The sequence below is a fragment of the Danio rerio genome, chromosome 11, assembly GCF_052040795.2.
Source record: "Danio rerio strain M-AB ecotype USA chromosome 11, GRCz13ab, whole genome shotgun sequence".
Classification (NCBI taxonomy): domain Eukaryota; kingdom Metazoa; phylum Chordata; class Actinopteri; order Cypriniformes; family Danionidae; genus Danio; species Danio rerio.
This window is the reverse complement of record NC_141031.1, coordinates 27207460-27267813: the sequence shown is the minus strand read 5'-3', so window position 1 is coordinate 27267813 and position 60354 is coordinate 27207460. Positions and strand designations below refer to the sequence as shown.

Sequence of the window (60354 nt, the reverse complement as noted above, 5' to 3'; positions counted from 1 at the left end):
TTTAAGTACAACATTTTGAACTCAAACTACATAATTCAGATTACATGTAACCCGTTATCACATTGCACTAAATATAATATAAAAATACTTTTTATAATCAAAATAAAATGTAGTTTTAAAAAGCATAAGAGAAGTTCACACATCTTTCAAATATAACAAAATAACAAATGCTTAAAAATGAACTTTAAATAAAAATGTCCTGCAAATTCTGTCTAGAAATGCGATTTATTTATTAATAAAAATGCAAAACCATATGAAATTCAAATCGGGTCAGTCATTAAATGGCCCAAAATTCCACATACTTACTTTATAGAAAAAAAATCAATGATTATCTACAATTCAACCACATTTAAGAACACTTTACAAAGATTATATTAGCGCTCAAAGCTGTTTTAGGATATCAGAGCCTATTCAAAAGTACATCATTCCATACATTATTTTCCCTTCTATCTTCCCAATTCTTTGATGCTCAAACTATTATCTTTTTAACATAATTGCGGACATTGACGTGGAGCTGACCGGAGGTGGCAGAAAACATCTCTATCGCCAAGGCCTTCGTCTCCTCTGATCCGTTCCAAAGCGCCCGATACACAGGCAAAGTGTACTTCTGCTTCCCCTGCAAGCATTCATTTTTTAGGTAAAAGTCAGTTGATCATTTACCCGAATGAATTTTAAATAAAGTAGAAAATCTGACCTGGCTTGAGAGGAAATCCCGAATGTGCTGGAATCCTGGACTATACTGGTTTTTTGCAACAATCTGAGCCCATCGGACTTTCAGCTCTGCATTGTTGGACTTAATGATCTGAGAGTAGCACTCTTCAAGCTTCTTCAGGTTACCTGTTAATAGGGGGTGAATACTTATTCACAATCTGTTGAAAATACTTACAATTCCTCTAGAAGCACAAAGAGGGACCTGCACCATCAGGAAGAGGTGACTTCTCAAGGATCCTGTCCAAGAAGTAGACGGTCTGGTAGGTCTTCCATGATTTTAAATCAGTTTTGCAGATGGATTCCAAGTCCAGGTTATGGCTGAGCCACTTCTCTGCTAACAGCTCGGCTGGTTTCATCAGAGTCTGGCCGGCGGAGAGGTCAGGGACATATGGAGGCCAACCAGGAACATTGAGCCAGCTGTCAAAATCTAGACCTGCCGAAACAAGCAAAGCTGATGACAAAATACTGTCTGACCAAAGAGTGCCAATTCAGACGAGGCTTGTGATTTCGAGGCAAGAAGTGCTGCTTATGGTCACCCTCAATTTTGTGGACGTTCCTCTCCTTTAACTCTGGGAAATACTCCAGGTAAAACTCCAGCGCATCCTCGGCCAGCACACTTCTGAACTTGAACTTCTCCACATAAGCCTTGAAGAGACACAGTCACTGTTTTGACATGTTTATCAGCACGTTTTTATTCTACTCAAGTGTCTTTTAGGATTTTACACATCATTTACATTGACACAATCTACATTGTAAAAGCGCTATACAAATAAAAGTGAAGTGAATTGAATTTAGATCAGTGTTTCTCAACCACATTCCCGGAGGACCACCAACACTGGATGTTTTGGATTGGTTTAGATTAAATGGAGAAAATAAAATGATCTATGCGTTGTTGTGAAATCTATGTTTAAAATAAATGTTGTTCGTAAGAACTTTATATTTATATAAGAAGCCAGAAAAATGTATCATGGATTCCACAAAAATATGAATAACCATTTTCCACGTTTACAGTATAATAACAGTTTCCTGAACACCAAAGATGGATATTAGAATCAAACCAAATCCAACTCAACACAATTAAGTTGCTAATATGCTGAAATAATATAAAATGCTGTGATTCGATGAAAAGCTAATCAATGGAAAGAATTTAAGCAGCTTTGACAAATAATAGTTTAAGATCTACAACTACTGAACTAAAAATAATAAAAATAAATAAAAGTAAAATAAAAATCACTTATAAAAATAAAATAATAATAATATTTAAAAAACAAAACTAAAATAAAATATAAAAACAGAATTACTAAATTATTATGCCAAATATACTTAAAAACAAATGTGTTAATAAGGACTATTACTAAGTATAAAATAATGATAAGCCACTTCAACATTAGTAGTTTTTCTGGATTTACATGTGTTTGCATAAAACAAAATTACATGTATTTACATATATGTTTGCATATACAATTCTATTTGCTGAAATATTAAAAGAAAAACTCCACAATTGTGTCATTAAGACTTTCAGAAAAAGAAAAAAAACAGTGTGGGACTGATGACAGCAGTCAGAAGAAAGAATAACGTCAAACATGCTCTCAGCACCATAGAAGCTGCATTAGAAACGGCTTGCATAAGCGGTAATTTGTTTTTTGTAATTTGACGCACAGATGATATAATACATTCATAAATGCTTATAAATGTTCATACGTTTAAAAAAGAATCCAAATATTACAAACTTTCATGGATTTAATTATGATGACTATTAAATGCTTCATAACGGTCTTGTGTAAAGGGTAGTAAATCATTATTTGGTGAAATAACCCTGATTTTTAATCACAACCAGTGAAAACATTTTTCTGACCATTTCCTAAAAAAAAAGAAATGTTAAAAGCCAAATATTAACATTTTACCCATATCTAGTAAATCCAGAGAAACTCTAAATATACATCTGAAGTCAGAATTATTAGTCCACCTGAATTTTTTCACCCCAATTTTGTTTAATGGAAAGAAGATTTTATAACACATTTCTAATCATAATGGTTTGTTCTGTAGCCAATCAAAAAAATATTGCTTAAGGGGGCTAATAATACTGACCTTTAAATTATATTAAAAATTGTTACAACTGTTGTTGTTCTAGAAGAAAAAAAAACAAATAAGACTTTCTCCAGAAGAAAAAAATGTTATAGGAAATACTGTGAGAAATTCCTTGCTCTGTTAAAAATCATTTGGGAAATATTTGAAAAGAAAAAAAAATTCACAAAAGGGCGAATAATTTTGACCAACTGTATATATCTTTGTTCAGCTCACCTTGAGGAACGTGTCAAAGCGTGACTGATCTCCTGTCAGGTGTGCCAGGTAGGACACAAAGCAGAATCCTTTCTCATAGGGCGTCTCATTGTATGTGTCATCAGGATCGACACCTGCATACAAAACAAAAAATCAGTTCAATCAATCATTTCAAATGCTCAATTCATCAAAATGTGCGTTAAAACACCAAACTAGTGGCAGTTTACCCGGTTCAATCTTAACCCGTAGTTTATTGAGAGGATGATCTTCTCCAGTATTGTCCATGTGCTGTCGCAGAAGAGCTTTACCAGTTGCTGCTTCCAAACACGTATAAGCCTCTCCTGAAAATTGAAAAGAACATATATGCTTGATATGACAGTCTTGGTGAAAAACCGTCCACTTTTTCCTTAAAACTTTCATAACAATAAAAAAAAATAATAATAAAAAATAAAAATATAAAAAAGGAATAACTTAATAATAATAATAGTAAATAAAAATGACAATAAAAATAATGATACAAACAGCACTTTTTCATTGTTTCTTCATCAGTGTTCATTCAATTCAGGTCAAACGGTGTATACCATAGAGCTCCCTGCAGACCCTGCGCTGGGCGTACATAGTGAAGCCCTCATTTAGCCAGAAATCCCCCCACGTGGCGTTGGTGACCAGGTTTCCAAACCAGCTGTGGCAGATCTCGTGCACTATGACATCAGCAAGAGAGCGATCGCCGGCCAGCAGACAGGGGGTCACGAACGTCAGACAGGGGTTCTCCATCCCACCGAACGGGAATGACGGAGGCATGAAAAGCACATCATATCTGGACATATAAGATTAAGTGTTTTCTTAATGAAAGGGCTTTAAGGTTGTATTAAGCTGTGGCACCTTTAGCCCAATTGACTTTCATACCCATGTCATGATGGTAGACTGGAAAGGCAAGCTCGTAGTTTAATTTCATGGTAAAGTCTAGATGGGATACAGCTGTGGATATTCACATCATTATAGCATCAATCTTTTTTGTGACACTGTACAACAATAATTCAGAATTTTGTATTACTGTGAGGGTTAGGTTTAGTGGTAGCTTTTAATAAAAATACAATTGAATGGGTAATTTAATAAATAATACGAATAATTCTCTGTATAATTACTGTTTTTGCATTACTGTAAGGGGTTGGGATATGGGGTAGATGTAAATAAAATACAATTTAATGGATGATTTAATAAATAATATGAATAAAATTGATGGTTGGATTTAGGGAAGGGTTATGTATTATTACAATACAATTAATGGGTAAATTAATAAATCACATAAATAATTCTCACAGCTGTATCCCTTCTAGCAACATCCTAGTTTCACATATCGCTGCATTCCAAAGTTCAAGCTAGGTGAACTCTGACCTGTGAAATCGCATCACGTGATTGCGTGAGACCAATTGAAGATCAAAATGTGACCTTTCTGTATAGACATTTAAAATATAGAGCCATCGCCTTTATTAATGTCTATTCATCTTGTTTTTTCACAGCGCTGTATAACAGAATTGTGAACGTTCAAGCTTTAGTATGACCACAGCTTTAAGCATTTTAGAGCTTTCAGAATTAGAAAAGGCTTATACAAAAATTCCCACCTTCCCCAAACGTAGGGTCCAAACAGTTTCTCTCCGACAGACAGGAAGTCTTCAATCACATTATCATACTCCTGCTTGGCTGCCTGTAGTAAACAAGGTTCTGTCCAAACACGTGTCCTGAAAATGCAGTTAAAATACGTCATCATTTACTCATTATTAATCTCACGTCCCTTAAAGAAATGAGTTAGCCTTTGGAACAGTAAAAATATTTGTATTCAAATACGAAAGATTTGCTGACTCTAATGCATTCATCCGAAAATTCTGATGCTTCGAAACATAAATACATAAAAATTTTAAAACATAAAGTAAAGACATCCAAAAATAAATCCATTTCAGTTAATTAAAGAGTAATACATTTATAGTTTTTAGACTTTTATTCACAGACAAGCATTAATCAGCAATGTTTGCAACATTCAAATGTATTCAAAGTTGCTATGTGTGAGAACCAATGTACATCACATGTTTAAGCTTCTGCAAGATCCGACGAGGTTTATTCCTAGGTAATCAAACACATGTTGTTGAGCTTCTGCTTATTTTCACGCATGTTTATATTTACATTTTGTATATGAATCTCTTTAAAAGAAACAGATTAACTGGGATTCCTATTCTTTAGATGCACTTACTTAACTTGTACAAATCCACTTACTATTAAAGATGGCGCAGATATTTATTATAAATAAAGAAATTATACATAAAATTATGTTTTAACTTCATGAAGACTTCTAAAATCTGGAATCCTAACTATTACTTTTTTACTATTATTATTATTATTATTATTATTATTCAAATATTTAATTTATTGTACACTACACTTATAATGTATTATTCAATAATATTTTTTTTCCAAATATTGCTGCTTGAGTAAAAAAAGAAAAACAAAAGCTTTTTCACTAATCAAGAAATAAAGTTATTAAAAGTTACAGCATGTGCTTATAGCCCCAGCCCACACATTATAATCTCCAAAGAGCTTTAAAAACTTTATTCTCTATGATATGACCCTGGTTTACTAAAAGATTTGGGATGCATTTACCTGGGTCCCACCTCTGCAGACTGCAGGTCTCCCACTGCCAGTGCTACCAGGTAAGCAGGAATAGGATGCTCCATAGTGAACAAGAAAGCCCCGTCTGCTTTCCTCTGCTCCCATTTATTAGCGCTCATAACAGCGGTGAAGCCCTCAGGCACCTGATGAAGCCATCAAAATCAGAAGCCATTGTGTTTATAACAGATCAAAGTACAATGATAAGGCATAAACTCTGAATCTTATCACGCAGACTAGAGAAAACCCGGATCTGATCATTCTTGTGCTCTTTCTCCTTGAGAGCTTAATGGAAGTCTAAAGCAAATCATTGTATATACTGAAGAGACAGTAAGATTTAGTGTCAACATGGAGGAAAAAGCATAATAGATTTTAAACCAATGGATATGTAATTTAATTTGATTGTTTTTTACATTACCAATCAATATGTTGGACCTGACAAGGTCAATGTTTTCAGTGTTTTCTTATGCTTACCTAGCCATGAAAATAAAACTTAAAACTTGATTTATTTCTTCTTTTTTTGTAATTCTATGTGGTGTATCTTAGGGATCTATAATGGGACCATTTCTGTTTTCTCTCAAAATACTATCAATTTTTAGAAATAGGAATTAGAAATATTTAGCTTTTTTTCAGATTTACAACATTTTATTATCACTCTTATGCTGATAATTCTTTTTAATATTAGTGGAGTACCATCACAACACACAGGTTTGATTATATCTGGCCTTTTTAACTCTTAGAGTCCCTGCAGACATCACCTTGATTTTCTGAATCACCAAGCTCCACAGTTTCAGCTAAACATACTGAAGAAAAAAAGTCACATCTGGATTTGGCAAATAAAAAAAAAAACAATCAATTATTTAAAAATCTAAATGTGTTTGAAAATTAAAAGACAACAAAATAACCCCAAAGATTGCATTTGAAATATTTTGTATATTGATTCACACTATCTGAAAAAATTCTTGTCGCTTATTCAAGTTTAGGGACAACAAATAATAACTGGACTTCAAGTTGATCATTTGGTATCAGAAGTGCTTATATGAAAGGCAAAGGCCTCTAGACTGCATCCAATCATCTCTGCAATGAATCAAATAACTTATTAATAAAGTCATCTGGAATGGCGAAGAAAGGGTTCTTGTAAGACTCCCAGAGTTCATCAAGATTACTTGGATTCATCTTTAATAACTCCTCCTTCATCTTACCCCAAACATGCTCAATAATGTTCAGACCTGGTGACTGGGCTGGCCAATCCTAGAGCACCTTGACCTTCTTTGCTTTCAGGAACTTTGATGCGGAGGCTGAAGAATGAGAAGTGCTATACTGCTGAAGAATTTGCCCTCTCCTGTGGTTTGTAATGTAATGGGCAGCACAAATGTCCCAATACCTCAGGCTGTTGATGTTGCCATCCACTCTGCAGATCTCTTGCACACCCCCATGCTGAATGTAACCTCAAACCATGATTTTTCCTTCATCAAACATGACTGATTTCAGTGAAAATCTTGGGTCCATGTGGGTTCCAATAGGTTTTCTGCAGTATTTGTGATGATTGAGATGCAGTTCAACAGATGATTCATCAGAAAAATCTACCCAAGTAAAAGTCAAATTATTATATGCTGCTATTACAACTGGGATCATCGACTAGACCTTTGTCAGGTAGTGTAAAATTGTTGTGCTATGCATCATTGTAAAATAAAAAATTTAATCATTAAGAAATCTTCAAACAGAATGCTTTTTACAATCCATCCAGTCCCTGATCAACAAACTCAAACTCCATCCTTGTAACTGAATCCACTTTTACTATCATGATTCACAAAGAAAGAGATACATTTATAAATGTCATGCAAACCAGTAAACTGAACTACCCTTATTATCTCTTTACATTGGAGCGGCCCAATGGCCTCACCTGAACTGCTGCTGAGTAGGTGCTCTTGACTGCTGGAGTATCAAAGCACGGGAAGCAGGAGCGGTTGAGAACAGCCTGGCCTTGCGTAAAAACATAAGGCTTGAGCTTTCCCGCTGTCTGCTCCGGTTCCAGCCAACACACCTATAAATAAGGAGATACATGCGTCTGGTGAGAAATTACCTGCACAACAGCCGAGTAAGTGCTCTTTGTCATGGGCGTATGGAAGCCAGGGAACAAGCTGCGGTTCAGGATAGGAAACCCAGACGTGTACAAGAATGGCAGCGTCTTCTCAGCCGTCTGCACTGGGTCCAGCCATGACATCTACAGAGAAGTGATGCATGCTTGCTTGCTTGTACTATGAATCAATTATTTTAGTATTAGTACTGCTGAATTTCAGTGAGTAAAGGGTGGAAGAAGGATAGTTTTAGACGATTAAAGCTATAGAATCCCCGTTTAGCTAAAAGGTTTGTTCCAGTTCGGTTATAGTTACGTACAGTGATGCAATGTCTGATGAATAAACATCGTCATCTCTAAGCTACTGAAGAGAGCAGCTTTCTTGTGAGCATTCTGAATGAGTTTCATCCTGTTTTTAGCTCTTCATGCTTAACTCTGGGTCAGTTGAATGTTTCGATTAGATTTGTGCTCATATGCTGTATTCATTTTGTTGGTCTAAAGTACATGTGATACCATTAATCAATTCAGTCTTCTTGATTGTCTTAAATGTATCGGAAATTTTCAGGCCCTGTACAATGTTTGTACTTGGAAACAGAAATTTCTTTGTTGTTATTTTATATTTAATTATTACTCCTAATATTTCGCTCCTCTGTTGTGTGATGTTCCCCAAGGGTCTATTTTAGGACCTTTAGTTTCTTTGGCCTACATTTTTTCCACTGTTTATGCTGAATATTTCCAGATTTAATTTTCAATAATGTATCTCCAAGTACATTCACAGGTATTAATTTTGCTTTGCCAGTATGTTTTTTAACTCGTAGCAATTGCCAGTTTTGGCTTGACTTGTAGATAAAATAATATCTTGGATTGTCTGAGTGTGAATAATTTAGCAGCAAATCTTTCATTTTAGATGAACTATGCGCAAAAGTGTACCATGGTGATGCTATAAATCCAATCAGGCTGCTTTTTCTGTGGCTGGTTATGAACTTTGATATAGTCACTCACCTATCATGTGATTTCTGTTCCTTCACTGGCCATTTTTTAAATCTGCTCTTGCATTGTTCATATTCTTGTGAAAAATCTCTAAATATTCTATCAATAGTGTTGCATACTGTACTATTTGAAATCATTTGTATTGTATGTAGACATGCTGCTGTTCTTGTAGAAACAGAAATCAAACTTCCTCGCATGTCTAGTTTATTATATTGAAATGCTTGTTAACTGTCTATATAATAATTATTATTATTAACAAAAATAAATAAATATATACTGCAGGCTTACCCCTGGCCCATCAGTAGCTGTATATCTGATTGCAAGCTGAAGTTTGTCATCTGAGCTGAAAGCAGTGGGAAACTTCACCAGCAGTGTTGTCCCGTAACTGGTGAAATCCTGAGTCAGGAATTCTGTTCTGGTCCAGTCACGCGCATTCTGGCTCAATGTGATTTCATGAACAGACAGAGATGGATGAATATCTAGCTGTAACTCACTTTGACTGTCCTGAATGCACTGCAGTTCTATCGTCTCGGTTCCTGAAATAGATTTTTGCAAAAAGTCCACTTTCAGGTCGAGATGAAAATGCTCTATTTTAAACTGGCGAAAACTAGAGGACGTCGCGACGTCTTCGGCTTTGTCTGAGTACAGCGTTAATGTTTTATCCATTGCAGTAACGACAATTTTCTCCTCAACAATAGACCCAACGGGCTACAGAAACACCGGTTGGAAAGCAGCGATCTGCTTATTTCTTCACCCAGAAATGACAAGTGAACCGTGGTTGGAAGACTAATCGATAAGGTAAACGGATAGGACTAACGCCGAACCTCGCTGCGTTATTACAGCGCACTGTTGTTTGTCGTGAAGACATGACAGTTGACCAATGAGATAAGTCTGAAAAATCTAAATTAGCATAATAGTACACTGGTTCTAACAAACGTTATGATCTAAAGTGGGCGCGTGAGGGCGCAAAAGGCGAACATTTTTTTTCAGCCACAAATACAACTGATGGCATTATTGCCTTATTCCAAGTACAATATACAATATTTTAAATGGACTCTAATGATTAGTATATCGCATCTGGACTAAAATCGTTCTCAGTTCTGAAAATGAACAAAGTTCACAAAGTAATCAGTAATTATTATCGGATAATCACAGCGAATTATTGTGGTGAGAAAAGTATCGTTGACCACGTGACCACGACCGGCGTTTCTGCCTAACTTTGTGGTTCTTGAATTGATTTCACACAATCAATTAAACCATTTTCTTACAATTATAAACACAAAGTCATAACTGCCCTACAACTTATAATCTATAACTTATATAACAATACAAACCTCAAATTTAAATAAAGCTCTTTTTTTGTCAGAATGAAACTTTTTGTTTTTAGATGATTTATTTATCTCTGATATAAAGTTATATCTTACGAACACTACATTAAAACACAAATCTCTTACCGTGAATGAGGATTATTTAGAACTTGAGTGTCTATTTTACCCTAATGTTATTTTAGTGTTTATTGTTCTGCCTTCTCTTCCTTTAATCTGCGAAAATAGTGCTATAAATAACTTTGCAAATTATGAGTCTGAGAGTACCACATACCACCATACTCAATGGCAAGTTGTGGACTGTAATTCTACTGTATGTGTAAGTAACATAAATAAACCCTGCTGAACCCTGTTGATGTTTTTTTTTCAACTCTTTCTCCAGTCAGGATGCATTTAAAGCACATAATCCTCGGTTTCCACATTTATCCAGACATTCTGACTGGTATGTCATCAGTTTTTCTACTTTGTGTTTACACATGGATAAATGTATACTGTTTGACTTACAATTGTGGTACTTGAGGTAATTACAGGCGTTTTTTTGTCTGAGTGAGAACATATATAGTATATACAGTGTATATACTCATTGGCCACTTTATTACGTACACCGTACTAGTACCGGGTTGAACCCCCTTTTGCCTTCAGATTTTTTTTTCTATGAAAGATCATTAAATAATTATTGGTTGTTTTTAAAGTGTAAGTCATTTACTTTGAGAGTAAAAAAATCTAAACATATTCAGACAAAACTAAACTATTATACCATAGACACTAAGACCAAAGTGTACCATCAGAAGCCACAAGGATTAATTTTGTTTTAGTCTAAAAGTGCAGGAAGACACCAACTTGCATTTTATGAGTCACCAAAGACCTCAGTTTTTAGTGTAATATCTTCTTTAATGTTCCACTAAAGAAAAAAAGACTCCTACATCCTTGATGAGTAAATAGTTTGGATGAACTGTACATTTGAATTCAGTTAAATGTTTATTGAATCAGAAATGGTCTTGCTCATATGTTAATTATATAAAAATTGACAAGCATTGAAAAAAATATATACACACTCACCGGCCACTTTATTAGATATACCTTACTAGTACAGGGTTGGACCCCATTTTGCCTTCAGAACTGCCCTAATCCTTTGTGACATAAACTGAACAAGGTACTGGAAATATTCCTCAGAGATTTTGGTCCATTTTGACATGATAGCATCACGCAGTTGCTGCAAATACATGCACACAAACACACACACACACACACACACACACACACACACACACACACACACACACACACACACACACACACACACACACACACACACACACACACACACACACACACACACACACGTATATATATATACTTAGACTATATATATATTTAGACTTCAACTGAAAACACAGAGTAAAACTACATCAAAACATTTAAACTTAGTACGACTGTAACCTTATTAACTTATTGAACTAAATAAAGTAACAGAAAAACATTTGTTGTAAAGACATTTTATCTTATAATTTGTATGTAAACAAATATTATATTTGTCTAATGTTTCTTGAGTTAGCAATTGAGAAAAAAATAAGAATTTACATTTTTTTACATACACATTGTTTTCCCTCCAGCATTTAACCGTAGATACCATCAAGAAATTAGTTTAAGAGCAACCATATACAAAAGTGTACAACTATTGAATCAGAATGCTTAAAAACCGATGCATCACAGACAAACAGAATAATTTTACAACTTTATTTTATTTTAGTATCAACAAACACTATTGTAAAAACACACTTAGTAACAAATTAGATTTATTTAATCATACAAAACTATCCATAAGTGAGTTAATCTGCTTTAAAAAGTCTATAAAACATTGTCTTTCACAGTACAACTCATACACTCCCATATACACATATATAATTAAAAAAGTCTACACTCTAGTCCATCAGCTCAATAAATTACTGAATAAATAGGACTCTCTCTCTCTACTTCTTTAAAGGATCTTGGTAGTTTCACACTTGACTGGCAACCTCTGATTCATCCTCATACAACCTGTCTGGAGTCCTCAATACGACCTGCGGAGAGAAACACAATGAAATCAGGTCACTCAATAGGAAATCTGTTTGCACTGGTTTAACATTATAGTAACCATTCACTGCATCTTCACTTAATAGTAAACGGGACTAGGGAGTGACTGCACAATCAGCAGCTCTGTAGTGTTGACTGAAGGTGTGTCAGAAATCTGGCTTTCTGTTACACAACAGCTGGGTCGTAAATCACGGAGCTCACTGTGTATTCTTATAACCTTTCTATGCATTTATTTTCTTGAACAGCATGTAGAGAGTTTAAAGTTCCATGGATATTTAAATAAGATATGTGAGCAGTAGTGTTCGAGACACAACAGCTGTCTTTGCATTTGAAACACATGACTCTGTAAATCATTGTATGACATGATTTAGGAATGAAGCATACTGTATGAGAGTCACGCGCATTGCTGATATGCCGATATAACATCTACAGCTGAAACCAGAAGTTTACATACACTCTAAAAAAAGGAACATACGCATTTAAAAAAAAAATGTCTGGTGGTAAATCGTACTAAACGTTTACTATTTTAGGTCAGTTAGGATTACCTAAATCATTGAATTATGCTAAATGCCAATATAATGAGAGAAATATTTTTTGAGAGTTTTTTATTAATTTTTAGACAGTCAAAAGTTTACATACATTCCCTTGGTATTTTTTTAGCTTTGCTTTTAAACTGTATAACTTTGGTCAAATGTTTTGGGTATCTTCCACAAGCTTCTCACAATAGTTTGAAGGAATTTTGGCCTATTCCTCCCGACAGAATTTGTGTAACTGAGTCAGATTTGTTGGTTTTCTTGCTCACACAAGTTTTTCAACTCTGCCCACAAATCTTCTATAGGATTGAGTTCAGGGCTTTGTGATGGCCACTCAAAACATTCACTCTGTTGTTCTTAAAGCACATTTTAACTAATTTGGCAGTATGCTAAGGGTCATGGTCTGTTTGGAAGATTCCTTTGTGGCCTAGTTTTTATTTCCTAGCTAATGTTGATGAGATGTTGCTTCAGTATTTCTACATAATGTTCTTTCTTCATGATGCCATCTATGCTGTGAAGTGGACCAGTCCCTCCTACATCAAAACAGCTCCACAACATGATGCTGCCACCCCATACTTCACAATTGGGATGGTGTTCCTAGACCTGTAAGCTTTCGCCTTTGTCCTTTAAATGTGACACTGGTCATTATGGCCAAACAGTTTAATCTTAGTTCCATCAGACCACAGGACATGTCTCCAAAAATTGTTCTTTTTGACTGAGTAATTTAGCAAAATTAAACTGGCTTTTTTGTTGATTCTGGCTTGTTGATTTTCCCATGTTGTCACACAAGGAAGCAGAGTGTTTGAGGTTTCTACAGTATTCTACAGTTGTGCCTCCAATTAACTCAAATGTTATCAATTAGCCAAACACAAAACTTCTAAAACCTTGACACTATTATCTGAGCTTTTTCAGAGACATTATAATCTTATTGTATGTAAACTTGACTTTTAAGAAAAGTTTTAACAGTTTCTCAAAAAAATACCTCTCTCATTAATCTGCTATTAAGCATAACTGAAACTAATTTGATAATCTTAATTTACCTAAAAGAGAAAGTTTAGTGACATTAACTTTTTTATGGTTATGTGCCTTTTTATACAGTGTATGAAAATGTCTGATTTCAACTGTAAATGTATTTAAAGGATGATCCAAGATGAAATGGGTAAAGGCCTGTTCACACTTGTAGTTCGGTTTTTCTTGATTTGTTTTGGTCCTGGTTCACATTACCATTTTTAAAAATGACTTAAAGTTACAAAACAAATCAGCCTCATAAATTAAACAGCTTTTATGATTTACATTTTCAGACAAATTATAATATTTTATTAGGAGATTATAATTTACAAAAAGTATATGTTTTATTTATAACACACTTTTAATGGATTTATGATTAAAAGTCCAGTTTAAAGTAGCCCAGCAAACATTTTCTTGTTTTTAAAAGATGTCTAATAGATGCCTAATAGACGTCCAAACATAATCATCTTGGCTAAAACAAGGCTAAATTTGGCCTGTCGGTGAAAATCTAATAGACGCCTAAGAATAGGCCAAAACTAGACTAGTCATCAAATAAACAGAATTGAATGACTACACATATAAAGTCTGTCTAATCTGTCTATTTGACATTTAGTCTAGTATTGGGTTTTTCTTAGATGTCAATTAGATTTTCACTGACAGCCCAAGTTTAGCCTTGTTTTAGCCAAAATTACTATGTTTAGATGTCTATTAGATGTCTATTAAACACAAAATTGTTCACGTCCCACCCTCTCTTCATGTTTCAGTTGAGATTACATCAAATACTGAATAAAAATGCACATTTCAAAGCACTTCACAAAACTTTTAACACTCCTATTAAGTTACATATCCTTATTTTTTATGCTCTAAGAATGTTCTAAACATATTAACTTTATTTTTTGGTTAAAATAATGTTTTTCTAAATGTTTTATAATGTTTCAGTCTCCTGTTATATTAATGCTCTCAGAAAGCTATTTAAAATGTTATTAAAACATTCCATATACGTTATATTAATGTTCAAAGAACATTTTCCTGATGTTCTCAATAAGTTATAAAAATGTTATTGTGGAAGGTTCTTTGGACCTCCTGTTTTTAAAAAAATGTTTTTCTGGTTATAATAACTTTATTCAAAATGTTTTTATTCTCTTGCTATATTACTGTTTTCAAAATGTTATTTGTACTTTATTAGAATATTATCGGTGGTTCATTCTGTAGTGACACCTGATAAATCCGGGACTTTCCCAAAGGATAATTATAGGATAGAATAGGGCTGGGCAATATTGCAAAAATGCAATCTTGCTAATTATTTTCCATATTGAATGATAACGATATATATTTCAATATCAGTTGTAAATGCTACCAGTTAAAAGAGTACCCCAACAAAGACTGAAGCCACGAAAATTAGAGCTTCTATTAAATGGCATAACAATTTTTTGGCTGATAAATTTTTGGTTGCTGAAAATTTGGTACATCTCTAATACTAACAGACTTTTAGATTCCCATTGTTGCACATTTCTGCTGTGTGATTGGCTCTTAGATCAATAAAAAGTAAAAAAGCAGAGAGCTTATTGTTGTTGACATAAATTTTATCACGATTCAATATAATATCGTTTATCGGCCCAGCTCTAGTATTTAACATTATTTTAATAACGCTACATGCAAACATTTGAACACCTTTTAAGGAACAGAATGTTTCCTGTTAGTTTGTTTGTGACGCCACGTCTAGTGATTGGTTTCAATTGGATGTTTTTGGTCAGATTTTGTTTGGAAAATATTTTTATAAGTTTGTTTCTTGCACCAAGTTTTGCATGGCAGTGTTCACATTTAAACTAATCGAAACAAAACTGTTTATTTTAATCAAACCAAGTGTGAGCAACCAACGGAAAATCATGCAAGTTTGTGGGTTGAGATTCCAGTGGTTTCTGTTCAATTTCTAAATAAGTGGATATATCTCGTTGCACAACTTCAGTTCTTCATTTTACTTGTGTCTTGGAGGCATTTGTTCCTAAATTTATTCCACAGGGAATTTTCAATCACTTGTTATGGGACTTGTTGGTGCATGAGCTCTGCATTCTCCAGGTGTCCGATTGCACATTTTTAACTGTAGTGTAAATTACCCGACTCCCACCAGAATAACACTAGCACCCGCATAACTGTTTGTGTTGGGGATTGATTTGAATGATATGTCGCAACTCAAAAATATGGTGTGATAGGGTCACTGACATAGATCTATAGTTAGGATGGCAAAATACTTTCACTTTTAAAAAGAACTGAGCAATCAAGTATGTTTCCAAATTGGTCCTCTGCATTTGACTCATCTAAGTGCGCACACACATTTTAACTGAGAAGTGAAAACACCCACATGGTTGTTTGCCATGGTTGTTTGTTCCAGACGGGCTGGTCTGAGTATTTCAGAAACTGCTGATCTCCTGAGATTTTCACGCACAACCATCTCTAGGACATAGACAGAATGGTCCGAAAAAATATTCAGTGAGCGGCAGTTCTGTGAGTGCAAATGCCTTGCTGATGCCAGAGGCCAGAGGAGAATGGCCAGACTGGTTTGAGCTGATGGAAAGGCAACAGTAACTCAAATAACCACTCGTTACAACCGAGGTATGCAGAAGAGCATCACTGAATGCACAACACATTGAACCTTAAGGTGGAAGGGCTACAACAGCAGAAGACCACACCGGGTGCCACTCCTGTCAGCTCCTGCCACAGCCTAATCTGAGTATTGTTGCTGTACCCATCTTCTGGTGGTTACTTCCAGCAGGATAACGTGCCATGTCATAAAGCATGAATCATCTCAGGCTGATGTCACATGACAATGAGTTCACTGTACTCAAATGGCCTCCACAGTCACCAGATCTCAATTTAATAGAGCACCCTTGGGATGTGATGAAATGGGAGATTCACATAATGGATGTGCAACCGACAAATCTGCAGCAATTGCGTGATGCTATCATTGTTGAATCTATGTCATGAAGGAATAAGACAGCTCTGAAGGCAAAAAAGGGTCCAACCCGGTACTAGTAAGGTGTACCTAATAAAGTGCCCGGTTAGCATACATACATTACACACACACACACACTTCAATTCATGTCCCACAAGTCCCACAACTTCAATTCATGTTGGTACTGGTACTGGGACTTGAACCTGCAAACTTTTGATTAAAAGTTACATATCTAGTGCTGTTCATTTTCTTATATACCTATGAATGATTGAGATTTTTCAACATTTCGTCAAGTACTTTTTATTTCCTTTTCAAATTATGTTTAATACACAGCTCTTTTGGGCGACACTGTAGCGCAGTAGGTAGTGCTGTCGCCTCACAGCAAGAAGGTCGCTGGTTCAAGCTTTGGCTGGGTCAGTTGGCATTTCTGTGTGGAGTTTGCATGTTCTCCCTGCATTCGCGTGGGTTTCCTTCGGGTGTTCCGGTTTCCCCCACAGTCCAAAAACATGCGGAACAGGTGAATTGGGTAAGCTAAATTGTCCGTAGTGTATGAGAGTGAGTGTGTATGGATGTTTCCCGGAGATGGGTTGCAGCTGGAAGGGTATCAGCTGCATAAAAACATGTGCTGGATAATTTGGCGGTTCATTCCACTCTGGTGACCCCGGATTAATAACGGGACTAAGCCGAAAAGAAATTGAATAAATGAATGAACACAGCTCTTTTTGAAGCATCAAAGCTGGTGTTATTTTAGTGTCCTTGAGGAACATCTAGATTTAAAAAAATAAAAACATTTTTTTGCAATAAATTTATCACTTTAATGGCTTTAAATAGTTGTGTTATTTGTAATTTATTTAGTTTTTGTTAAAATAGACTTTATAGATCATGGTGATTTTTTTATTTAAGTTATTTTAGGTCAGGAAGATGAAAATATAAATGAGAGATAAGTTTATTAGATATTTTAACGTATTTCATTTTATTTCAGTTCAGGTAAAATTCTAAGTAAAAATAATGATTCATACTCAAATTTACATATTAATAGTTGATTGATAGTAAAATGATAGTAAAATGATAAAAAAAAATAATTTATGTGTAAATCAAAACAGGCAGCATGGTGACTCAGTGGTTAGCACTGTCACCTCACAGCAAGAAGTTCCCTGGATGGACCAGTTGGCATTTCTGTGTGGAGTTTAGATGTTCTCCTCGTGTTGGCGTGAGTTTCATCCGGGTGCTCTAATTTCCCCCACAGTCCAAACACATGCGCTTTAGGTGAATTGAATAAACTAAATTGGCCGTAGTGTGTAAGTATGAGTACCCAAGAAAATGGTTTCTCAGTACTGGGTTGCGGCTGGAAGGGCATCCGGTGCGTAAAACATATGCTGGAATAGTTGGCAGTTCAGTCCACTATGGCGACCCCTTATTAATAATGGACTAAGGCGAAGGAAAATGAATGAATAAATGAATCAAAACAGATTTATACACCAAAACGAGCCTAAGCAGATAACTTCCATTTAATAAAAGTTTTGGTTTTATTTAACTATACTAATAATACTCCTTATCGTTAAGCAAAACTACTGCTTTAAATGAGCAACATGACACCAGCAAGTCTCTTTGTGACTTTTGATGGTAATGCAGACCTTCAATTTACCAGTATTGCAATTAGTAATGGATCAAAAAAGTGTTATTAACAATCATCCTTCCGGCATCTCAACAAATGACTGTGGTTTGCTGACTGACACCGCAGCGTATGCAATTCTACATACAACAATACCAGTGTATTATTGCCCCTTAATACCTTGCAATTTTGTGGGGGGAGGGGGGGGTGATTGGGATGAGAAGAGAAGCTAACAAAGGGAACTATTGATTTCAATTGGGAACACGCCAACTATTAAAATGTCGCTTGAGGAGATACTAAATCTAGCACAGAAGTGCATTGGCCAAACAACTTCTCTGGCTCTCTATAGAGAAATAAAGGAGGTAATGGGCCGGGCCGCTATCACCATTTCCTTCCCTTCAATAATCAAGCTTTTGTCCCTGAGGAATGAAATGTTCACCTACATATCAGGTTCACACACTTTCGCCATGGTGAACTTGAATGGATCTAAACAGCAGAGTAACCTTGACTGCATGTTTTCCCACTCCACTGTTGTATTATTTGGGAAGTTCATGACCGTGTGGAAAACTCTGAGAGGAATGCATAGCTGTCTGTATGTCAATACAAATAAAATCAAAGTGAGCAAGTGATCCATCTGATGAAGTATTGAGGGAGAATGAGAGGGCTTTCACTGTTATCTTTCTGAGGTGAAGTTTCTTCAGCGGTGTGTGTAAGTGAAATCATGTTTGTGCAGTTTTTGTGAGGGTGTGAGGGTTATGACTTACAATGAAACAGTTGTTATCCATTTTAAACAGGCCCAAGAATTCCATGTTGCAACTTCCATGACTTTTGGAGTCGCTTCTTATTATTTCATGAGTTTTTTAAGATTTTACATACATTTTGTTAACATATTCTGACTAAATTCATATTTGAGAAGTACACAGAAATGTTCTTTTGACTCCCTTAAACAGATTATCCAGGAAATCACAGTTTAAAAATACCCTGATATTTCCAGTTTATCCATAATTGTGGGAAAGCTGGGAGGAAAAAGCAACTGGTTGCATCATTAGATTTTATTTCCTTGTGTGACAGTAGCATCTCGTTGTTGTCTAAACGTGTTTTTTATTACAAAAGAAGTCATTAGTAATGTAAATTCTCATTTGTTTTATTATTATGAAACATTTTTGATGGTTTCCACATTTCACAAATTTCATCTCCTCATTGATGTGCTAAAACTCAATCAAAACTGTGAAACATTAGGGGATTTAGTTGACACTTGCATACACTCTGCAAGGATGCATCAAATTGATCAGAAGTCACAGTTAAGACATTTCTAAAGCTCTATATCATCCTTAAATTAGAGTCATGATTTTTCAAGGAAAAGTAAAGGACAAACTTTTTTTAAATACAATTTTATGAATCTCTGAAAATAGATAATCAAAAATCTGACCAAAATCTAAATATTTGGGGAAGAAATAACATAATTTGTTTGTTTGGAGTTATTTTCCTATTGCTGACTATTTAAAACAACTCAAACATTTGGTGAGGTGATACAGAAATATCACATCCTGTCTGGAACCACTTTAACTGTGCAGTTTACAAAAATGAACACCTTTAATATTCATCAACCAATTAGAATAAAGCAATCAAAATCAGACGCATAGTAAAATTCACAATATTGTTGATCAAACAAATGCAGACTTGGTGGACATAAGATACTTCAGTTAAAAACATTTAAAAACCAAGCTCAAACTTCTGAACAGATTTCTCGGCAACCGTAAGCAAGAAAACGACAATTATGATTTGTGTGTTCTGTTTGTGTGCCATTCCCAAAATTAATTAGAATCAAAAGCTCTTTCATAGCTGAACACCACACCTAAATCATGCAGTGATCTCACTTTGACGCAATGAACTTTTCCCCATCCCTCAGACAGGCCCGGGCAGTGCCCAACTGATCTACATTTTCTGGAAATTCCTCTCCCAACAGATTGATACACAGCTAGATGGCATTTAAAGAGCCAAGACAGTTACATATTTGTGAACCTGGACCACAAAACCTCTTTTGTTGCACCGATATATTTGTGAGAATAGCCAAAAATGCACTGTATTTTAAATACATGTATGCCAAATGTCAAGTAAAGATCATCTTCCATAAAAAACCTTTGTAAATGTCCTACTGTAAATGCTGTAAATCAAAACTTTGCTTAGTAATTTTCAAAAGGTTTTGGTTAGGAATATGCATTGCTTAGAACTCTGGGAAAAAAATCTGGACACCTTTAAAGGTAATCGACTCAATGTTTAGATTTATTTGAACCCTCAGAGTCCAGATTTTCAAATAGTTTTATCTTGGCCAAAAATTGTCCTATCCTACAGACCAGACATCAGGAGAACGCTCTTTATTCAATTTTCAGGAGACATTCATTCAATTATTTTCTTTTCGGCTTAGTTCCTTTATTAATCTGGGGTCACCAAAGCGGAATAAACCACCTACTTATCCAGCACTTGTTTTACGCAGCGGATGCCCTTCCAGCTGCAACCCATCTCTGGGAAACATCCACACACACACTCATACACTACGGACAATTTAGCCTTCCCAATTCACCTGTACCGAATGTCTTTGGACTGTGGGGAAAACCGGAGCACAGGGAGGAAACCCACGCAAACGCAGGGAGAACATGCAAACTCCACACAGAAACGCCAACTGACCTAGCCGAGGCTCGAGCCACCAACCTTCTTGCTGTGAGGCGACAGCACTACCTACTGCGCCACTGCGTCACCTTTCAGGAGGAATATAAATCTCAATTTCCAAAAAATTGACACTTAAGACTGGTTTTGTGATCCTGGGTTGCTATGCCCCTTGTGTTCAACTTAGTCAAGAACCAAGACTGTAACATATTTAGACTTTTTAAAACATTCTCAATACCTTTTCCACCCATTTATTCGTAGTGACTGTGAAGAACGTATATTTACCTGTTGTTCCTGGTACCTGTGGTGTTGGGAAAGTGAAAGTGGGGACTCTTGCCCAGGCACATTTCGGATACGGAGCGCTCCTTGTCTGTTCCGATCCAGCGATTGTGGTCGAGGCGGTCGAAATTGGCTGCGTTGATGCCATGATTTGAGTTCCTCTGACACAACCTGCCTGGGCAGGCCTCGGCTGGGGTGATGAGGATACTCTCTGAGTGAAGGGGCCCGAGACAGTTTCACATGGGCGGGTAACAACCTACAACTCCGTTGCTGCGATGGCAGAGCCTCACAGTAATACTCATAGTGACCATTGGAAGAATAAACAGGAGCCTGGTGGTTAACATACGACCTCCCGCTGTCCATTTCTAAAGCATGACCCCATCCGTCCTCTATGTAGCCCCTTGTGAAACTAGGTGAGGATTGGTATTGAGTGTTCTTGTAGAAGTGCGTAGGTGAGCATCTTTGTGGCACTTGGTTGTCGGCGAGGCTGGCGTATTGGTAGCCGTATTGGGATTGGTGAGTCCATGGAAGTTCTCCTGGGTGCTCCTGGCAGGGCGAGCTGGCGTATGACTGGAAAGAGTGCTCAGAGTTGCTGTCTTCTGAGCTGGAGTAGTATACAGGGTTTCCTACATTCAGTCGCATCTGGGAATAATCGGATGATGACACTGCGAATTCCGTCAAGCGTCTTCTGGGGCCCTTCAAGCGCCCACGAACCGGCTCGGGCTGATAATGGTTGGGTTCGGTGATAGGAAGTCTGTCAAAGTGAGAAGAAATATGTTTCTGTTTATCTGAGGTGGCAATAATGTTCATGAAACACATGTGATCTGAGGCGTACGCTGCAATTTAAAGGTAACAAATTAATGTTTTGAGCATTTTTATTTCAAATAAATGCTGTTCTTTTAAAGCCTGCATGAACCGGAAGCTGCAACCGTTTTTTTTCTGTATTGTGACACAGTAAATAGAGAAATGGAGTATTAAAGGAGAAAGCAGTGGGTGTATTGGTGATTGGATGTAGTAAAGTAGGCATTTCATTCATAAAAAATGGGAAAAGGTTTCGGGAGAGTTATAACAACCTAACAGACACCTCCTCCTCACCATTTCTATCATAGCGCTGTCAAACTGACAGATGGAGGGGCGTGGTTAAGTATGTTAACCACACCCAAAATACTTATAAACAATTGTAATCTGAGAATTTAACTGAAAACAAACAGGAAGTGCATTTTCAGATTTCAATTTTAGGTTACAAGACCAAACTTTTTTTTTCTTACCATATAATAACACAAAAATAGCATTGTGCACTAGCAAAATCAAAACGGTTAGTTTTGATTTCATGTGTACTTTGAACTAATCATCAAAGAAATCATAAAAAAATCAAACAAATTAAATATTCTTTCCATTATTTAAAAATGTTTTATTTATTATATAACACAGAAAAAAAATTTAGTATTCAATGATTTGTTTACATTCACAAAACTGAATCTTTAAAAAACTATTTATAATTATGGTAAGTAAAAGTAATACTAATGCTACAACTGAGAAAATTTTTCTAAAATTAAGTTTAATTTCCTGTAGTCCATTGCAATCGCCAGCGGTGTGTTCTCTGTCGGAGATTACTTCCTAATGAACTACAACTCCCAGAACTCTCTGCCTCACATCAACTCTTGCAACAGCTGACAATAATCTGGACCTTTACACACAGACACAGTTGCTGCTCATCTACACTGATTACAAGGACTATAAATACACCTCCCCTACATTCACACAATGCGTCTTGTTTCAATACTTGCGTCTTGTGTTTTGTTTTTGATCCTAGCCTTATTCCTCGTTCTGATTCATTGCCGCCTAGTCTGACCTTTCGCCTGTATTTTGACCACGATTATTGGATTATCCTTGTGATATTGTTTTGCTCCTGTTTATGACCCTTGCCTGTTCGACCTCGATTCTAATAAATTCGGAACATTAACAAAGTGTGTTTAAATGTTCGGTTGAAAATGTAAATGAATCAGATTTTAAAACATTTTTTTTGTTGTAGTGTTATTAAAGAATTGCCTTTCAAATAAAAACTGATGTCTCGAATCCTCAAATAAATCAACATCCGAATTTTTTCTGAGGAACCATGTAACACTAAAAACAGTACAGCGACAATTTAGCTTTGCGTTACATGAATGTATTACACTTCAACATATTTTAAATAGTTACTTAATTAAAATATAATAACATTTAATTTAATATAATGAATGTTATAATAAAAACATTTCACTGTATAAACATTTGCATAATTATAACAACATATTACACTTTTTACTAATCAAATAGATGCAGCTTTGGTGAGAGACAACAGATTTCTTTGTAAAACATCTTCCTGACAAACTTTTAAAAGTCACTCTTTATTAAAAGTATTTTGAGGCAGACCTGAGGGATTGTCTTCTGCGCAGATGCATCTCTGGAGTGGAAGGTGCGCTGCAGGACTGTGTGTGTTTCAGGGCAGCATGTGTAGGTATCTGCAATGGGATTCCAGCATCCGCAAGACAGACCTCTATAGAAGGCAACGTGGGGGTAGAAGGACTGCAGATGTGTGGAAAAAAACAAAAACAATCATTTACAATTACAAAGACAAAACTGACACAGTAGAGCTGCAGTTTCCTGATGACATACTCTACTGGTAACAACACGTGCTCCATAAATCAGCCTTAAAAGCCATTATAGAACAGGGGTGTGGTCAAACCCACCCCAAAATGACTATGTGACGTCTTAATGACCAGGTGAGTCAAAGCTGCTTTGTAGAGGTCATAAATCATTTGGGGTTTTTACAATAAATAATCCATGAAAAAGAAGTAAAGGAGATGCAAGTTTGAGATACAAGACATTGCATTTTTTTGCATTTTCTTGTCATTTATTTTACATATGTTTCTTTATTTAACCGTGGAAAATAGGGGGGAAAATTTATGAAAAACAAATCAAATAAATAAATAATATAAAAAAAAACATAATAATACAGTTTAGTCTTTCAGCAATATAAAACAACTATATAAAAACACATACATTGAGAAATTGATGTATAGGATAGAATGGAATGATTTAATCAGGACATTCTCAGACATTTTCAGCTCAGACATTACATTTTTTATTTTTACATTTGTTTTTTTAATGTCATTTACTCTTGTGATTACTAAGCATCTTTAGTGCCACACAACTTGTTTAATGAGCTAAATCAACACAATTCTTGAATTTTTTTTTGTGACAGCTTCATTGTTTTATGTTCAATAAACTTAAATTAACTCAAGTTAACTTAATTGATTTGTGTTGGGACAATATAAAAGAATTGTGTGGAACCCAGCATTTTTTTTTGCATTGGATGATGATCCTTCAGAAATTAGTATTATATGCTGATTTTCTCTAATATGATCAATTATTATTGCTACTCAATCATTAATAACAATTCTTATAATTTCTAATGTTGAAATCATAGTTTTATAGTTTTTTTTTATTTAAAATGTCATTTATTTAATTTCACTTGAACAGCTGAACATGTCCTGATGAATAAAATAAAATACATTTGTAATGGTACTTTTGAATATTACTGTGTTAACACTTCCTCAATAATATAATGCAGCTGAATAGATTTCAAGAGTGATAATAATAAGAATGAATGTAACTGATAATCAGCATTATGATACATTGAATATTGGAGTGATAATGTTGAAAATTCAACACAGGAATAAATAAAAATGGAAACTACAATTAATAACAAAACAGTTATATTAAACTGTAATAATATTTCACAATTTTACAGATTCAACTATCTTTTTAATCAAATAAATGCAGCAGAACAGACTTCTTTTAAAAGACATCTTCCCGATTGCAGATAGATATACCTGGATTTGACAGAGGGAGATCTTTTCATTTTCTGATAGGGCTGGTCTAAACTGCTCTCTGTCCAGGGTGAGTTTTGGATGGGTGCAGGGTCGTTCTCTGGACTCTGGCAGGTGTGCAGGCTCTCCAGGGATTGGGGAGGGGTTTGATAGGAAAGGGGCTGAAGGGGCCGATATGAGGGGCCCACAGGTGCATGAGGAGCAACATGAGAGATGACTATAGGCGGAGGGTAAAAGTCGACAGCAGGAGCTGAGGGAGGCTCTGAGGAGAGCTGGGAGGACAGTTCATCTGAAACACGAGAAAGATGATTTCAATTCATGATAGTTGTGTAAATTACACAATTTTTTTCCCTGAATATGATTATTTCTATAAAATAAAGAATGCATTGAGTAAAGTGCAATGATTCATTTTTAAATGTTAATAAATTCTATTTCATGAATATAATAGTAAGTATTAGGACTGCATGATACTGGAAAAGTCTGACATTTCAATGTTTTGTTTTTCTGAAATATATTTTGTGACATGAATAGAATTGCACCAGATGACTTATACAACTATTTTGTAAGATTTCTGGTACAGAAGTTTAATAATGTAAATTAATGTAAAATAGCACTGCATAGGAGGGCTGCACGATATGGGAAAAATCTGACATTACGATGTAGTTTATGCGACATACTGTATATATAATAATTTCACTAAATGATTAAATAGCACTATTTTGACAGAATTTATTGTCACATTTTATTTTAAGATAACTATGACAGTAAGTAACTATGACTTTTGCTTCAATAAACTCCTAATTAGCTCCTTATTAATAGTAATTACAGTATTTAGGTATTGAGTAGGATCAGGGATATCTAATAAGATCATGCAGAACATGTAGTTCAGAAGTACTAATAAGCACTAACCAGCATCTCAATAACATGCATGCTAATAAGCAAATAGTTAATAGTGAGAATTGGTCCCTAAAGTGTTACCAAATGTATTCATTTTGATTGATTAAGATGATTCTGTAAGAGAGTGAACATGCATAAAATGTAATAAACAAATTACAAGCATATGATAAATACAATAAAATAAAAGGAAAGTTTAATAAACAGTCGATGCTTTATGGTTTTGTAAATGTAGAAATTACACTGCAGAGTCTTTACTGTATATCTAATTCAATAAAACTATTCTGTATTCAACTTCTAATTTTAATAACATTTTTGTGTCCAGGAATACTTTAATCTCTCTCAGGCATTAAAAACATGCAAATGATAAAATTTCACTCCATTGTGAATAAACTCTGCATCAACCCAGTCCCAAATCAACATTGCATATCTATTCGATGTGACTATTGCAGGTGCACACATTGCGATATCGGTGCTGAAATGATATATCTTCCTGAGACCCTGCCCATTAACTTGTGTCCTCTGTAGTGAACATTGCATTTTCATGAATTTTCTTTGAATTTTTTGACCTATTCTGTCAAGTCCTGTTGTACTGTTCAGAGGACATCATGGGCTTTCTAGTCATATGTCATTTGATTGGTTGGCATGCTAGGTACCACTTCCTACACTGCATCCGAAATGGCCGACATACAAAAAAGCACATTTAATGGGAAGGAGAGAGGTTTGTAAAGTTTAGCTTTTTAAATGTTTTTTACTATTATTATTACATATATTTGTTTATTAAAGTGTCAGGAACAATACATTAAGCTTTTAAAGCTATTAACATGTGTTTCAAAATATCATTATTTTAAATGTCCACTATAGTGGACACCAGGACCATCTTAATGTAACTGATGACTGCATGATGTAGGGGGCAGAACTGAAGCAGAGAGGATTCTTTATAAAATAGTTGAGGGAGACTCTGATAGAGTCTGACAATCAGACAATTAAAGACAATTAGAGAATGACAATTAGTTTTAAATCGCTTTTATGTTAAATTTGTTTTGGATTAACACCACTTCTTTTTTTGATTTCAGCTTCAGACTTTTTCTTGAGTTCTTTCAAACTAATCTGTTTCAGGAATTTCAATACAAAAGGAAAAAACGGCTTTGTTACAATAACGTTGGATTAATATCCCTTTACAGCCATTTCCTGTACAGTTTTGTTGCTTGTCCTGTGGTCCATTACCGTGAACATGCTGTAAAATTAAAAATAAAAACAAAATGTAAAAACTCTAAATTGTAGATTTTTTTTAACCCAAAGAATGCAGGAAATCACAGAAATAAGAAAAAAAGAACAAATTCTTTGGGTCTCAGGAGGATATTGTGCAGCCTTACAGCATAGCTGTTATTGTAAAAATAATTCAATAAAATACATTTTATTACAATTAAAAATGGTACAATTTCTTGTGCCAGTATGCTTTAATCTAATTTGATATGCTCATACAGTCACAGGCCTCAAAACATCTAAATAATTAACTTTTGTTCCATTATGTCAAAAATCTTCAATGACTGTGGCTCCTGGTCAACTATAATCTCAAATCAACATTGCAGATCTTGCGATGCGACTATTGTGGATACAGACATTACGATACCAATGCTAAAACCATGTATTTTGCAGCCCTAGTAAGTATAATGATTTATATTATTTGTGTAGAGTGTAAAAGCATATGTAATATATGTAATATATATGAAGTATATATTATATAATTAATTTTATTTACATTCACTTTTAATATTTACAAATGTACATTATTTTTATATATTTAAATAAAGTATTGTATACCACATTAAAAATATGTATAATTATGAAAAAAATATTAAATCATGTTAAATAATACAAACAAATATTAAATAACTACAAATGTATACTCAGGAAAAAAAATTCCCTTACCCTCTTCAAGCACAGCTGAGTCTGACAAGGAGCTGTCATCTGAAGCACCTTAATTAAAAAAAATATATATATATATTATATAATAAACGTAAAAACCTTTAATACAATGAAGCTGATAACACACTGTACGGTGACATCAAAGTGCAATGAATCCCAACAATTAGCAAATGAAATGTCATGGTGTAATGTTTTAATATAGTGGCTGATTTAAATCTGTACAATCGTATTCTTACATTTTAGCAAGATTTGCTCATACCCCAATTAGAAGTAGAGTTTAAAGTTTGCCTCTTTTTTAAAATCATACATTTCCATATGAATAACATTGATCAATTTCATATGAATTCGCTTCTTCTTTAACACCTAAAATAGATACATTTCCTTTTGAGATGGGGCGATTTTAGCTGCTCTAACTCTCTAACCTCTCTGTGTGATTATGCCAGGCCGCGGTGAGGATCGTCCGTGTTCCAGTCTCAGTCTGAAAACGGCCTCCTGAAGGTCTTTGAGTTTCCTCTCCTCTCGCTGGTACTGCTGCAGTCGACTCCTCTTCACCCCCTTACTGAGATGCTCCTCCTGGCACAGTCTCTGCGCCGCCACATAGATCTGCTGCTGAAGAGCCAAATCAGCCTCCACCGAGCTCAGCGCAGAGTTCTGTGTGCCACAATCATCAGATTTACACTCATTCATATTAACAGGATAGCATGGCTAATGATTTCATGCTGATTGTTCAGGACTTTACCTCAGTTCTGTGAAGGATGCTTGGCTCGTCTAATTTAAATGCAGCTCCGATGCGCCGGCGAATCTGAGGAGGCTTTTCTCCAGGTAATAGAGGATAGACTGAGGACAAATGTCCTGTGAGCTCCTGAAAGAAAAGAGTGCATTACATTGATTTCTGTTTAATTTGATTTTAATTCAAAATCTTTTTTATAAATTAGTTTAAATGCATCAAGTACGTTAAAAAGTATTTGTTAAAGATTAAATTTAACTGTGTTATTAAACTATTAGTGCTTTTAAAGATTAATTTTAGATGACTGTTAGTTCACTTTAAATGCAATCTAAATACAAAAGTACAGTTACAGTTCAGGTCCTATGAAATAATATTATTTTTATAAATTAATTAGTAGTTTTTTGGATTCTGTATGAATGGTTAAATACAATTGTAGCAATCAAAAATGATATCCAAATAATTTCAGGTTTTAATAATTTTAACTGTGTCGCATGTCTTTGGACGGTGGAGGAAACCGGAGCACCCGGAGCAAACCCCTGTGAACGCGGGGAGAACATGCCAACTCCACACAGAAATGCCAGCTGACCAGGCAAAGGCTCAAACCAGCGACCTTCTTGCTGTGAGGCAACAGCACTACCTACTGCGCCACCGTGTCACCCTCCTTTTATTATTAATATTTTTAAAAGATTTTTATTTTTATTTTCATTATTTCAGTTAAAAGGAAAACAAAGAAACAATTGTGTAATTTTTTACTCAAAAATATTAATATAATTATGATTATATTTCAGGCAACGCAGTGGCGCAGTAGGTAGTGCTGTCGCCTCACAGCAAAAAGGTCGCTGATTCGAGCCTCGGCTAGGTCAGTTGGCGTTTCTGTGTGAAGTTCTGTGTGCATGTTCTCCCCGCGTTCGTGTGGGTTTTCTCCGGGTGCTCTATTTTCCCCCACAGTCCAAAGACATGCGGTACAGGTGAATTGGGTAGGCTAAAATTGTCCGTAGTGTATGAGTGTGAGTGAGTGTGTATAGATGTTTCCCAGAGATGGGTTGCAGCTGGAAGGGCATCCGCTGCGTAAAACATATGCTGGATAAGTAGGCGGTTCATTCTGCTGTGGCGACCCCAGATTAATAAAAGGACTAAGCCGAAAAGAAAATGAATGAATTATATTTCAAATAAATAGAATAAATGAACATAATAAAAGTTATTAATATAATTATTAGTAGTAGCAATAACAATAGTAATATGCTAAATTGTCAGTGTTTTTCGATTACACATTCACAGACACTATATTAAAACACTATATTGACCTTATTCTAAAATGCGGAAGTGCGCGTGTTTTTGCGATTGTCTTAGAACTTCCTTAGAAGTTGATCTGATCTGTCTTAGAGCTTTAGTCGCCTATGGGAGAAATGACAAGGAATAATAAACGGCAGAAAATGGCCAAACTACTTGCTCAACAAACAAATGTTTGCATGACTATACAGACCAAGTAGCATATTATAATAAGAAAATATTAAATTGCAACATCAAGCAGCGTAACGAGCAGTTGTTAACGTTAAAAAATGAATGGAAGTGAATGTGACCGGAAGTCGCGAGACAAAAAGATTCAAATGGCAGCGCCCGCTCGTCAGCTGAGAATAAGGTGAATACAGTAAATGATTTAAAATTAACCAAATTCAGTGACATTCATTTTTTTTTTTTCGGCATAGTCCGTTTATTCATCGGGGGTCGCCAACTTATCCAGCATATGTTTTACACAGCTGGATGCCCTTGCAGTTGCAACCCAGTAATGGGAAACATACATCCATACACACTCATTCACACACATACACTATGGCCAATTTAGCTTATTTAATTCACCTATAGCTAGGGATGTAACGGTATTGTAAATACCGTCATACCGCAATATTAATTTTTTTCGATATTACCGAAGTCGCATGACTCGGTAAAACTATAGGTCTTCTGAGAAAATTTGCTCAGGCGAATGAAGCGAACGGGAGGTAGCGAAAACTACAATCCCCATCATCCCTTGCGGTCTGTTGTCGCTACAGATCCAGTAATGCGGAAATGGAGTGTGCTGCTAGAAGCGGGGATCAAAAAGAGCTGTAAAACTCTAAGGCCCCTTTTACAAGAGTGCGTTTTAGTTTTAAAACGGCGTTGTAGAATGAAAATGATCCGCGTCCACACTCGCGTTTTACCCAGCGTTTCTGAACAGCTCTCCGTCCACACCAAAACGCTGAAAACGCACATCACGTGACCACAGACACTCTCGGGCAAGCGCTCCAGCATTCTACCCAGATGAGAGCTCTGCTTGTCGGACTGCTCATCAAGCATCTTCCGCTGGATCTAATCTCACTATATTTGCTAAACGTGATATTTCATTCATGTTGTTGTCTTTATCTAACGACATAGGCCAATTCCCTGACTTTGGTCATTGGAATCTATTAAGTTACTTGTTCACGGGTAACATGTTTTGGTTAAGCGCAAAGATAAGTTAATGATTAATCCAGGTACATTGACTGATCGCTTGCCTTTATTTCCTACAATGTATAAACTTATTGTATGTGATACTTTTATAATTGTCGATTATTAAAACTGATATTCAACAAAAGTGAGGGTGCGTTTCGTATTTTCACTGAAATTGAAAGGAGGTAGTTGTTATAGGCTCCGTTTTGTTATAAATATCCTCACAGTGAAGATGACGCTCATATATGCAGCACGACGCCTCAACATTTCTGCTGTCTGTAAGTTTTCTAATATTAAAAAGGAAATAGGCAGTTCCTTAAATCATGTTTATATTTTATTGTTGAGAAAGTGAAACAACGTAGCCAAGGTGATGTGAATGAAGTTATAAGTACACTGTTCCCTTTGAAGATTTACCCGTGTCCTCGGTATGTTTTCCATATCAAACTGAGAAGGGGGAGACTGCAGCCTTGATCAAACTTGCGAAGTCTTAACTTACAAGAAGAGGATGCGAGACTGAACTGTGTGTGGGCTACTTAATATTGAGGAAAAGCCCCAATCAGATAGGCGAACGTTTGCAGCCCCGCCTCCGTTTTCAGATGTCTCCGTTTTCCATCATCCACACTGAGACGGAGCAGCAGGTTTTAGAATGAAAACGGCCTCTCCAGCGTTTTCAAAAAGCTCCGTTTTCGGCGCTCGAGAAATAAGTCATATAAGTCATATCTCTCTTGTCCCAGAAACCTCAGTACCAAATGAGAGGTTTTTTTTCTGTTGCAGGGGACATTGTAAATGCCCAGAGATACCAGCTTTTACCAGATTATATTTATATGATAATTTTCCTTTAAACCCATCTCTATCTAAGTGAGTGAGTGATTAAATGTTGAATGTGATGAGTTTTCAACAATACTAAATTAAAAACTTAATTTTTTTTTTACATGGTTTAATATTTTTTTTTGTTATTAAAATTGAAGTTCCTGTTTCAAAGCTTACAGATAGATGGCTAATTTGTATGTCATTGACACTTTTGGCTCTTTTTTGGAGTATTTTCATAAGTTTTGTTTTTTCCTGTAAATGATTCAATAAATACCGTACCGTGACATTCATACCGAGGTATTACCGTACCGTGAAATTCTGATACCGTTACATCCCTACCTATAGCGCATGTGTTTGGACTGTGGGGGCGAACCAGAGTACCTGGAGGAAACCCTTGCCAACACAGGAAGAACATGTAAACTCCACACAGAAATGCCAAATAGCCCTGCTGGGACTTGAGCCAGCAACCTTCGTGCTGTGAGGCAACAGTGCTAACTACTGAGCCACCATGTCGCCTAAATTCAGGGACATTCAAAATGATATAGCTTTTTTATGACTGCCTTTCAGTCTGCAACATCACAAGGCTCTAAATGATAATATACCATACACCCCTGCATATAATAGTCTTTAAGATTGGTATTACAAAAATCTTTTGGACAGTGAAGCAGATCTTTAATTTGTCTGCTTAATTTTAAGTATGATTACATTGATTATACTCTATTAATCACATTTAAAAGTCACAAGCAGGTTATCTTGAACCAAAATTCCTGTTTCTCCAGTGTGAAACTTTCCAGCGAGTCGGAACAAGTTACAGCCTTCAACCTCTACATTATGCAAGCCTGTTGAAATATTTGGCTCTTTCCTAAGTCCTACCAAGAGCCCTACCTGTCAAACTAAACCTGCCATCTATCTTCTCCAAATCCATGCCTGCATGCATTTAGAAACAATTCTCTTGGAGACAAAAACCACAAGCCCACGGCTCTTTAAAAAGCCACAACAGAGGTAAGGCTCAGATGATACACACACTGGCGTGACTTCAGACTATTGTGACATAAAGGTGTCATCAGACACTGAAGAACACCTGGACAAGCCCCAACAGGAAACAATGATGCATTTTCTGTGACTTAACATCTTACCAGGAGGACTAATACGCCACAAAGCCTCGGGGCTGAAGATCATGAACATTTAGTACTAATTTTTGTGGTATTTAAAAACAAATGTCATCCTATTCTTCTTTAGAATGTGTAGGTTTTTGCTGAAAAGCTTCCTGAACCATTTAACATACTATTTATTTCAATGGAAAATTGAACGTCATCTACACGATTGTGTCAGCATGCAGTGGAAGTCCACTTTAAGTTATTTAGGAGTGTTTTGCAGGATTTGTGTGGGTGTCCATTTGCAGCAAATCTCAGAATTCAGTCCTAAAATTAGTAGTTATGATGTGTTACAGGTCAAATTTTAAATGACTAAATCAAAAGTGTAGCTGTTTTATTAAAAAACACATCAAATTGTACAAGTGTCTGTGAACATTAAACCATAAAAAACTTTTAAACAATTATGAATATTTATTTTATATCTCACAGTGTCTGGTTTCATCTACTCCACATTATCAAGCTTGATAGTTATGGCATGCTAATACATGCTAGCAAAATAGTAAAATTTAACAACTTGCTACAAGATTTTATCGATATACAAAAACATGCTAGCAACATGCTAATAATTAGCTATTAACTTGCTAGCAGCTTGCTAGACACGTTAGTAATGTGTAAAACATTCCTGAAAGACGTTTGAAATATTACAATGTTAACTTGTTAATACGTTATAAAGGTGTAAATCTGACTAACATGATTATATCATGCTAGTACTTTGATAAAATCTGTTAGCAACTTGTTAAAACATGCTAACAACCTTATTGCATTTCAGTCACATTTATGATGTCAGGTGTGTTCAATCAACTTATGTCTGAACAAGTTTATGTTTGAAGTGAATCAAAAACTGAAATAATTCATAATTTGTGGGTTTTAATATATCAGGGTGATCATTTTATTTTCATGCTGGTACCAATAACATTGGTGAGATTTTACTGCCTAATACTGATATGGCAGCCGAACTATTTACGATTAATTTGTGGTGCTAAAAATGTGTGTATAAATAATAAATGCAACCTTTCAACATGATTTGAATGCACAACATGTTAAAACAAGCTAGCAATGCTAAAACACATCTGCAACTTGTTAAAACATGCTAGCATTGTGACAAATGATGTTAGGTACATATTAAAACATGATAAAACATGCTAGCACCCCATATATGTGAATAGTGACTTACAGCCTCTCTGATGCAGAGTTTCTTGAGCTCCACTAAGCACATTTTCAGCCTGTCTTCCAGAGATTGCTGCTTGAGTTTCATGACCCGAGTGTGAGTTTTTACATCCTTCATCATTGTGGTGTGGCTGTCCGGACCTAGAACACAAAACATAAAACCACACGTAAAAAAAAGAGATGAGAAGCAGCTTTGAGATAATAACAGAAAATAAGCAATTAGACTGTGTTATAAATATTGTATGTTCTATATAGATACAATAATTTCGAATTCTGTCTAACTAAATTAGCTAGCAGCACAACTATTGCTCTATAATCGCCAAAAAATGTAATTACATTCATATCAATCAGAATTCAAGATAAAAGATATTTCAGGATGTACACTGTTAGACATTTCTGTAATTTACAGTTATTTACTGTTTTTCACCCAGTATAATACTGCAAATTCCTTTTACAGTAAATAACTGGATTTACCATTGCATTATGGGAATTTAGTGTAACGTCGAACAACATATACAGCGATTTACTGTATTTGTAAAAATTTGTGTATTATACTGTATTTTCCACAACTGCTTCGATGCCACCTTGCGGCGATTCGACTACTCTGCACCACAGGATTTGCCAAATTTTGTCTGAAGACCCTGAAAGAATTCTGGAGAACAATTTAGTAGCGTGCCTGACGAACATGCTGGATTTAACAAACTCTACTATGGTAAGCTAAGGCATCAGCTGCGTCCCAAATGGCACACTATACACTATGCACTCATGCACTATGTACTTATGCACTTACACACTCAACAGGATAGTATATGTATGTAGTGGCATCCCAAATGGCACACTAATGTTTTTTTACTAAGCGGAAATTCCACCCGTTTCCCTAATGACGTTTGACGGTTGCCAAATCAGTGAAATAAACGACCGAATTATCAATAATACCTGCCGTGAGTATTGCCGCATTCACCATCAGGAGGCGCTATAATCATTCTTGTAGGAGAATTTTGCTTTCACCATCCAAAATAAACAAAGTTATTCAACATGTGCGTCCCATAGCTCCGCCCCTTCCGCTATGTGAGCAAACCTGCGGTCGTTGAGTGCGTGAAGTGTCCATCATTACACACTTCATTTTACCGGCTGAATGAGTGCATCATCAGGGTAATCAAAGTGCACTTATTATTTTTAGAGTTTTCAGTGTGAACACACTACTTACTACTTACACTATTTATACTACAAAATGGCGTAGAATAGTGCATAAGTATGCGATTTGGGACGCAGCTAGTGTTTCATTTTACAGAATGTTTTGTGGACGAGAATAAAACAAAGTAATGTATAAAGTTGGCTTATATTATTTTCTCTGGCTTGGAGTTATTTTGCCCATTTGAGAAATATAATATCTATTAAGATGTTACCTTTATTTAGTTTATTAAATTAACACTGCTATTACTTTAAATAAGACTGTTTATGACTATTAGCCATTGTTCTCATCATATCTTTTTATTTATTTACATAGGAACCGGTGTTGCAACGGGTTTTGGTTTAGGAGGAAACCAGAGGGATGCAGACGGAGGACACATTAGCACGAAACAACGGTCTGACGAAGAGTATTTTCCCCCAGAAGAATGTGAATAAAAGACCAACAAATAATCCAGGTAAACATGCGTCTGTCTGTGCTGACAACACTCGATGTTGATTTGAGCACATTTATAACTTGGTTAGCATTTGCTCGGCGACATTGGCTGAAGCGATCTTAAAATGGTAACGTTAGCTAAACTGAGCTAAGATAACACAGAATTGAACTCAAACTCATTTTAACGTGCAACGTTTAACTTATATTGATTTATGCTATATATATATGTGTGTGTGTGTGTGTGTATATATATATATATATATATATATATATATATATATATATATATATATATATATATATATATATATATATATATATATATTAGCTGTTGTGAACTTATTTTTCTCTGGTTTAGAGTAGCTTGAGAAAATAACATCGCGACGTAACCTATAATAACGCCACTTACACTAACGTAAATCTATACAATATGCATAGAGGTAAAGTTGGTTTTATATTCGCACATTCGTTCATTTAGAAGCCTCTATACTGTTTACCATGTTACTTTGAATATTCGATTAGAATTAGCATGCCAGTATGACTCAACATTAACACTATTTATTTGACTGTGAGCAATGTTGTACTTTGAAAGTCATTTGCTGATAATATGATTTTGCTATTTAGAGTTTGCAAATAATACTTTTATGAAATTGTGTTATTAAGCGGAAAGACTGAATTGCGAATATAAAACCAACTTTACCTCTATACAATATGCTGATAACCACCTTTTTGCTAATTGTTGTTTAGATTTGTTTTGTTGGGTTTCAGACAGATACTTTATTTTGTAAATTGATATTAACATACATATACACATAAAGTCGTTTTTTTTTTCTTTATCACAACACTTTACATTTGGTTAAACATAATTGTTACCATTATATTTTTTTGTTTAGATATGGCACTGGCACAGCAGCGCTTATAGGTTTTGTCTGAAAAGGAAAACAGCATTTTGGAGGAACATCTTGAACAGCACAGCCTTATGCTTAAAAATAAGCAAGAGCAGTAAGCAACCAAGGTAAACAAATAAAAAAAGTTGTGTGGAGGTTGTGGATTGTAGCATGGTATTCTTATCTTTTATTCTTAACAGTGTTGTCAGTAAGTTACAGTAAAAACCCTTTAAAATGTCTAACAGTGTATGTAGACTTTCAGGAAACAAATGCTGATGGGGGTTTCGACAGTAGTTTCAGTTATGGGGAAATGAGTAAATGGGTGACAACAAAGGGTTTATTACTCTTGTATCCGGTGACTGAAGGCAAATGCCTCTGGCCTGTCTGGAGAGCTTATCTACTGAATTCCTCAACATACATGTTCAATCAATCATATGACAGCACACAAAGACATAGCTGAACAATGACAAAAAAAAAGAAAAGAAAAAAACGTTGCACTATACAGGAAAAAAATATGGGGTTTTATTTTGTCTCATTGTAAGAAAAACTGAGTTTAACAAGGCTTTTTAAAAAGCTGCTATAGTGTGGTAGCTTCCGATTCAACTGTTATATCTTTACAGGTGTAATGAACATTAAAATCATTTTCTTTACTGAAGTGAAAACTAACTACTAAATTCTATAAAGCTATAAAAACGTTCAAAGGTTGAGGATCTGTGCTTTTAATGTTTTTTTAAAAATATTTCTTATGTTCTAAATGATTTTACCCTCTATATCAGGGGTGTCAAACTTAATTCTTGGAGGGCCGAAGCCCTGCACAGTTTAGTTCCAACCCTGCTCCAACACACTTACCTGTAGGTTTCAAACAAGCCTGAAGGACTTAATTAGTTTCATCAGGTGTGTTTAATTAGGGTTGGAACTAAACTGTGCAGAGCTGCGGCCCTTTTGGAACTGAGTTTGACAACTGTGCTCTATATCAAAAATATAGACTAAAAGCCAAAATATTGTCAGATAATTAAAAAGCTGTTAGTTTAAAAAAACTATTGGCCCTCAAGAATATTTTCAGCCAATCTGCTTTCTTAGTTTACAGTAACTGTCATTGGTTGGTGATTATTTCGCATCCAGTGAGCAGTGAAAATAAATAATGGCATAGTGGCCTACTTAAATAATATTTATATTTACAAAATGGCAAAGAGGCAGTCATGCATATTTTCATTTTTTGAAACCACAAATAAATCTGAAAATGAGCCTGATCAAAAAAGCTCTCGATAAAACTAAACTACGTGAATGGATCAGGATAGCGGGAGACAGAAGCAAAGTGATCAGCAAAGCGCCAGAAAGCATGACAGAAGAGGAATATGTGGGCTCTTCTTGAAGACATCTACAGTTTGGACAATGATAAACAGACGTTACATATTATCGTCTACAATCCTACACAGCTGTTGGCATTACAGTTGTGAATTTATTATTTTGAAACTGAAGGTGACTGTGCTGAGACACAAATAGCATAACACCTTCGTGACATCATACAAATACAGACTTCATGTGAACTTATAACAGAGCTGAGGAGATTACTTTTATTCATTCATTCATTCATTTTCCTACGGCTTAATCTCGGATTTTTCAGAGGTCGCCACAGCGGAATGAACCGTCAACTATTCCACAATATGTTTTACACAGCGGATGCCCTTCCAGCCACAACCTGGCACTGGGTTCATTCATTCATTTTCCTTCGACGTAATCTCTGATGAACCTACAACTATTTCAGCATGTGTTTTACACAGCGGATGCCCTTCCAGCACATCCATACACACTCATTCACACACACTCATACACTACGACCAATTTAGTTCATCCAATTCACCTATACCGCATGTCTTAGGAGGTACATGTGGGCTCTTTTCTTGAAGATTAGACTGAGTGAGTCATTTAATATTCTTTTTTTCATTTGTCACATATTAGTGAAATGAACTGAATAGTGATTGTTTTTACGATTTATGTTTGTAGCCATATGTTTTCATTATCCATTACTGACCTATAATGTTAAATGGCACAAAATAATTAAAGACCATTCAGAAATATGATGCTCTTTTTTTGTACGCTATCACCATTTAACGATATCATGTTCTGGGAGAACTGAGGTTGTGTGGTGGACGTCGATCACTGTAACTTTTATTTCCTGGTTTTGTTATAGGAATTATTCATTTACAAATTAAGCACTGAAGTTAATTAATCGCTTTTTACAGTTTACAATTTAATTACACCTTGAAATGTAACGTATTTTGGTAAAGCTACATAAATGTTCAAAACCAATGTCAATCAATCATAATCAATGCTGACAAAAGTTATGCTGCTTCGTATTTTATAAAGAAATTGTGGTACTTTATTCAAACTGATAACTGTTAAAAGAAGAGCATTTGTCTGAAACAGTTTTCTGTAGCAACATTATAAATGTCTTTACTTTTACTTTTGGTGAATAAAATGATTCATAACTTTACAGGACATTTGCATTTGAACGAGTATTTTAGAATGTATTTAGAATATTTCCAATTTATTATTATAAATATATAAAAAAAAAAAAATATATATATATATATATATATATATATATATATATATATATATATATATAAATATATATATATATATATATATATATATATATATATATATATATATATATATATATATATATATATATTTACATTTCAAACTATATTAGTATTCCTTTCAATTAACTATAAAGAAAAAGAAAATTACACAGGTTTGAAAACAAAAATAAAAGCAAAAAAATTGTCATTTTTGATGAATGATCGTTTTAACCTCACAACCACATGCGTTTTAACAAAAAACTGAACTTACCAGAATGCAAAATAACCCCACTATCGGTATCACTGATCTCCTCTTTCCCTTCCATGACTGTTTGTCAAGCGTTATTCAAAGCCACGGTTTTCACTTCCTTCACAAGTTCCTAAAAAAAGCAAATACAACTGTTATCACACTCATGCATGCTCACTAGAGACCAATTTAGCTGTTGAAGCCAAAGTGAAGAGAAACTAGTCTCGTGGAAGCACTCAGTCGCTCAGCTGTGACGGGCCTCCTGACCCACAGCCTCAGGGGTCATTGCGGATTCCAGGAGACAAACAATAGGTTTCACAGGACTACTAAAAATCACAGTCTAACTACGCCTCGCAGCAATGCGCCGTCAGCAGGAGCTCCGGGTGAGCTTTAACTAAGAAGGCATTCAAGTACTCTTACTTCCATGTGTATCTGAAAAATGTCAATTTTTTTTCCAATGAGCGGTGCTTAGATCACAACACTGGAATGCTCCCAGCAGTACAGGTTAATGAAGAGGTCTGCTATGCCTCATTGCACTCGGTTGTAATTAATTAACCCCAATTCATTTCTGCAACAGTTTGTCAGACTCTACATGCAGGAAGGGTGATTATCCACAGACTGGGCACATTACATTACTTTTACAGTAAAATAATTTTGGTCAAAACAACTGATATCCGTTTACACATTCCATGGGTGTGTTCAATTTCGATTATGCTGTTATAGCTAGAGGAAAGGATTATGATTAATTAGCGTGTGCATACAAGCTTATGTTGGGCTGTGCTTGTGTGCTTAGTGCTATGCATTAAAAAGTCACATGATCCTTGCTGATTTGGTGTTCAAGACAGATTTCTAAGGATTGTTTTTATGTTGAAAACAGTTATCTTGCTTCTTATTTTCTTGTAAACCTGTGACACACTACTTATTAAAAGTTTGAGGTAAAAAAAAAACATTCAAGCGTTCATGAAAATAAATAATAGGAACCATTGTTAATATAAAAGCTCTAGATCAGAGATATCAGAAAGATCATCTGACACAAAAGATGGGAATAGTGATGCAGATTATCATGTGAATAAATTCCCTTTTAAACTGCATTAAAACAGCCCTTTTACATTGTTTTAATATTTTACAATATTACTGCATTTTAAATCAAATAAATTCAGCATTTTTTAAGCAAACTTATTTTAAAAACTTTCAAATCATTCTGGCTGTATTTCCCAACAGCTTCTGAAGTCACAGTCCAGAGCACCACCAGTTCATGACACATTTGTTCTGCGGTGTACGAGTCTGACCTGCTTCCTGTCAGTATGTCAAAATGTTATTCTACGTCATGATGACAGTATCCTCAATGTTCTGAGTAGGCTGTGAACATCTACAGTTTGGACAATGATTAACAGACGTTACATATTCTCGTCTGCAATCGGACAGCTGTTGGATTAGTGACAGCATTACAGTCGTGAATTTATTACTTTGAAACTGAAGGTGACTGTGCTGAGACACAAATAGCGTAACACCATCTTGACGTCATACAAATACACACTTCATGTGAACTTATACCAGAGCTGAGGAGATTACTTTTATTCATTCATTCATTTATTCATTTTCTTACGGCTTAATCTCGGATCTTTCAGAGGTCGACACAGCGGAATAAACCGTCAACTATTCCACAATATGTTTTACACACCGGATATCCTTTCAGCCACAACCTAGTACTGGAAAACACCCATACACTTTTACATTCATACACACATTCATTCACGTAGGCCAATTTAATTAATCCAATTCACCTATACAGTATGTCTTTGGACTGTGGGGGAAACCGGAGCACCGGGAGGAAACCCACGCCAACATGGGGACTCTGAGAACATGCAAACTCCACACAGAATTGCCATCTAGCCTAGCCGGGACTCGGACCGATGACCTTCATGCTGTAAGGCAGGGGTCACCAATCCTGGGGCCTCATGTACGAAGACTTGCGTGGAAATCTTACTAAAACATTGCGTACGCACAAAGCTGTAAATGTGCGTACGCAGAAAAAAATTCAGATGTATGAAACACTGCGTACGCCGAATCTCACGCATATTCTTTTGTACATCTGAATGAACGTGAAACTGAGCGCAACATGCACGAGCGCAAAACCCCTCCCTGCCTCCTCCCCCGTATGAATATGCTAATGACTATGCTAATGGCAAAACCCAACGAAAAAGCAACGGCAAAATCAAACAAAAAGAGAAACTTTGAACAGAATGTGAATTGGAGGTGCTGCTTTCGGAGGTAGACCGGAGAAAAGCGGTGTTATTTGCAAGTTTGTTCTCCGGAATTAACAACAAAAGAAAAAATAGAGTGGGAGAGTTTAGCTGATACGGTTAACACAGTTGGGTCTGAACATCGCACTGAGTGCATTTAAAAAAGAAATAGTGTGGTTTATATCTGTAAAATGTTGCAGTACCCTTAGCAGTCTCAGTGGCGCACCTCATAAGAGGCATGTGATCATGTACTGACACGTTCGAGCATAAACTCGGCTCGAATCCAGCATCTGATGAACTCTTTCTTCTTTTTTTCCCCGCTACATATCAGATTTTGCCCACTATTTATCACGAGAAAGACAAGTAGGAATCATCAATAAGTTTGTGCATCAATAAGCATCATATTTTATTTGCACATTTATTGAATGGAAATGTTTCTGATTCACGCATGCAAATTCATCTTCAGATAGTGTCTTTATAGCAATGTGTGTGCGGTAGATAGCTCAGATTACATTGGGAAAACAGGCGACCGCTGCAAATTGTGCTTTAATGTTTAGCTGGTCAACTGTATGATATGGAAATCTTACATACCTACTATATGAACCCGTCTCATACAGCTGCCATTGCAAGGATCAGACACTTTGTAGAGAGGAATTTAACACAACTGCCTCTAGGAGTCGCCAATGGAAATAAAACAGACACGCACAAAAAATGTGCGTACGCCTGCCAGAAAGCTGCCGTGAACCTGCGCACATTCCCACGTTCAGTTCATTGTTAGTAAATCCAAACGTGAGCGATTCTGAGCATGAAACCTGGCGTACGCAAAGTTTTTGTGCGTACGCAGCGTTGATACATGAGGCCCCAGCTCTTTAGGAACAAGTTTGATGACCACTGCTGTAAGGTAACAGTGCTAACCACTGAGCCATTCGGCTAACCGAGGAGTACTTATGGATTGAAATCAGTTACTGAATACAGAAAGTGTGTCAGCAATGTAGTCAATTAGATTGTACATTTATAGTTACTTTTTCTGATTACTTTTGGATTACATTTAGATTACTTTTGTGATAACCATTATTTGTTGACACATATATTGTGCTATTTTAACAGATGCAAACAAAAAATATACTCCATTCTTAGTCACAAGAGCCCCACTTGATTACAACTTTCACTTACAGCTTACCACCATTGTGTAAATAATCATGTAATCCACTAAAAAGTAACTGTAGTCTGATAACGATAGTTTTAAAAACTAGTTTAAATACAAGACCTTGATTTTTTGAAAATTCTAATTACGTAATACAGATTACAAATAATCTGTTTCTATATTCAAATACCCAATACAATTTCCTGAACTTTTAGGCAATTTACACATTAAGCTAATGCTCATTTCTTTACTTGACAGATTTTAGATTTGTTGACATAAAGTGTTTTTAACTTATAAAAGAAAAGTGTTTTAAAATTGGAAAAAGGAAATGTAAGCAAATGGTTAATAAAAAACAGACTTAAAACTATACCAAATATGAGTTTTAACCATTAAGAATATTTTTAACAAAGTAAAAAAGAAGTTATTAAATGCGCTGAGCTGTCTCACATATAATGACTTGTATGAAAAACTAAAGTACTCACATATTGTAACACATTAATTCCACTAAAAGTGTATCCGGTAAACAAAATCAGTTGATTTCCATAGGACGTCTAGCTCCACACTGCACTCTTGACTCTGGATGAGCAACGGTAGGAGTTTGGACTGTGAAATGAACCTGGGTGCGTCTTGCACATACCTCAGTGTGTGTGTGTGTGTGTGAGGGAGAGATATCACGGCGTCACACCTCTTGTAGACACCTGTCGAAGGTGATAATAACGCTTCCTGTTGTCTTTGTTATCAGCAAGAACAAATATGAATATGTAACAAGTGATTATATTCAATCATAAATGTGTAAGCATGGTATGTAAGTCGATACGCACTTGTTTCACTTTAACTAGGTTAAGTTAAAAGTTAATTTTTTGCATTTTAAATAACTTGAATAAGACCTGTTTCTGGTTCATTAATCAAACAAACTATTTTATGATAATGATGAGACATTAAGTTCTTTATACAGACAGTCATGTGTTTGACTTGCGGCTTAATGCTCTTTGGATTTTATTTAAATATTCAGGAGAACATGAGATTTTACAATTAGTCAATGTAGTTCAAATGCTACTATCAAAGCAAAATGATTACAGTATTTGACATTTTTTAGTTTTTACTCTTACAGCTTGCAATAAAAACTGTAATCTTTTTAATAGTGTTATCAGAACTTTTGACCTATTCAATTGAGTGTTTTAAGGCTGCCTCCTACTGGTGACTGTTAGGCATCTCAATTCCCACACGATAAGCCTGTATAGCAGGGGTGTCAAACTCAATTCCTGGAGGGCCGAAGCCCTGCACAGTTTAGTTCCAACCCTGCTCCAACACACTTAGGGCCTACTCACACTATGCCATCCGTACCGTGCCCAGGCCTGTGTCCCGGATCGTTTGAGAAGTGTGAGTGCGCTGAATCGGGCTCAAGCACGGTTCACTTGGCCGGCCCTGGCCCGGTTGGAAGAGGTGTGCCTGAGAGCGGTACACTTGGGCCCGAAACTGAAAGCAATACGTGACTTTTAAGGGGCTGTTTCATATGGAATTAATAATCATTCTTACTGTTCAGTGATCGCAAACTGCCGTAGTTTATTAAAGACGAGAACTCCTCACAGCATGACAGCTGCGCACCTTCAGCAGATGACATAAGTGTGCCGAGGCCCGATATGGTGTGAGCGCGGGCCGTCGGGGGAGACGAGAGGGGGGACAAGCGTGCTTTGGCCCGGTTCGAGGCAACTGTACCTAGTGTGAGTACGGCCTTACCTGTAGGTTTCAAACAAGCCTGAAGGACTCAATTAGTTTGATCAGGTGTGTTTAATTAGGGTTGGAACTAAACTGTGCAGAGCTGCGGACCTTTTGGAACTGAGTTTGACACCTGTGCTGTATAGAAACTCATCTGGACTGAATTAATACTTGATATATATGATCACTGATGCTAATCTAAAATATTTCTGTGGCTTCTGATTTCTGCAAATACCACAGAACTGAAAGGAGAAGCTCCAGTGCATGTGTTGCCAAAATCACAGATAACCAGTGGTCTAATAGGGTGTTTAAAAAGCAGAACTTGAATTGAAATTGAATTTAAGGCTGAAGCATTTTTAAAAGATCACTATTCTTTACTTTACTTTTTTATTTTATTTTTTTATTAACATTTTATCTATTAATTACAAAACACATGAAACAAACCATCAGACAATGCCCGTTTTAACAATTTAATGCTAAAGAAAACAGAAAATTATACATATAAATACCTTCATAAATAATATAATTATAATACAAAAATAAATAATAGCATAATAAGTAAATAATTAAACAAAAGGAAAATATATAAAGATAAAATAATAGTAAAATAAAAAAACATAAATATAATTTTTGACATACCATAACTCAAAATACAGCTTAAAGAAATAAAATCAATTAATAAAATCCAAGTGGAGTCCAGACTTTATAAAAAGCCTCAGTGGACATATGAATGACTCAGGTTAGAAATTCTAAGGAAATCATTTCCCTAATAATATTGCACCATCCTTTCAAAGATTGGGTTTGTCATTAGTGAAATAAACGATTAGTGAATTTGTCGAGCAATTCTTTACTTTATGTTGTCATGCAGTTTCGGCCATTTTCTACTGCTGATAAAAAGAACAGAAGCTTAAATATATATGATGCGCAAGAATCAGTGAGTAATGATGAATGTTATATCAGTGGCCATATTGGTATCAGCCAATAAATGTTTATTTTTGAGGTTATAGCAATATTCCCAATGAGAAAGTAAATTATAGGCCATTCAATTATGGGTCAGTTCTACCCTTTTTAATCATTGACAATATTTTGTAACAATTCACTCGCAAGTCATTTGTTTGCTGTTTATTCTGAGTTGCCATCAAACTTTCTGAGACACTTATAGCATTGCTATGGGTTGTGTCTTTCATTTCATTCTGACACCAAAAGCTTCCTGCTTTTTGAACACTGGTTTAGTCAGTGTATGTCTTTTTAAATGCAAATGACCTCTTCTCAGAAGGGGCAGCACTTTTACACCTTCACATACAGCATCCAGCAGCCACTATTCTTCTCACATTTGAAAGATTTGCCACTTTGAACATCGAATATATGGTTTTCTGAGCACACATATGGGTAATACGATAAGTTCTCCTACGCATTAACTGTCGGATACACACAAGGTTATGTCAAAACACATAAATTGTCAATGTTGTTTTTTTGTCTGTGAATGTAAACTTATTTATAAATATAAGATTTATCAAACAGCACCTACTGGACATGAAAACAACACACAATCAAATCAACTCAACGAATGCTTTGTTGGGCAGGAATTATTCAAATGTGCGATACTGTGATGTATGATCCCAGACTACAATTGAGACATTTAAGGAGATCAATTGAAAACTCCTTGAACACCTTTAAGTATCAAATACACAGAACTGAAGCCATATTCTGTTGCTGTGTGAATGCTGTCTAGGTTTCCAAAATTACTACTGAAGAGACAAACTACTGTATGACACTAAACAAGCAAGCAAACAAGCCTCCTTTTCAGCTTCATTCTTTTAACTGTACTGTAATGCAAATGCTGTTGTCATGCATATAGTGTCTTCACCGAGGCATTGTATGGACGATCATTCCACACATGCAGACCCAATAGAAAACCAACCCACACACACAGATGTCAAGAGAAACACTTTTCCAAAATACTGTGGGAGACGCTGCACCTGCTGCTCTCATGGATCACTTGCATACATTCAGGATTCTTGTCCTCGCACTGGCTCTCTAAGAATGCCGGTTTACTGCCTATAGGAGCCACCGCGACTGGCAGATGGCACAAAATCATATCATACAAAAAAATGACCAAGGAAACAAGACTGCTGCATGCCGATGTCTGCTTTCACAACTAGTTTGATGAGTAGCTACGCCAAGTAATTGGTTTGCGATCAGATTGGTGAAATATTAGTTATGTGTAATTGTGCTGTTGAAGTTTCACGTCATGCAAGCTTGCATATAATTATTTAAATTTTTATATATTTGCAAAAATAATAAGCATTGCACCTCTACAGTAACATGTAAATTGGACTGCAAAATGAATTTAAAAATGTAGTGTTTATATGAACAGAACTTTAATTAAGCTGAAATTAGATACAATTCATTCTGACAAAAATTTGTCTATTTTTTGTAGCAGTGTGTTTTTTCTAAAATATAAAGACCCAAAAAACCAGTACGGTAGCATTTGGTAATGCTTGGCTCGGTTTGCATTTACACTGCAGTTAATTACCACTTTAAGTGGATGAGACTATCGCTATAGTTGTGATAAAGTGGCTTTAGTCTTTTTTTTGCACTAGTGTCTTAAGGTTTGTATTGTGGCTTATCTTATAGCTTATATATTGTAAACATCATCAATAAAATGTATACCGAATTTGACCTTTTAATATTACTATATTAATAAATTCGGTCAATTTAGCATTTAAAATACTGCAGAAGGTGCTGTGTATAGATCATAAAAGCCAAATTGTCCCATTTGTTTACCTACAGGTTTCTGCAGGTTTCACCAAGTCAAATTTAAGACTTTTTAAAGACCTTTTTAAGACCATAAAGAGTGAAAATTTAGACTTATGTAGGACTAAACACTATGAATTCTTTTAATGGCCAAGTAGAAAAAAAATTTACTTGCTCCATCAAAAAACGAATTCTAATTAGTTATTTCTTTATTTCTTTATTTTATATTTCTTATATATTTTAAATAACCTGTTAAAACAAGTGCTGCTTAAAAAAACTCTTAAAAACGAATGTATACACAACAGACTCTTCTAATATTAGTTATGAATATTGCTTGGCTTTTTGAAATGTATTGTTGGTAATTGGATATGTGTTGGATCTATTGGGTGGCTTATAATAATTTATTATTTTTCCTTCGACTTACTCTCTGATTTATCAGGGGTCGCCCCAGCTGAATGAACTGCCAACTACTCTGGCATATGTTTTACGCAGCGGATATCCTTTAAGCTGCAATCCAATACTGGGAAATGTAGCTTTCAACAAACAAAGAAAAATTGAGACCCATTTTAAAATGATTTAAGACCTACAAGGCAATATTTCAGCAAAGGCTTATTAAAGACCTAAAACTGTGTTTTTAAAATTTCAGAGAGAATACCCTGTTCATATCTTCTTTGTGGGTTATCTAAACATTTGTGGCCTGTAAATATGAAAATGCCTTCTACTATTTGGCTTTGCATAACACCAAACCTGGGCAGGGCACCAAAAAGCTTACTAGATTTAACCACATGACTTTTGTAAGAAGTAATTGAGTTTTAAGGACTGTGTTATTTGTGTCAAAAGAAACCCCAGAGGGACTTTCCAAATATGAGATACTGTAGGTCTTTGCTATTGCTGACACTTCTTGCAGATTCTGAGTCTTGTTTTTATGTAAGCACAAGGGATGATTAAGAAAACAACAAGTTTGACTAGTTCTTGTTTATCTGCTAACTACTCGGATGGCATTAATTTGTTGATTCTAGATTTGTTTTGTTTTTTTAAATCCTCCTGTAGTTTTGTACCATGGTTGCTATAGAGAGAGCTAGTATTTTTGTGTAAGAAAAAAAAAATTCTTGGGTCAAGTCAAAAGTTCATGTGAAGTTATGTAGCGGTGGTAGTTTTGCAAGGGCAGAGATGGGTCAAAAATCTAAACCAACAAACTGATGAAGACAGCTGTGATTGAATATATGCATTGTTTTTTTAGTGCTACATCCAATGGATTTCCATAGGATTAGCTGTCTACAGGGTTAGAGCGATATTGTACAGAGGCTCATAGATTCTCATCTCGCTTCTTCCCGGGGATGTGGGATATGTCGGATTAGCACACATGGGAGGCGGAGAGGGTTTTTATTATTGTGGGGATCTCTCCCATCCTGCGCATTCAGACAGGGAACTCAGGCACGCTGGGAACACCAGTGAACTGTGACCGTCGCATATTAACCTTCACTGAGGACCTGTCCACGCCAGACACATTAAATAATGTTTATGGAGTGAAAAAGTTTATGAGGGGAAATTTTACTCAAATTTTTAATGAAAAAGCATGACATTTCATGACACACTACCATTCTGAAAGATGTTCTCAAAAGAGGTCTGACCAATGTAGCATTTATATTAGTCAAAAATAAAGTAAAAATATTGTGAAGTATTATTACAATTTTACTATTCAAATAATTTATTATGTCTCTTTAATGCCAAGCATATAGTTTAAGCAGTCAGACCAGTCTTTAGTTTCACATGGTCCTTAGGAAATATTTTTAATATGCTAATTTGGTGTAGGGTTGGGCGATGTCGACTAGTTTGGCATTGTCTAATGTGAAAAATTGCAATGGACGATTTCATCATTGTCGTAGGCGGCGGTGAATTAATTATTTATGAATAAATAATTAATAATGAATTAATTATTTGTAGCCTACAGTTTCAACTACCTGATCCGCATGGTCTTGGTTTTACACATAAGCAAATCATAAATAAGTAAAGATAAGATACACACAAATTACCACCTGTCAATCACTTCTTTCCTCGGGACTCTGGCATGAATAGGCAGAGTGATCTGTGTCATTATGATGTCGACAAACTTGGTTGGTAAAAAAGTTGCACAACCAACGGTATCTGAGGTTTTCGCTAAAAGTACAAGTGTGAAAGCAAAAGATTGAAGCAGTGTACTGACACTGTGACAAGTTACACAACAGATTTAAAAGGCAAAAGAGTAGTTACATAGAGACAAGATTAATAATTATTTTAATTAAATATCATGTCTATAGTGAGATGCGATCCAGCGGTACATCCTTGATAGTCTGTCTGACATGCACTGCTCTCTGAAGGTTTTGAGCTCAAAGCACCCGCTGATTGCCTGGAGCTCAGATGTGCGCATAAGCTAGAACGCAAGACAGAGTGTGTATGTGTGCGTGTGGTCACTAGATGTGCGTTTTAAGCAGTATAGTGTGGACAGAGTGCTTTTTAGAAATGCTAGGAGAAATGCCAGTGTGGACGTGGATTGTTTTCTTTTTAAAACGCCATTTTAAAACTATCATACGTACTAAGCCTGGTTTATACTTCTGAGTAAAGTGACCGGCATAACCCACGGTGCATGCAACGCGCGTAGCTGTGCATTTACACTTCTGCGCGCTGTCTCTGTTGATCTGCAATAACACTTCTGAAATGCTAGTTGGCAGTGAGGTGTTAATGTTCCTCTGTGTCGAGTTTCTTCGCTGGTGTTTTGTTTTTTCTGAATGCTTCCTGAATGTACAAGTGGCTCAAACTCGCTCATTTTGAGGCAGGAACCGTCGGACGTTCAACAACTTTAACTATGAGGTACACACAAAACAAAACTTTTCATCTGAAGCTCCTTCACGGAACTCCACACTTCTAAACAATCGCTCCATCGGGCTCGCGCGGCTCTCGGTCCCACCCAGACTCGTCAGCGATACCAAGCCGACCAATCACAGAGCTTGCGCTATGCATCGTTGCGACGTGTAGTTAAATTTTTTGAGAGGTGCACGTCAGTGTAGGCTGGCCGTAGCTTTCGCGCGCGCTTGATGCAGAAGTATTAATCAGCCTTTAGTGTAAAGAGGGCCTGAGTGTGTATTTTTCGTCAGCGGATTGCTGCTGTGATGGGGGCAAGGCGGAGGATCGAGCAAACCCTAATTTGGTGCTGCATAATATATTATATATATATATATATATATATATATATATATTCAACTAAATACATTTATTCTTTAAAAAATTCTATAACAGAAACTGTCACTTATGATAAATTAAAAAAGTATTCAATATTACAATCACATGTAGTATTAATTTCTTTGAAAAAACTTTTAAACAAAGAACTATAGAATTTTTATACAGTCACAATTTACGCACCAATATGTTTCCATTAGTTAATGTATTTACTTACTGAACACATGAACAAACAACAAGCAGTACACAGATTACAGTATTTATTCATCTTTGTTAACATTATTTAATAAAAATAAAAGTCATTCGTTGTAAGTTTGTTTACTGGCAGTTAGGCATGGGCCGGTACAAGATTCTGACGGTATGATAACCTTGGATAAAAATATCAAGGTTTCATGGTATCACGTTATTGTGATTACTACTCTTAAAATTTATTCTTTTTTCTTTATGTCTGGATATAAAATTTTGAAAACCCCTTTGAAAACAATATATATATATTTTTTAAATATTTTGGAGCAGTAAACATGTCAGGCTATATAATGACAATGAATCATTGACTTTTGCTGTCTTCATTAGTTTCAAAAACACTGATTTCTTTACATTTAACAATGGCATCTTTGGAGATCTTTTCTGCTGCAGATACTGTCATCCTAAAAAAAATGTTCATAAAATAATCATACACATACCTTGGGAACGGTATAACAGAAAATGTTGGCGGTTTTAAAACCTTGATTTTCCCAAACCTTCATATACTTTGAAAATGGTTATCATCCCATGCCTACTCACAGTGCAAAAATTAATGTTAGATAGCACAACATTTCATAGTTCATATCAAATATGTATTAACTAACATTAATTAATGGAACCTTATTGTGTGACCTATCATATACATATTCTAGGGATTATACAGAGACTCATTTTAAAAACCAAAGTATTATTCACACTAATGTTATGCACAGCTTCACACGAACACTGTAAAAAGGGAAATATGCAGCTATTTTTATTTCACATGTCCATTTTACTGCTGTAAGCTAATCTATGCAAGTTAACCCAGTCATAAAAATGATACGTTTGCTCGAGGTAAACAATTTAGATGTTATCCAATATAGCATGCTTCTTATCTGACGAGACATTTTGTATAGTTTATAGTATCAGTGTATATAGGCTAACCTAAACAAAAGTCTGTATACAATTACAATGAAGATACGTGATATGCTGAAAGCATTATGGCGCAATCTCAGGCAACATTCACACTGCAAGCCTTAGTGCTCAACTCCATTTAATTGCTCAAATGTGATTTTTGTTTGGCAGTTCACATCTTTTAAACAAACACAGAGGCTGCTACTACAGTCTGTGTTTATTAGGTTTATTTATTTATAAGCTGATGTGCTGCAGGAACCAGCGAATTGAGAGGAGAAGGAGAGAGGATATTAAATATACATTACTGGCCTTATTGGCCAAAGAACCATATGTGATATCTTTTTTGTCATTGATTACAATTTTCAAAAGTCTTGTAAAAACCATGAGTAATCCTTTCCAATGAGCAAGGACTATGTTTAGCTCGTGTGGTCAATGAAGTACTTAAATTCCACTGATTGACTCACAATTGTCTCTAATCCTCACTAAGTAAACTCATAATGTAAAAATGTTTGGTGTAAATCCCCTCACTGCAAAATGAAGACAAATGTGGTGGAACAAAACTTTAATAGAACTCTTCAGACTGAGCTTGAACTGCATAACATAGCAAAACTTTAATCAAAACAACATTCTTTAAACCATCTAGTGACACTGGAAAAATGTTGCTATCTTTGTGCATGAGGAAACACTATATTCAGCCTTAAAAGAACAGGAAGTCCCTCAAACTAGTGTCTAAATATACGTTCTGTGGGTAATTATTGACTTGTAATTATTCCAAACTAGTATCCATAGTAAGACTCTGCATAATTAAAGCTTTGGCGTGAGACTGAGAAGGAATAAGAATCTTTGAGGCCTGTGAACACCAACACCGCACCCTGGCATTTTGGTGCTTGTGCGGCCATGAGGCACTCTTTCGGGAAATAGAAAAGATGTAAAGTGGAAATTGGTTTCAAATGAGCCGAAGCACAGATGGATTGTCTGATGTGGAGTGATGTGAGTTGTACCACCAGTACTGCAGCGCAGCACGAATCCCTCTGGCTGTAAACCCCAGGAGAACTTTCCCTCTGTATATTCATTACAACTAGGGCAGGACTAGGCAGATGAAACAGACCTCACAGATCCTGGCTTAACTCACTCAGCTACACTGGGGTGGTGCGTCTGCTAGTGGAAAATGTTTGAGGCTAGACTCAACTCACATAAAATGTAATTATTATAATAGGGAAATGATAATTTAATAAAGAAATTTTGTTTTACTTGTTCCTCATTTTTTTTTTAGACAAACAAAATAATGTAATGAAGCAAGAAAGTGATCAAATCACATAAGCCATAAGTCTTTTTAGTGTAAAGTTGTATAAGCTTGTTAAGTGGTGACGTGTTTGTGACGTATGTAATACTGTTTCCGGGTCAATCATTTATTCATTTACTGTTTCAAATCATTCATTTATGATCACGTTTTATTCCTATCACACATTAAAGTTAATTTTATATAAAATCATAGTGTACACAACAATCTCTGGGTTTGCTGCATAACAAATAACAAAATGTTAACAATTTATAAAAAAATAATCACTTTCTGGCCATCGGATTTTATGCATGGACATATATACTGCGATCATGATTTTTGAAAGCCTTAAATCGCTTTGTAAACGTTTATCATTACCATTTTATAAGTCTCCCCATTCAGTTGAATAGAGCGCTTGGACCCGGAAGCCGCTTCGCGTGATGTCACACTTAACAAGCGGATACAAGTTGTATACAATTTTACAACATTGTTGCCATGACAACAACTAACAACATGCCTGCAACCCTAACATGACTGTAAAAATGACAAGTACATGTTTACAGCTTAAATAGTGCTTGTGCTTTGACAGAATGATAATTGACTAATTATAGTATAGTTATGGGGTTTTAAGCATTTACAAGTTTAATTTTAGAAAATTATAAGCCATTCTTTACTGATTAAAAATGTTTTCAAAAACTGGTCCTATTTACTTTGCATCACCGTGACCTTTTTAAATGTTCTTTTACCAAAAAAAGTAAATAATGTTTGTTGTAATTTTTGTTAACATCATGCCAGAAAAAAAAGGAATTTACTGTATAATAACGCGGAACGTCTTAGAATTTGGAAAAACTTAAAGGTGCTGCATGTAAGATTTTCACTCTTCTAAACTGTAAAAATACTATAATATGTTTTCAGATATTTATGAAACATGCAAACTGAACATTCTTGTTTATCTGGTAAACAATGCTGATGTCAGTTATTCTGCTTTAAAAATGTCCATTACGTGCTGCATCATTCTTCATTCTTTTAACCATTCTTTTAACCCACCCAATGTCAGTTTAGCCAATTCAGTACACCGGCCTGCCTTGATGAAAAACAGCATATGTGATTCATTCATTCTGAAAAGCTCATTATTAAATATTAAACCTATATAACATTATTAAATGAACATGCTGAATCACTGATATGTGATGATATGCTTGCACTTACACAGTTCTGAAGTATTTTCAAGATCTGAGGTAAACTCTCTGCTGCTGTTTTCAGTATATGGCTATAAATGTGATGTAAAATGGCATTCAAACTCACACTGTTAGCATTTAACACTGAATAACGCACATGAGGTGTACCTGAGGTGATCATTGTCAGTTTTCTGTTGTTCAGCTGCTAGAAATAAAAGCTATTTCAAATATATAAATTTGAGGTGTTGGTTAGAACAAAAACTCAATTTAATATGGAAAATATTCGTAAGTCTGGCAACCTGCGCTTGCGTTTGTTTTGATGCAGGAATGCAACACCTAGTTCAACCACTGGTTGTCAAACTTACATACTGCGCCTTTAAAGTTCTGTTTGCCCATATTTTATATTCATTTCTATGACAATGTCAAGATAAAGGTTTCATTAAATTTTTTAAAATTGTGTCTGAAAATAAAATATAATTTATATCGCTCCTATTATATACCTGTAAGTTTTTCAATAGATAAAATTGAATTAAATGATAGGATGAATTTCATAAAAATTCAAATAAGAGTCTGGGGGAAAAATCAGACATGCAAAAATGAGAAAATCTAATTTCACAGGGCCTTAATTTAATTTGACATTGTTTTCTGCATGTCCACTTGTCCACAGTAAAATATTACTGTTGACAAATGTGCGTTGAAGTCCTTTTATCTATTACTAAGAGAAACAATATCTGCTTTAATCATTTTATCTTCATCCAAGAGGAACTGCAACGTTTCTTTGAAATCAGTGTGCTGTGGTTACATATGGCTTTAGTCTCTTCCTGTTTAGTCTTTATGTCATTCCACAGAATAGCAGACAGATATTTTACATGTGATTGCATGTGTAAAAGTATTGCAGTGTAGACTATCTGATTCATTTCTCAGGTGTAAAACAGTTGAAATATGTTAAAATTTACCACAGAACAGGAAGCTTGTTGGATTCATTTGTAAATTAGAAAGGAAGTTGATCATAAGCCTCTCATTGACATGTCTAAAGTGACTGTTTTGACTTGTATCACTCAAGCGACCTACATTAACATATTTAGCATTGATAGGAAGACACAGAGATCACTTTTGCTAAAAAATGAGCCAAGATAGTATTCTGAAGAGTTTCAAAACAACCCATTACAACAAACCAACAGATTTAGCCAGTCAAATCTACTAAAATGTTCTGCCACACAAGTGGATGAAATAGAAACATCATTCCAGCGGCTGTCATTGTATTAGGCCACATCCAGAGGTGCTAATGAGAATCTTAAAACTGAGCTGTTGGCAGCAAACAATACACACACGCTGCTTGGCTCCAGTTTGGCCGACCCTGGCTATGAACCAACAAAGCCGCAGATTCCAGGGCTATTCACGTTTCAGTGGTCTACACACCTCCCTCAGATGCCGGCCCACTCAAATCACCCTTGATGCTCTGAGTCACACTGATCACTGGATTCCACAGCATTAGACAAGGAATGCTGTTCCTTTTGTAAGAAGGGCAACTGAATAAAGTAATGAGACTTCCACTTTATTTGATTAAGAGCTCAAGTAGTTGTTTTTGTGCTCTTTTTAAGACAAACTGACATTAGATCATGTGTCTTATACATCAAACCAAACCCCAATTGAGGAAGTTAGTGTTCCCAGCTGAATAAATGAATGGAGTGTAAAATAATATCCACCTTTAGACAATGAAACAATATAAGCATCTGATTCTCACGCTGCAGTTGAATTACCTGCACGTTTTTTTTTCTTCATCAAAGCTTTGTAAGTTCTCTATTTATGCACTTATACTTCCATATAATCAACAATCAAAAGCGATGCTGATGACTAATTTTACTTTGAAAAAATGCTTTCATAAGTGTAACAATATCTTTGTTCCTATTTATTTTACATCATAATGATTTATACTCGATTTTATGGGTTTTAGAGTATAAAGTTAGATTTTCTTAGTCACTAATTTAGATGCAAGAAGGGTAAAAGGGCAAATACAACTTCACTTGCAGGTTTGCCAAATTGGATTCATATTAAACTTCTAAAGCTAATCTTTAACACATTACACACACCAATTATCCCTAAAAAGTTTTTTTTTGCATGGTATACGTAACCATTACTTAACATACTAAACCATTACTTAAAACATGTTAAAAACTATAATGCTTTTAATGTGAAGTCTGGTTTAGTAATTGTTACAAAATCCCAATATTTTTTTAAAATAATTTCAACAGGAGAATTTCGGGTTACTATGTCCAGCTTTATCGCAACTTTTAAAACTACGTAAACTTTAAAATATTATTCGTAATCTAGTTTTAATAATTTAAGAGAGGTTTCAATGGTTGCAAAACTTTTGGCTGCAGTAGCAGTGCTGTAAGTTATACGCTCAATTTTCATCTGGTGCTGTGTATTAGTTCAGGTTATGTATATGTATTATCGATTGAGGAAAATATCACCATACCTTTTGTCGTCATAACAGCAAAACCACTGCAGGGTCGTCAAATCTCCACGCAGCGCATTATCATGGGATATTATTTATCCACGCTTTCTCCAGCGCCGCATTCCAAATTGATGTAAGCGAGACTGAAGAATGGACTATTCTAAGCAACGCGAACTAAAGGGTCTGCTTTACACTTAGATTCTTGCTCATGGCTCCGACAATAGAAGTAAAACATGTAAAAAAAATCAGTGATGTAGCAAAGTCTGCACGACGCTTATGACGACATGTGATATATCATAGATCTATGTTTTACGACAGTACTCCTAGGCAAATCTCCCTATATAACAATGGTACGTCCCTCTCCCCATCAGAAACTTTTTTCCACAGCGCTGACTGAACTAGTGATGGTGGGAAGCTCGACTGCGAGAGTTCATTCTTTTGAACAACTCTTTTCAAAGAGTCGGTTCTACAATGATACAGCAACTACAACATAGTTTAACCATAGCCTGTAAAACCTGCTGCTTGCGTGGCGGTCATATGCTAAAGTTTTTTTTTTTCAGTGAAGATGATGTAATATATTTGATATAAAGAAATGGAGGCGACACGGTGGCGCAGTGCTGTCGCTTCACAGCAAGAAGGTCGCTGGTTCGAGCCAAGGCTGGGTCAGTTGGCATTTCTGTGTGTAGTTTGCATGTTCATCCTGTGTTGACATGGGTTTCCTCCGGATGCTCCGGTTTCCCCCAGTCCAATGCGGTATAGGTGAATTGAATAAGCTAAATTGGCCTAAATATGGCGCGTGTGTGAATGGTGTGAATACAACAGTGTATGGGTGTTTCACAGTGCTGGGTTGTGGCTGGAAGTGCATCCGCTATGTAAAACACATGCTGGATAAGTTGAGGGTTCATTCCACTGTGGCGACCCCTTAAAGTGGAGTAAGCCGAAAAGAAAACGAATGGATGAAAAATTGTATAATGGTTTTTACATGTATTAGATTTAGTGGTAGCCTACCTAGAGGTGTGATAGAGTTATAAGCCATTTATAACCTGCTAACCACATTTTGAGCATGTCAAACTTAAAATCTTAAACTGAGTTTGGTGTCTAATATTCAACTCTTGTCACAATTCATTGTTGTGAAAAATGTTGTGAAAAATGCTTATACTATTTTCAAATTTAAATATTTTAACATTTTTCTCACAATTTGCTCTAAAACTAGTACTCTATGCTTGACTTAAATCCTTAAACGAGTACAAAATCAATGACATTCCCTGAAAAAGTGGTGTTTTATATTTAAGTCAAGAGTCTAAAAAATAAATAATAAACATATTTATTATGAAAATATTTTTAATTAAATAAATAGGTTAAATAAAACTCTCTAAGAATTTTGGGCGCAGTGCCTGGCAAACGTTTGCCATGTGAAATTAGTTTTCCAGTCTAGTTTGACATTTCTAAAAAAAGTAGCCTATTTTTTATTTCCTTTTCCACCCGAAAATGTTTGAATCAAGTTATCTTTTTGTGTGTGTGTGTGTTCTGAAAACACTGAATGCATCATCAATTCTAAAAAACTAAAAATGACCAATCCTTATAAACTAATTTAATAGTCAGGTGCTGAGGGAGTCCATTTAGTGAATCGGCTCAAATGATTTGGTCACGAAGTGGACATCGTTAGACTAAATACATGCAATGGTGCAGCCCAAACAGTTATATCCTGTTATATCAATGACCTGAATAAATTGTTTGCGAATGGTACGTCGACACAGCGTTGGATAGGAAACAGGGGGTTTGTTTTCCTTTTCTGTAAAAGAGCCGTTGAGCTGCGTGCAGGCGAATCTTTTGAAACAGAGAACATAGAGAGTAATGTGGCATTATGGGACTGCAGGGTGCTGGTGGCTTTTATTAACATATGAAAAGCTTCACCTTGAAAAGGAGACTGTCTCACAGTAAATGCTCATGCGTAAGTCACTGGAGTAATGAGAGAAAGTTTTAGCCAACTCGATTTGATTAAACAGAATAACATTCCACATCAGTAGGTCTATTTTTTAAATTCACAAGCCAAAGACAGAAAGTAAATCAATTAAAGTGGTTAACTTAGCAAAGTTCTTGTAAGTTAGTTAGGTTCTAATAAAAGGTTAGGGTCTAACAAAAGGTTACTAAAGACGTGAATTCCGTTAGCTTTAGCTTTATTTTTTATAGGTTATTCATGTACGTATATTTTATATTATATTGTATATTTTTGGCTGTTTATAACAATATTACATGATATTTGGCCAACATCTATCACATACGCGCACACACACACACACACACACACACACACACACACACACACACACACAGGAGTATACAGGAGTTGGACAATGAAACTGAAACACTGACCAATTTAGTGTTGGATGTTTCATGGCTAAATTTGACCAACCTATTGACCAATCTTCATTGATCGGACATTCCACAAGTAAGATAAGAGTGTGAAAGTTTAATTTGCAGAATAATAGCACAATTCACACAAAAGTATGGGTGACATATCAGAGTTCAAATGAGAATAGTTGGATCGTGTCTCGCTGGTGCATCTGTGACCAAGACAGCAAGCCTTTGTGATTTCAAATTCCAAATGTAGGTTTCATTGGTGCCAGCAATGAAAATGTTGGGCTGTGGACAATGTGAAACATATTGTTCTCTAATGAGTCCACCTTCACTGTCTTTCCCACATCAGAGAGAGTGTGGAGAAGCCCCAAAGAATCGTATCAACTGGACTGTTGCATGGCCAAATAAAAGCATAGGGTGGATCAGTGAGATAGTTTGAGCTGCAATATATTGGCATTCCCTAGGCGCAACACTTAAGAATGAAGACAAAGGAATTGTCTGTAGACCTCCGAGACAGGTTTATCTCGAGGCACAAGACTGGGGAAGGTTACAGAAAATTTTCTGCTGCTCTGAAAGTTCCAATGAGCACAGTGGACGGTTCATCTTCCAGCAGGACCGTGACCCAAAGCACACTGCCAAAATATCAATGAAGTGGCTTCACAACAACTCTGTGAATGTCCTTGAGTGGCCCAGCCAGGGCCCAGACCTAAATCCTATTAATCATCTCTGGAGACATCTGAAAATGGCTACACCATCGCTTCCCATCCAACCTAATAGAGCTTGAGAGGTACTGCGAAGAGGAATGGGCAACAATTCCCAAAGACAGGTGTGCCAAGCTTGTGGCATCATATTCAAAAAGACTTGAGGCTGTAATTGCTGCCAAAGGTGCATCAACAAAGTATTGAGCAAAGGCTGTAAATACTCATGTACATGTGATTTTTCAGGATTTTTATTTTAAGAAATTTGCAACAATTTAAAAAAATATATATTTTTCACATTGTCATTATGTGGTATTGTGTTTAGAATTGTGAAAAAATAAATGAATTTAATCCATTTTGGAAAAAGGCTGTAACATAAAAAATGTGTAAAAAGTGTAGCGCTATGAATACTTTCCGAATGCACTGTAACTACACCTTTAAGTCACAGCATTATTGCAGGCATATGATAATAAGATAAATTATAACTTGTGATTAATAACTTTGTAATTTGGAAAAGCACACAAAGTCCTTCTAGAAACCTAACTCTAGATGTCAGCAGCGACCTGCAAGGCTTCTCTCAGAGTTCATTGTTTGAGATTCAGATGACAAATTAATATACAAAATAATATTTACAAATCTAATACCAAGATA

The 60354-nt window shown here is 35.6% G+C and overlaps 2 protein-coding genes across 7 annotated transcripts; both read right to left on the bottom strand.

Annotated features, from left to right (window-relative positions):
• Window positions 1-206: 206 nt before the first annotated feature.
• rnpep (arginyl aminopeptidase (aminopeptidase B)) lies at window positions 207-9451 on the bottom strand. Of its 4 annotated transcripts, none has more exons than XM_087272212.1 (11): window positions 9005-9451; window positions 7553-7873; window positions 5644-5795; window positions 4614-4730; window positions 3573-3808; window positions 3219-3332; window positions 3013-3125; window positions 1248-1356; window positions 920-1144; window positions 695-837; window positions 207-616 (listed from the first exon to the last, which is right to left on the bottom strand). In XM_087272212.1, the coding sequence occupies exons 3-11, from the start codon at window positions 5769-5771 to the stop codon at window positions 470-472; spliced, it is 1332 nt and encodes a 443-aa protein (XP_087128338.1). In that variant the 5' UTR covers window positions 5772-5795; window positions 7553-7873; window positions 9005-9451; the 3' UTR covers window positions 207-469. The 4 variants fall into 4 exon arrangements, with proteins under 4 accessions (XP_087128338.1, NP_001428469.1, XP_087128339.1 ...); NM_001441540.1 differs by having other exon boundaries at window positions 7733-7873; XM_087272213.1 differs by having other exon boundaries at window positions 3573-4044; window positions 4151-4730; window positions 7553-7693.
• A 2313-nt stretch (window positions 9452-11764) lies between these two features.
• inavab (innate immunity activator b) lies at window positions 11765-56796 on the bottom strand. Of its 3 annotated transcripts, none has more exons than XM_087272610.1 (10): window positions 56669-56796; window positions 39547-39655; window positions 34184-34317; window positions 28595-28717; window positions 28278-28506; window positions 27859-27906; window positions 25036-25321; window positions 23573-23725; window positions 21167-21914; window positions 11765-12101 (listed from the first exon to the last, which is right to left on the bottom strand). In XM_087272610.1, exons 2-10 carry the CDS (start codon window positions 39599-39601, stop codon window positions 12039-12041), a joined length of 1839 nt encoding a protein of 612 aa, XP_087128736.1. In that variant the 5' UTR covers window positions 39602-39655; window positions 56669-56796; the 3' UTR covers window positions 11765-12038.
• Between the last annotated feature and the right edge of the window lie 3558 nt (window positions 56797-60354).

Excerpts from the sequence above, each read along its gene's own strand:
- inavab (XM_087272610.1), bottom strand. The coding sequence starts at position 39,601 with ATGGAAGGGAAAGAGGAGATCAGTGATACCGATAGTGGGGTTATTTTG. Across the intron at positions 21,915-23,572 it reads CGCAGAAGACAATCCCTCAG|ACTTCCTATCACCGAACCCA; the intron begins GTCTGCCTCAAA and ends TCACTTTGACAG. Across the intron at positions 12,102-21,166 it reads ACAGGTACCAGGAACAACAG|GTCGTATTGAGGACTCCAGA; the intron begins GTAAATATACGT and ends TTCTCTCCGCAG.
- rnpep (NM_001441540.1), bottom strand. The coding sequence starts at position 9,382 with ATGGATAAAACATTAACGCTGTACTCAGACAAAGCCGAAGACGTCGCG. Across the intron at positions 5,796-7,732 it reads CTTACTCGGCTGTTGTGCAG|GTGCCTGAGGGCTTCACCGC; the intron begins GTAATTTCTCAC and ends TGGCTTCATCAG. Across the intron at positions 617-694 it reads GGGATTTCCTCTCAAGCCAG|GGGAAGCAGAAGTACACTTT; the intron begins GTCAGATTTTCT and ends GAATGCTTGCAG.